The sequence below is a fragment of the Monodelphis domestica genome, chromosome 3 (genome assembly GCF_027887165.1).
Source record: "Monodelphis domestica isolate mMonDom1 chromosome 3, mMonDom1.pri, whole genome shotgun sequence".
NCBI classification, from domain to species: domain Eukaryota; kingdom Metazoa; phylum Chordata; class Mammalia; order Didelphimorphia; family Didelphidae; genus Monodelphis; species Monodelphis domestica.
In genome coordinates this window covers 344,339,893-344,411,981 of record NC_077229.1, presented here as the reverse complement: position 1 = coordinate 344,411,981, position 72,089 = coordinate 344,339,893, and the positions used below count along the sequence as shown (strand labels likewise).

General features: G+C 37.9%; 1 protein-coding gene across 1 annotated transcript; it reads left to right on the top strand.

Moving 5' to 3' along the window:
• Positions 1 to 17,719: 17,719 nt before the first annotated feature.
• Positions 17,720 to 54,936, top strand: SERPINB11 (serpin family B member 11). Its single transcript, XM_001365751.5, has 9 exons — positions 17,720 to 18,152; positions 18,397 to 18,513; positions 35,458 to 35,642; positions 37,102 to 37,161; positions 40,244 to 40,372; positions 42,466 to 42,583; positions 48,035 to 48,177; positions 50,329 to 50,484; positions 53,812 to 54,936. Exons 3-9 carry the CDS (start codon positions 35,475 to 35,477, stop codon positions 54,211 to 54,213), a joined length of 1,176 nt encoding a protein of 391 aa, XP_001365788.2. The 5' UTR covers positions 17,720 to 18,152; positions 18,397 to 18,513; positions 35,458 to 35,474; the 3' UTR covers positions 54,214 to 54,936.
• Positions 54,937 to 72,089: the final 17,153 nt, after the last annotated feature.

Below are 72,089 nucleotides of genomic sequence, written 5' to 3'. Positions count from 1 at the left end.
GAAGGCCTCTGACCCTTGACCCCAGCTTCTCCCAGGTTAGGCGGGAAAACAGGTTTCTTTGTTCTCACCTGGTTAAGAGAAACCACACCTGCGCCTTGTCATTGACCAATGAGGGTCATCCCTATGTACTGTGTATATTTGCATATCAAAAACTATATCTAGCCCAGCAGGCTCCGCCTTCGCTCTCTCTGCCCTCTGCTCTCTGCCCTCTGCTCTCTGCCCTCTGCTCTCTGCTCTCTGCCCTCTGCTCTCTGCTTTCTTCTCTCTGCGCTCTGCGCTCCTTCTCTTTCAGGCTACCTGATGGCTGTCCTTGCAGGAGCTTGGCCTCTGGCCAAGCTCCATCTTTAATCTTTCTCTCTCCCCCTTTCCTTTATATGCCATGCTTTTGCCTCAATAAACGACTTCTCTTTGCATACCATGTGAGAGCTGTCCGTACCTTCTTTCTCGCTTCCCCTTTCCTTCTCTCTCTCCCCCTTTCCCTCTCAGGGGTCGTAAGGGGCTGGTCCCCGGCATCTGGCAGCCCAACGTGGGGCCCGAGCGACCACCGGACGACTGAGGAAAAATTCGGCGCCGAAATCGAGACTACAGTAACGGGTAGGGATCGAATAGACGATCCTGAGGAAATCGAGACTACAGTAACGGGTAGGGATCGAACAGATCCTGAGGAAGGGTAGGTCGTCCCATTCATATCTCCCTCTCAAACCCCATTGTGTGAATGGTCGAATGTATGTGTGTTTTGATGGCAACGGAATAACAGTCCCCTTATATATACGAAGTGCAGTTTCCCTCCCCCACCTGGGTCTGCTAGTACAATACTATGTGGAGGCCTCCTCTCTCGGACCTGGATCTCCGGAGGTTAAGAAACACCTGAGGAGCGGTCTGAGGGGGAGGGGAAGGAGAAAGAAAATTGGACCCAGGGAAACCCTCACTAGGGGCGATTGAGAACTCGAAAAATCTCACTCTGAAACAAACAGTTGCTAGAGCCTAGTGAATTTCAAAAGGAGCAACTGGGAAAAGAAAAAACAGGAGTTAAAATTTCATCAGGAAAGCAAAGTCAAATTTACCGGCTCCTGAGACAAAAGGCTCCAAGAGCCAGGCTGCTATTCATAAACAAAAGCGGGAAAGGCTAGCAGACCAGAAGCAAGGAGCAAGCTAATCTTCACAGGCAAATTCCTGGGATGCTTTTAAAAGGCTTATCAAGAAGTAATTGCTTTGACTCAAGCAGGGCACTTAAAGGGTCAGAATTACTTGGAAAAAGGGATCTAATAAAACCACAGGTCTCAGCAAAATTAATGAATCAAGGTAATAATCCTGAATTAGGTTAAATTTGGAACAGCCTAAGTTGTAAAAAGATATTGCCATTCTGTAACCAAAGGCAGAAGATTTAAAAAAAAAAAGCAAGCCTCCAAACTCATTTAGCATTTGAAAAAGGTCCTAGGAACTCTTTTGTTTGAGGTCCAGCCAGGTAAAGGCAGGCTTTACCTGGGTGCTGGGAATTTGAATTTTAATTTAGTTTTAATTTGGGTGGGATTTAGGCAAAATTATAAAGGAATGTCTGCTTATATTTTTTGATAAAGGAAGTTAAAAAAGGAGAATTAAAAAATCTTTCTCTGACTTTTGTTATATGTCACAGAATATCAGGACTAGAAATGTTTTATCTGTAGAGAAATTTTGGTATATATCTCAAGGTAGTTAAAGTGCACACAGAAAACTTTTAAGGTTTGGGCTTAGATCCGAAGCAGCTTGAGATTTTTTCTCTACCGGCCACGTGGCTTGAGCCACGTGGAAGATAGCATCAGAGCAACTGAGGTTGCAAGTTTTATCACTAAGGCTGTAATTGGCTAGAAGAAAAAATTTAATACTAAGATATAATAAGCATGAATTGGAATATGATTTAAAGGAATTTCTAAAGCTTTCTAATTTTAACTATGGAGGAATTATTAACACTTTTCTAAGCAGGACATAAAGCAACAGGATGAATCTTGAACAGAGCTTATTCAAACAGCCTGTATGCAGTTCAGAAACTTTTTTACTGGGCATATTACTATACCTGTATCCAGAAAGCAAATGATTTATAACTAGAATAGCTTTTACTATGGAAAATTAAGACACATGCTCAGCAGAGTAAAAGCATGGTTAGAAGGATTCAATCTGTTTACCAGTGGTTAATTATTAAAGTTATCAGGAACTCTGTTACTCAGTACAGTAATTTATTAAGGATTTGAAAGAGGCAATACTATCATGTATTGAAATTGCAGATATTGAAGCTGATCATGATATTGAAAAGAGACCTATGATAATAAGGCAAATTCAAAGGTTACTGGCATAATTTGATTTACTTCTGCAGTGAAGATTTGCAGATTTAGCAGATGAAAGTAATGATTTTAGTCACAGTATTAAGATCTTTTCAGTTATGAAGCTAAGGGCAGTAGTTCAGAAATAACAACTTCTGTGCAATTGTTTGATAATTCTGTGCACATTTTTCTAGCATAGGACAATGCTATAATTTTAATAACTGCACAAGGTGGAAATTTTTTCAAAAAGCAAAAATTGTGTGCAGGCAGACAAAGACTTAAGATCCCAGCACACATGGGTCAATTCATAAGTGATTTATAGAATGATATTTTTATGATTATGGATTTGAAAAAGCAAATATTTAAGCATCTATACATGCTGCTTTGCAAAGTCTATGGTACATCTATATCCTGAACAAGCAGGTGATATTGCTTATCAATGCAAACTGCTGTGGATTAATTTCAGCCCTGATAGATATCCACTGTATATTTTGGAGCAAAGGATACATTTCAGTATGCTCCTGGCACAAAGGTTGAACTGTGAAAAGTGATGGGAGATACTTACTCTCCTGGTTTATGGGTTCAAGCTCAAATGAAGAAGTGAGCAAAGTGATTGCAGATTTTATAAATATCTGTGCACAACTGTCTATTCCAAACAGCTTGGAATAGCAGGGCTTTTAACAGCAATGCAAAGGCTAAATTGCATAGCTCATGGCTTACGTGCAAGCTATGGTACAAAGAGCTCAAAGGAATTCATGAGCCCCAAGGTTCAAAAACTGAAGGTATCTATGTTCTGTCACTTTCTAACTTTCTAAGACCCAATGAGGCTTTCATTTGGGGTCGAGGTTTTCTGTCTATTTTCTCAGATACATGGAGTCCATGGAAGATGATCAAGAGCATCTGATGGCAAGAAAATCTGCCCGGAAGAAGGACAGAAGGCAGAGGTGTCTGGCACAGGACACCAGAAAAGCAGCACATGGACTGTAAAGACTGCCCTATAGGCAGGTTTAACACACTATCCACACACACATGCAATTGTATGAGAAACAATGTACATGCAGAAGAGTATCATTAAGTCACTAACAGATATTCTGTTCTAGGAATATATGGGTATTTGGTAAAAGATCTAACTATTACATGCCTGAAAATTTTGAATGGTACTGGTACAATGTGTAACTTGAAATGATATTATTGGAATTGTTCCATGTTAGCCAAATTTGATCAAATATCAAAAGGGTATAATTAGGAATATTATGACAGTATAAGGAATGCTGTCCACTTGCAGCACAAATGGGTATTACTATCCAAAATGTACTGATGATTATTGTCTTAAAGGGTACATTATATTTGCAAACAATATGTTTTTTATCTAGAAGTCAATTTTGTTAAGCTATGACTGTTCCACTTTCATAAGGAAAAGAGGTGGATATGGTATCACTAATCATCTATCTTTTCTACACCCCAGAAAGAATATTAGTTAAAGCTTTGTAACAATCAATATTGAATGTAATGATAGAGATCACATTGTGTGAGATACCTGAAGTGGGTTAAAAATCATCAAGATATTAAGACTGTAAGGGACCCAAGGGGATGATAATGTTGGGTCGAGGTCTTGTTTATATGTTCACAGATAATGAAAACATCTGGTCTCCCACGTCATGCTTCATGCCAGCTGATACAGACCAGGAAGAGAAGCAGACGGAAGGTGATGGCATCAGCTACCTACATGCCAGCCACAATCCAGACTCGCTGGAAGGACACTTCTTTGGCGACTAATATCACTCTAGAACAATGACATTACACTATTAGAGACATTGGCTATTAGGCCACTGATGGACACTTGTCATGCTGACATCCATTGAGATGGGGTACCCAGAGCAACATCAAGTATGCTAATTCAGAAGGACTAAATCACACTTGTGTCTGTACAAGACACCAGATACATCCCACATTCCAAAGACTTTGCTATGGGATTGAGATGAATTACCTACAAATTGTCTAGCTGCTAATGTATACCTTGTATTTTGTATATGATACTGTCAAAGGGAATTTTGTATGCATTATGAATTGTATGCATTGTAAAGCTACCACTTGTATTGTAAGAAATGCTGTTATCAACAAGGGTATAGACCTTGGTAGGACTCTCCAAAGAGTAGGAGATAGAAAACTCTCATCCATAGGATAGATCTGATATTTCTGACATCAAAAATGAGGTGCTACGCAGAAAATGCTGCACAGACAGGTTTAATGGACAGATGACACTGATGTTACTCTCAAGAAAGAATGAGAGATCAGGAAAAAGACACTAGGAAATCTTTAATCAGGAACCTGAGTTATTGTAAGAGATCATTGACATCCAGGCAAAGATTATGTTCCTGACATTACATTAAGGGCTGACTACCATAGCAGTAGTTAAGTGTTAATACCATTGTTAACCATTACTCCTGATACCCTGTTTTTGTGGGTAATATCTTGATAGGAAAAATGTCTTGCTCTCCTCCAACAGTCCCAGAATTCAGACGGCCGCTGGATTCGGGATCTATTGGCTTCCCTTTCATATACTGGAAGACGTTCTGGTATATGGAAGTAAGACCTCATGAAAAACTGAGGGCTCTAGGTTTGACAATTTCTGTGGACGCGCAGTCATTGTCTCTCCTAGGTGGAAAAAATTATTATTGCACAAAAACATGGAGCAAGGGTAAAGTATAATCTAAGTTTTACTGTTTTGGAGTATGGATTGAAAACATGACACAATAGGCACAGATAAGCGTGTAGAAAAAGCACATTGAATATTATACACTGATAACTAGGAATGAAAAAGCTATGTCAAATGCTGTAGGTACAAGAAACTGTAGAAATTGTTTCTACATGGGAAACAACTTAAGCTTCTATTTACCCAAACATTGGTTTGGTGGAATGAATTTTGCAAATATTGGTAATGGTATAGGCTTGGTCATCATATTGATGGGTTTATTTATACAAACAGAGATTTAAAATAAGGAAGACATTAGGAATATGCAGTCAGAACTTGAAATATTACTTCATTATCACCATCATGGTTATTTAAGTTACAATTGAGAATGTAAAATGGATGGGAATATTGGTATTTGTTAAAAATTGCACTGTGATTGATGTATTGATGTTTTTGCACAGCCTGTAATGGTGCAAAATTATGTTCATATACAAGGCGAATTTTGATCTATTTAGATCAGGAATTAGAAATCATTGGGAATGTAAGTTCTGATATTTCACATTGGCTCAGTTTCAAAGATACCACATAGACTGTGAGCCAAGAGCCAAGAGAATCTTGTATTAATTTTGGGATCAGGTTCCCAGGATCAATTTTCTAAGATCATTTGACATGTGATAACACGATCCTCCAGAATTGTTAAGAGAGGATGTTTTTCTTTGAAGGGATCTCTCCCAACACACAAACAAAAAGAAAAGGGAGAGGAATCTTATAGAGATCAGTATTTATATTTTTAGAGGAAACTTTTGAAGTCACTCTTGATTGATCAACCTTGATTTTTTTCTTTTACACTATTAAGACCAGAATTTTTAAGTACAAGGAAAGTACTGTTAATGCTCTGATCCAGAATTATGAAGGTGCAAAGATTTCTAGAATTACAGTCACCTAACAGTCGGTGAACATGAGAACATGACAGCAATTGTTAATTTTCAGATGACCATACTGGAGAGTGATGTCTGATTGCATGTAAGGGGAATCATAATGAATCTTTCATTATGGACCAGACAGCCTCAGCCACGGTTACATTTTCCATGTGAAATGGATGTTTGAGGTTGGGAAATGCAGAGACATGGCGTACTGACACCCTCAGTCGCTGGACGTCCTGGCATCGAGCTACCAACCAGTTTCCTATGTGGCAGGCATCTGGCAGTGAGCACAGAAAGATCCCCAAGATGCAGTATCAGGACGAGAGAAAGGAAGGACTTATCCTTCATCTCCAGGGATAGTATTTTGCTAACTGTTGAAAAGGCTGACAACTTCTGATAGTCCAGACTGTGAATGGTGGCATGTTTGGTTATTGCACCTGTCATGTGAACCATAGAATTCTACCTCATTAGATCAGGATCAGTAGCGTAGAAATTATTTTCTTAACATTTTTATATCTACTAAGACTGTTGCATTGGTCTTGAAATGCAGACAGACAGATAGAAAGATCAGTTTGGGAATTTTTAAGATTGATCACTGAATCAGTTTATGCTGATGTTCATTCTTGATTGGGATATCTAAGTTATACAATCAGGATAGGTTTTTCATCTCTGTATCAGAATATGATTATGCACCAGAGTGTTTGTATTTGTTAATGCTGTAATATTGCTACATTTTGATATTACACTATTCATTTGTGTGTAAAACAAAAAGGGGGAGATGTAGCAGCCCACTCCTAACTAGGGGCAAGGGGAACAGTCAGTCTTGGGCATGCTCAGTAGTGCTCATGGCTGGGAAGGCCTCTGACCCTTGACCCCAGCTTCTCCCAGGTTAGGCGGGAAAACAGGTTTCTTTGTTCTCACCTGGTTAAGAGAAACCACACCTGCGCCTTGTCATTGACCAATGAGGGTCATCCCTATGTACTGTGTATATTTGCATATCAAAAACTATATCTAGCCCAGCAGGCTCCGCCTTCGCTCTCTCTGCCCTCTGCTCTCTGCCCTCTGCTCTCTGCTCTCTGCCCTCTGCTCTCTGCTTTCTTCTCTCTGGGCTCTGCGCTCCTTCTCTTTCAGGCTACCTGATGGCTGTCCTTGCAGGAGCTTGGCCTCTGGCCAAGCTCCATCTTTAATCTTTCTCTCTCCCCCTTTCCTTTATATGCCATGCTTTTGCCTCAATAAATGACTTCTCTTTGCATACCATGTGAGAGCTGTCCGTACCTTCTTTCTCGCTTCCCCTTTCCTTCTCTCTCTCCCCCTTTCCCTCTCAGGGGTCGTAAGGGGCTGGTCCCCGGCACTAGCTCTGTCCCGTAGCGCTCCTGTGCTTTGGTAAGGATACATAACATAATGTCTCTGTTTGTGTTACTACTGCCGCTCTGGTGTACCTTTCCTTGTTAACTATCATGCTCGAACCATCTGTATACATTTCAATGTTGGGTTGTTCCAGGGGAGTGTCTTTTAAATCATTTCTTGGTTTTTCTACTAACGATATTGTTTCCTGGAAATTATGTATGGGTTCCCCTTCAGATGGCAGATCTGGAATCAAAGTTGCCAAATTTAATGGTTGACAACGTTTTAAAGTGATGTTTTCATTGCTTAGTAACACAATTTCATATTGAGAAAGACTTCTGTGTACAAGCTTGTAAAAGACATTTCTTCAATATGGACTGTGTGAAGAGTAGACATTAAGTTTTTATCCTAATACCAAATCACATGACTTGAATCATGGTTGCTGTGGCTGCAATTGCTCTCAAACAGGGAATCATTCCTTTCTCAATTATATCCAGCTGTGTACTATAATATGCCATTGGCCTAAAATTGGTCCTAAAGTTTGGACTAACACTCTAGAACCTACGCCTCTTGCTTCATGTACAAAGAGATGGAATTCTTTGTTCTAGTCTGGAATACATAAGACTGGAGCTGTTATGATTACTTCTTTGAGCTGTGCCAAGGCTTGGAGATGCTCTTTTGTTAGTTTCAAAGGTTCTATGACTGTGTTTTTGGTTAAGTTCATAAGGCATTTCATTATGTGGCTGATGTAGAGTAAGAATCCTTGAGTTCCAATCCTGCCTTAACTCTTTACTATCTATCTGACCTTATGCAAGCTATTTATCATACCTGGGTCTCATCTATAAAAATATGAGGTTAGATGTTATGACCTCTGAGGTTTCTGCCAGTCCTAAATCTATAATCCTTTCTGAACTCTTTAGAATTGACTAAATGCCAAGATCCACCAAACACAGAGAAAGAGACACTTCAAATCAATTTCAGATCTTGTCTTCAGCTTTGGTGCTCAGGGAATTTGATTCTGCTACACCCCAGAGGATAATTCACACTAGGGCAAATACATTGTTATTAGTGTATTCAGGATGGAGCCTTTTTTCTTGTTTTGAATGGATTTGTATCTGTACAACCAGATAATGCCAGATAAATTCATTTGATCTAAAACCTAACAAGAGCACAATGGGGATCTCGTATTTAAATCTGTCTATAACTTCTAATGACAGGAATCTAAAGGGGCACTGAGGCAATCTCTCCTTATTAGAATGTGAACACTGTTTCCTTGCATAATCCTTCCTGATTGACTGATCATATTTATCTTTTTAAGTTTCTCTTTACTCCTGGGTTTGTATTTCAAAGCTATTGTCTAGTTCTGTTCCTTTGATCAGTAATGGTTTCCTAAAGTGGTCTCATAAAGATGGTCTCAAAAATCTTTATGATTACACTCAGTTTTACTCTATAAATTATTCATGGTGTCTGGTCTTTTGGAGGATTGTGTTTCAAACTCTGGTTGATTACATGTTAACTACTAAATCTTGTATGATACTGACTGTGACTCTTCATTATCTGAATTATTTCTTTCTAGTTGCTTATAGTTTGTTTTTCTTTGACTTAGAAGCTCTGGATTTTGTCCATGATGCACCTAGGAGTTTTAATTTGAGGATTTCTTCCAGGAAGTTATTAGTGGATTCTTTCTGTTTTTCATTTTGCCCTCTGGTTCTAATAGATATGAACTGTTTTAATTCATGATTTCTTGAAATACATTTATTAAAACATTTAATGTCTGTTTTATGTGAAAATTAAATGCAAAACTTTTCAAGGTTCTCAGGCATGGTCTAGGCTGGGAACTTGCAATATTTATTATTTTTTTTCTGCAATCCTTCAATGAACCTAAAATGGTCTGATAACAAAACAAAATCTGCTATACTTGTCTAAACTTTGCAAGGACCTGAACTCATTTAAAGTATGGAAATACAATTGTAGGCTTGCTCCTGGAGGTCCAGTAGACTGCAATTTCCTTTTGCCCTATAACACCTAACTGAAAGTCTTCTCAGATTTCATGCACTAAAACTGCAAGCTCTGCCTTGGTTTGTACTCTTTTCTGTGATTACTCAGTTATAGGCCTCCAATCAGGCTGAAAGGTAAATTTGTGGTTCTTCCCTAGAACTGGAGGAAACAGCTATTACTTTCTTCATATTCCTTGCCCATTATATGACATTAGGTCATGATTGCTCCTTTCTCAGTCCACCAAACCTATGTGTAGATCCCCTCCTCAGCCTCCACTGGATTTGCTCTGGGATGTTACTGACAGTTGCCAAATGAATCCTCTTCTCCTTGTCAGACCAGTTCCTACTGGTATTTATGCTTTGATAGGATCTAAGATCACTACCTCTTGCCACAGCCATAGGCTCTTAGTTTAGTCTATGCACTAGAAAGCTCTGTGTGGTACCCTCTTGGCCAGACTAGAATCTATCTCCCTATGCTGACCTAGGCTGGAAAATGACTCACTGTGATTTTTCCTGGGACGTTGCTAGTATGTATCAGAGGCTACATTTGAACCCAAGTCTCTGATTCCATTTCATTATGACTGTATCTCTTCCTTAGTAGGTTAAATAAGAGAAAAGTAAGGAGATAGAAATATAGAGGGGCTGCCCAGGAAATAAAAATATGGAGAAACTGAAGAAACAAAGACTTAGAAATTCAGATGTTCAATATATTAAGGAATCAATTTTAGTTGGAAAACATACCCTGAAATAGTTTTGTATTGTTATGGTCATTTAGTTTAGTTTTATTTTTGTTTCCTGTTCTTAAAAAAAAAGCTAGAGAAATTTTTTATAATTATTTTTCAAAGAAAAATAAACCATTGTCTAAATTAAATTTTATTATAGCCCTCTTGTTTTTTCTTCTGGAATATAAAAAATAAGTAACCCACCTGTGACCCCTTCTACTTGGATTTCAACAGGCTGGATACAGAACATTGTTTCCAAATCAGCAGAGGAAGGAGAGTGGGGAAGTTTTTTCCAAGTTTCCTCATTAGCAAATTGAAGATAATAACATTTTGCACACCTACTCTCCCTGGGATGTTTGGAGAAAACCACTCTGCAAACCACAAGATGCTTTAGAAATGAGAATGGTTTTGCAGGCAGGTTCCTTATTAATTCCATCATTCTGTTGGGGAAACCTCTCAAGGCAAAACTACTGGGTGGCCATTACTTCCTTCTTTCAGCACTACTTAGAAAAAATAGCAGTTTGACAAGTTAAACCAATCAAACTATTTCCCTCCATCCCCTACCAAAACAAACAAATAAACGACAACAACAAAAAAAACAAAACCCACCACCAGGACACACCCACCCAGAGCAATCTTTGGTTACAAGACTGAATATTCAGGCAGGTAAATCCTTTTGAAAAGCTGAAGGTTTTCCACCCCTCCCAATAAAGCAAATACTGAGAAACAGAATAAGTGGTATGATTTCACACAGGTAGGTGTGGGAAGAGTGAAAAGCAGGGTTTCTGATCCTCCTTTGTGGAGGTGAAGATGGGAGTGGGGAATGTGGAGAGCATAAGAAATTCAGGATTCAGAAAGAGCCATACAGGTCAAGGGTCATTCTATGGGGTAGCAGACTGGTAAAAGATGCAGCTTTCTTTGAGAAGCTGATTATTCAGCTGAAAAAGTCTTTTATTTTTGGAATGTCTGAAAACTATAGGAGCCTTCTGCACTCATGTTTTTCTTTAGATAATTAATTTTTAAACATTCTTTTATTTTCAGTTCCAAATTCTTTCCCTCCCTCCAGCCCAATCCCCACCCATTGAGAAAGCAAGCAATATGATACCCATTATGTGTGTGAAGTCATGCCATATAGATTTCCATTTTAACCATGCTGGGGGAAAAAAAAAAAACCTCCACCAACAACAACCAAGAAAAAATAAAGGAAAAAATGTTTTAATCAGCACTGAAGTTGCATTGCATCTGAGTTTATTAGTTCTTCTCTTTGGAGGTAGATAGAATTTTTCATCATGAATTATTTGGAATTGCCATGGATCATTGTGTTGATGAGTATAGCCAAGTCTTTCACAGTTGATCATCATTTCAAAATTGCTATTATTGTGTACATTGTTCTTCTGACTTCATTTTTTATCACATCATAGAAGTTTTCCAAGTTTTCTTAAAACTTCCCCTTTCATTTCTTATAACACAATAGTATTCCATCACACTCATATGCCACGGTTTGTTTAGTCATTCTCCAATTGATGGGTATCCCCTCAATTTCCAATTTTTTGCCACCAAAAACAAGAGGTGCTATAAATATTTTTGTACACATAAGTTCTTTCCCCTTTTCCTTGGGAAATAGATTTAATAGTGGTATGGCTTGCTCAAAAGACTTTATAGAACTTTGGGCATAGTTCTAAATTATACTCCAAAATGGAATACAATTACAAATTACAACTCTACCAATAGCACATTAATATCCCTATTTTTCCATATTTCCTCTAGCATTCGTCACTTCCTTTTATTTCATGTTAGTCAATCTGTTAGGTGTGAGTTGTTACCTGAGTTATTTTAATTTGCATTTCCCTAATTATTAGCTTACATAATTATATAAAGCATTTTACCTGATATTGATAGCTTTGATTTCTTCTAAAATCTGCTTTTTCATATTCTGTGACCATTTATTAATTGGCTACATTTAATCTATGCTAAATTAAACAAGTTGTTCTGGACTTTGCTTCTAGTCTTTTAGCAAATCCTGGCATAGACTCAGCTCCCTAGACTCTCATTCCCTAATCCTTAGACATTCACTCTCATCTTCCAGAGCTACAGAGTTGTAGCCCTCTCTAATACTCATTTATCTAAAGCCATTAAGAATAGAAGCCCATGAGCTACTTGTCAACTCCAGTTGGGGATGGCTTGAGACCCAAGGCCCCTAGAGAGGCTTACAATAAGTTTCTCCCATCCAAACAGACACCAGACAGGAAAGAGGAAGAGTTACTTGTTTTGGCTAGTCAGAAGTTTCTGAATGCACTCCAGTTATGACTCAGAAGCCAATCAATAATCTAGCTCTTTACCGCCTACTTAGAGAACTGGAACCAAGTATAGAATGTCTGTCTATATTCCAAATTTGGGAGCCTGGCCCTTTCATTGCACATTACTAAGCTTTTCTAGAAGGCAGGCTCTCCAGACTCCTTCCATTGCCTGCTCTGCAAATGGAACTCCATGAGCCTGACCCCCATTACATTAACAAAGGACTAGCCTTCCTCTTCTAATGCCCTGCAAATAGTGGATTTTGTTGGGCTCCTGGAGTTAAACATTCAAGTATAGTTCATATTTCCACAGAGGTTTCTTCATAGCCAATTTGTGAAGCAAGGTGTGCCAGGAATATCATTGTAATCTTAAAGTGAGATTAAGGGACTAGTGGTCTTCAAGTATCAGGTCATTTTATAGATGAGGAAGGATGATGATGACTCCTTGTAGCAGAGCAGGTTCTCTTGCCTCCTTGGAGCCCTTTGATGAGCATAATTAAGCTTTCTGCTGATAGATAGTTCCCTAGGCAGCCTGATCTTTATCTCAATCCAACACATTCACAAAGCTTCAAGTTACTTTATCAAAGTCCTAGAACTGGCAAATCTGCTGATGATAACTCATTGTGGGACTAATTGATATCTTTATAGCTTCTTTTGTACACAGGAACTCTAAATGACTATATAAGTTTATAAATGACTTGGCGAATTGGAATGTGTTGAGTTTTCTGAGGTGTTTAAAAACGCCTTGGTGACAGTCAGTGACAAGTGCCTTCTTAATTGCCAGCAATTCATCTCACTGGTAAGACAGGACACTTTAAAAATAAATCCGACTCCATTCAACAAATATTTATTATATAGTTTTGCATTCTTTCTGTAGGATAAAACAAAAACTGTCCTTCATCTGATATACCTTTTTACCATGAGTGCTTGAATGAGAGTTAAGAAACTTTTCCCCCAATCTGTGGAAACTTAGACATGGGCAATAGTATATGCCCATGCTGGAGAACCTATGGCACCCATGCCAGAGGGGACTGCTCCTCTTCCCCTCTCCACCTGCACCTGTGCAAACCTATGAGGATACAAAGACAAAATGAAAACTAGTCATATAATCATTGATTTGGGAATTGTCAGGAATGATGGAGATACAGACTCTTGGGGACCAAGTGTCCCTTCGCCTCCCATATGAGAGATTAGGAAGTGGCTAAACTTCAAAACTTAAGAGATGTCAGGAGCAGAGTTCAGTGGTAGAGTAGGAAGAATTCTAGACCAGACCCCAAGATGGTGAATTTTGTTGTGTAGTGGCAGTGATAAATCACTTAAGTTCAGTAGTAGTAGCTATGGAGAGGGGAGTCAGATAGCTGGGGGTTGGAATTCCTGACTTTTAGCTTCTTGGAGGAGGGTCAAGGGTTCTTGAAATAACCACCCTTCTGGAGGAGTGTTAACAATTAATAGTCAAATGAGTACATGATCCTAGATTTAGAAGAGTAGTAAGCAGCTAAGCAATGAAAGGAAAAATCTCTCCATTGCCTTATATTACTTCTCTGAGTTCTTCAGATGGTACAAGTCTGTTGGGAAAGATGGATTGCTCCTCAAATTTATTTTTCTTCCTTAGGGAGACTAAAATCTTAGGGCAGTGTTATAAGTGTGTTAGCCTATATAGGTTGTTCAAGTAGAAAATGAGAATGTAGAAGTGCCTGGATAACAATTCAAAGTTTTTTACCTTTTTGGGGAAGTCTAAAAACATAGAATGGTACTATAAAGCTTGAATCCTTTATAGATTTCTAAGATAGAAATCAGAGGGAAAGACATTTCTTGATTATTATGTGCTCCCAGGGGTGCTTTATATAGTTTTGCATTCTTTCTGTAGGATAAAATAAAAGCTGTCCTTCATCTGATATACCTTTTTACCATGAGTGCTTGAATGAGAGTTAAGAAACTTTTCCCCCAATCTGTGGAAACTTAAGACATGGGCAATAGTATATGCCCATGTTGGAGAACCTATGGCACCCATGCCAGAGTAGACTGCTCCTCTTCCCCTCTCCACCTGCACCTGAAAAATGAGGACATTTTTCACTTCTCCCATCCCTCTGCCCAGCAGCCTAATGGTGTAGAGCACAGCTCTACAAATTGAAGGTAGTGGGGCTCACATGCAGTGTGAGGGTTGCAGTTTGGGCATTCAGTCTCTAAAAGGTTTGCCATCATTGGTATATGCCACATTGCCCAGTGGAAATTCTGAGTAGGGGTAAAATGAACCAAAGAGATTATAGGTATCTCATCTGAGCCTGAATTTGGACTGTGTAGGTTCAGAGCTTGAGAAACTGGGTCATGGGTTACATATACATATTAAAAAGTGTCCATTTCTAGGAGGTAGGTTATAGTAGATGCCTAATTAGTGATCCTGAACACTAGAGGAATGCAGAAAAGACTAATAGTTATGAATAAGGAGTAGTCGGGAAAGGAAATACAAAGGCACATACTATACTGCCAAGGTTGGGTGATCACTTGTTATATAGAATATCCTTGTGCAGGGACCAATTGACCTGGTGAGGGATGATGGACTCTGAAGTCCCTTCCAATTCTGAGATCCTATGATTAATATATGATGATGATAAGCTGCTTACCAGCTGTACATATTTATTACTGCGATAGGGTTATGTGGAAAGGAGCATAAAAAGATAGACATTAAAAGAAAAGGGGAAGGTTTTCAGATTCAAGAGAAGCATTCTCTATCTTGGGAAGCTTCTGATGCTTGAATAGCTTAATTTTATATGATGAGGCAAAGAAGATGAAGTTGCTTCTAGAACACACGCTGTGTTGACTTTTGATTTTACCCAGTCATCTGCATAAGACTTCAAAAGCACTCTGGGAAGTATAACTGACTGGACTGAAACTAATTACCATAAGCCAAGGTGGAGTGTCTTACTGTGAGAGCTGGCTTTGAACCAGGAAGGGTTATTCAATAGGAGAGACTAGATCTTTTCCATCTCCTGCCTGGAGGTGCCAAATCTCAAAACTGAGGCTTTCAGGGAGTCAAAAAGAAGACAATTCTGCTAATCCTAGGCTAAGGGTCATTAGCTGAAAGAGGGAAGAAACCTCCAACTGAAAATATTGTTAACACTCCAGTTGAGATGAATACACTATCCTATAGCTGAGCCATTGATGGAAGTTAGTTAGGGACTACATTTGTCCATTGAATAATGAGTCCAAAAGAATGTAGCAAATCAATTTGTACAGTAGAGATGCAGTGCCCTGAGAAGAATACAATCTGAAGGTCCTAAATGGCATACATCCAGGGGCAGAATCTTGTCCCACTCAGTCTGGCATCAGTTGCTTCATAATAGAGAGAGCTGCAAAGACTAGGCTTGTCTAGTCATCTAGTGACTGGTCTCATCCATCCCAGCAGTGGATTTATATATCTGGCTAACATACTGCTCCCTATGAGGAGTACCTCATCTGCATTATCCACCCTGTGCAGATTCTGTTATACCTTTGAAGGAGCCAACATCGGTTGGCAGAGTTGTTGTCCTTTGTCCTTTGTTTTCATAGAGGACCAATGACATCACAAGCGTGATATCTTGACTTGCAGATGAGTTGGGTTTAAGTAAGACAGAGTTCTGGGAAGTTGTAGCTTCTCTTTCCCTTCCAGTGTCACTGAAGTCCAGTGGCAAGACAAAAGTCAGGATGATTGCTGATGGTTCAGGTTGCAGTGAATGACTTTGGCATCTTTGATGTCTGACCAAGCTCTAGCCACTCCATGGCTTCCTTCATAGTCTCTGAAACAAATTCTTCTGCTCTTCCTCCCATTCTGCCAGGGAAAGTCTTCACAAGCTTGGGGTAGACATCCCCTTAACTCGTTCCATGGGTTTGAGGCCTGTTGGTTACCCTCAACCTGGTTCATCCTATCTGCTGAGATGGTTTTTACTGAGTGTGACTGCTATCCAGCTTTATAGAGGTGTGACCATTTTACATACTACAGCTTCTTGGAGCCACTGGTAAGTTTGTAGGTAGAGTAGTGATGCATCTGGCACCACACCATATCTCTCAATGAATTTTGAGAAGATCCTCTGAAGAAAGGAAGATCACACAAATCCTGAATTTGGGGTGCTGTGAGTTGCTCTGACCATGAGCATTTGCTACAAGATACTTTAAGTCCATATTTATGCTTTACCCTCTCACTGACTATGCATGTGAAGGAAAGTAACCCTGTTTTTTTGGAGGGGGGATCTGATCCTGGGATGCTGAAGGTTTATTTATTCTCTTCATATTTTAAAAGTTGCAAAGCTAAGAGTCTTCCCCCCCTTACCTAAAATAGAAAAGAATAAACAATGAGACAACATTATGTTTATGTATAGAAGAGGAGATGGCATTTGAGAAGGGGAAACAGTAGTTTTAGTTAGAAAACCAGGAACATTTCTGTTCATTGCTACTTGGATGATCTTTGACAAGTCACTTCTCAGTTTCTTCATCTGTAAAATGAGGGGATTGAACTAGATTACTTGAGAACCCTTCTAGCTCTAAACCTGCATTCTTTTCACCTGGACTGTATTTGGAAAAATAGAAGGGTGGTGCCTCACGTCTATAAAAGTCTTTCTTAAGTCAGCTTTATCCTCAAATCAGACAACTACAGTATTGAACCAGACTGTCTTAAGTCCAGTCCTTTTTTCCTTTGGGCTCATGGGAGATGAAACTAGGAGTCATCAGAGAGGTAGCTTAGCCCTTCTAATGAATGGGTATCAGGTTTCTAAGTGAATGGAGCCTGTAGGTGTGGTTGGCTCAGCATTAGAAAATTCTTCTGGTCTGGTCAGCAAAAGACTTGACAGATACCTGGCTCTTTTTCATTCTGCTGGTGGGTGTGTGGGTCTGTCATCCAGTTTTCAAGAAAACAACTGGATATTGGCAGTTGTAATTTCAAGCTAGTCTTTGCCAGTGCCTGGCTCAGAGGAGTCCTTTCAAATGTTTCTTCCTGATTTTGTAGTCTCCGAGATGGGAAGAGCCTACTTCTTAATGAGATTGTTCAATGGTTTACCAACCCTAAAGACCTTTCTTTGAAGTGTGAGTGTCAGAAATATAATCTCCCAGTTAATTCTCTGATTTCTTTTGAAGACTTGAACTGATGGGCCCCAGTAAGCTGGGTGACCCTCCGTCACTTTGGTGGCTTAGGCTTTTTTCTTGCTTTCCTCTTCATCCTAATGCAGCCACATCCCTCCCTCCACCCACCTGAATCAGCTCTCAGTTCAAGGTTTGCCAGGGGTGAGGCCAGTCTGTAGTTTTTCCCCACCACGCTTTTAAACTGTAACCACAAATTAAGCTCCTTCCTTGAACTCACTCTGCTATTGTTTTAAAGAGACCTACTCAGTGATTACCCAAACACCATATAAAACAGATGGCTCAGCCTGAGGGTGGGATGTGCCCTGCTAAATGCCCTTCTTTCCCCTCTGGGGGTTCAGGAGCCACTTAGAAAACCCCACTCAAATACACTAGCTTCTGGAAGGAGGAACTACTTCCTTCTTTAGTAGAGCTTCTTTTATTTTTTTAAGATCTTTCTTTAAATCTTCAGGGACAGAGTTGAGGCTGAGAAATCTCCCTACATTTGTCACTGAAAAGGGAGATGAGAATTAGGCGCATGTCTGGAAATCAATCTCTGCCCTGCAAGAGTGTTTCCAGGATGGGCAACAACCCAGAGCCAACGACCAAAGGGATTTCCTTATAAGTGTGTTATACCTCCCTCTGCTCCAGGTGACTGAAGAGGCTGAATCACTAGGACACAAACAGAAAGCCTCCAAGGGGGAGGGGCAAAAAGGCAAAGGATTTATATTTCCTCATGATGGATGCAACTCCAGCCTCACTGGTCAAGCTGTAAACTTCACCTGGAAAAAAAGCAAAAAGGTAAAAAAAAAGGGAAAGGAAAAGAAAAAAGATAAGAGAAAAGAAAATCAGAATATTATAACTATGAAGCTAGCAACAGCTGCTGTGAATGGGGAACCAATGAAGGCAGTGGAGGAAAGTCACATTCTTATAGCATAGAACCAGATGCTTTTTAAATGATGGGGGAATTTACTCTTAAGGCAGACTTTGGTGATGACATTTGTAAGTCTGAATGCTGTCAATTTCATGTGATTTTTTTTTAAAGCCCAGTAAAAATGAGCCTCGACTTCTTGAGTAACTAGTGGAAAGGATCCTGGATTTGGAGTCAGAAGGCTGACATTTGAAACCCGGCTCTCTACCTTAACCCTCTGTGCTACTTTGGGTAAGTTACGTGTTCTCTCTTGGCCTCAGTTTCCTCAGCTATAAAATTAGGGGGTTGGACTAGATGGCCTCTGTAGTCCTCTATATTGAAGGAAAGCTTATTTTCAGGGGAAGGATAAATAAATCCAAACATTTGTTGGAGAGGTGAAAACCTTTTGATTTTATTCTGAGGCTCACTCAGGCATAGTTTTCTTCCTCATGAATGTGCTGTCATGAGATTGTAAAGAGATGTAGCATAGCTGATGGAGTGAAAAAATAGAGACATTAGCTCCAACACACTGGTTCTGTGAGTGCCTTGATTTGTGTCTTTGGATAATTCCTTTAATTTCCCTATGTGTCAGCTCCCCACTCTTTTTGAATGGAGTTTCTCTTTCTAATTCCTGCTGCTGAGTTTTGTTGGAAATATATAGAAATGCTGATGATTTATGTGAGTTTATCTTGTACCCTGCAACTTTGCTAAAGTTGTTAATTATAGCTCCCCACTCTTTTGAAACAGGGAGAATTGTATCTGTTAATTCAGGAAGCAATTATGAAGATTTGCCTCTGTGAACAATATATAGTATCAGAATCTGAAGTATCAAGCAGATGCATATTTTTAAAACTCTATTTATTGTAAGGAAATGAATCATTTGCAAAGTTACCAGGTTTTTTTTTTTAAAGGCAGATAAGGTAAGGCTGAGACTGAGATAAGAGCTCTGAATTCACCTTCCATCCCCAAGCTATCCTGCATCTAGAGCAGGCACACACCATCCTCATACAAAAGAAACTTCCTACTTCTTTCTCTTTTAGTTTGAAAAAAGATTTCCCAGGGTGCAGTCTTCTCGGGACCTTTACTGTGACTGCATATCTGTCTGAGATTCTGTCTGTTACAACTGTTCCATGTTTGCATTTTTCCTTTCTTGAATTAACATATAATTCAAAGAAAATAAGAGATTTAGAACTCATCACCAATAATGACTGTAAAAATATGAAGGACAGACTGTTTAGTGAAAGGAAAAGAACGTGGGAAATGGGGAAATAACTGACTGGAGATAAATAACCCATTGTAGGAATGGTCTTAGAGGTATAGGGTCAAAAATATGAGAACCATAAGAGACCTTAGTGATCAACTAGTGAGGCAGCAGAGTTAATAAAGAGTTGAATTTGAAGCCCAAAGAGGCCTGGTTTCAAATCCCACATCAAATGCCTCCTAGCCATGTGACTGGGCAAATCATTCAACCTCTGTGGGTCTTAGCTTCCTCAGCTATAAAATAAGGAAAATAATACCTATGGTACCCATGTTAAAGTGTTGTTGGGAGGATCAAATGAGATAATGCATTTAACACATTGCATAAAATAGTCAGTAACTATTAACTAGTCCCTCATTTTATGGATGAAGAAACCAAGACCCTTCAAGGAAAAGTGACTTGTCAAAGGTTACTTGGCAAATAGCATATTTAATAATAACAATTTAATGTCTATATAGTATTTTAAGGTTTGCAAAACTTTTTACATCTACTATTTGTTTGGATCCTTACAACAAACATGTGATCTAGAGATGATAATTATTCCTATTTTACAGATGAGAAAACTGAGGTTAAGAGAAGTTGCCTAGGGTCATATAGTAAGTGTCTGAGGTAGGAATCTTTTCAAGGACAGGAATGTGGTCTGGTCCTGGGGATTTATTATCCTCTTCAAGACAAACTTTTCTCTATGCATGCCATCTTATCCTTCAAGTCAAATGAAGAACACTTTTCTTACTTGAAAACAACCTCTTTCTTCATTAGTACCCCCGCCTCCCCCACCCCAAATTTCTGAAGTGGACAGTTCTCATTTCTTGAACCAGAACAGCTTACACCTTGATATTTCTTTTTTTACCCACCTCAGTTCCTTCCAGACTCCCCCCTCCCCCTTCCTGTTCATCTCCACATCCCCAAGCTATCTTGCCTCTAGAGAAGATACACACTATCCTCATGCAAAGGAAACTTCCTTAGATTGGTTCTTTCTCTTCTAGTTTGAAAAAGATTTCCCAGGGGGCAGTCTTCTTTCCTGTGACTGCCTATCTGTTTCTGAGTTTTTGTCTGTTGCTCTTGTTTCATGTTTGCTTTTTTTCTTTTCTTGAATTGACATATAATGAAAATAAAATAAAATATTTAGAACTTGTCACAAATAATGATGGTAAAAATATGAAGTCTTTCTATTTTCTGGTAGACAGAGGAAATTTCATTTGACTAAGGATCAACATGATTGCTCAGGGAATTTTGGAAGGAACCATGGTCAGCTGCTAGAAAGACTGACAGAACTCTGGGACAGGAGTGAAGAAACAAAGCTATGGACCCCAGCACTGATACACTAAAGTATAAATTTTAAAAACCATGTAAACAAGCTTGTGGGTATAAATCTTGGTTTTCTCCTACACTTTTGGTGGAGTAGGAAGAGGAATATAAACTGACCATAAACCACATTAGATTAGATCTTCCTAGTCACTGATATTTAAGTGGTTAGAAGTTTATAATTTATTTAATAAATAAATTCAAATAATACAATATTCAGAAATATAAAAAATATTTGAAATTATAAATCCAAGCTTTATGTTTTTTTAAATTACAGAATATTCTCTTCTATCTCTTTTTGCTAGGCACATGACCAAAATGAGTTTTGTAATTCAATGGTTACTTTGTGAATACTAATAAAATATACTCTAGGGAAAAGCAAAATGGGACCTGTCCTTAAAGTTCATGTATTAGAGACTAGAATTCAGTCTGTCATATCCAATTTGGAGTATATTGAAGTGGGTTCAAGTTTATTATGTATCTGAAGGACCTTATAAATTCTCCCCAACAAATGGACCCCAGAATATTAATAGAGAGGCTTATATAGATGAAATTAAACTATAGAGCTCTGTTAACAGCCTTTAAAAATGTTTTAGTGAATCAAATTGAGGTGTAATCTCTCCCCTACACCATCCCCTTTTCATATTCAATAGTCCTTTTAAGAGAAAAAAAAATAACATTGATTCCCTTTGCAATCTGTCTCAGACCTGTGTTAGATCATGTCAATCTTAGGTATCCTCATAGCTGGAATGAATAATTGCTCTGCTTCTTAAATGATTTAGTACAACTAGTTCATGTTAGAAGGAGATTATGGACATCATTTCCTAGATGGATGCCAGGGGTCATTATTTTGATCTCTCTCAACTTATAGATTCTTCATTTAATTTTCACTACTTTTAAGGCTGAGTTCCTGGGATATATGCTTTACTTTGGGCTCCTGCTGAGGCACTGTGCTCCTTAGTCTTTCATATTTGGACATTCAGCTCATTCACTGGAATACCAAGTTTAGTGAGGAATGATGTAAATGCCCAAGTCAGTAAACAAACAGGGTTACACCCCAGAGAACATTGCTCTAGAGAACTGTTTGACTCTGACACTGCAGAAACGATGTTTACAAATTCTCAGGAGGATGGTTTAATGGGAGAATTCAAGCGACAACCTAGGCTGCACACTTAGCAAATATACTGGCAAAAAGACACTGGCAGATACAGAGGGTCCCTGTCCCTCTCTCCATACCATCTTCTCCAGGACATACATATTGATGGTTTGATATATTCTGCTCCTTCTGGACCAAATGGTGATTTGGTATCTATCTACCTTCAACTATCTTGAGATAAGGCAACATGATTAAATAAATTTAAATTATGATGTTTGATTAATCCAAAGTATAAATTTTGCCTTGAACTTACTATATCCCTAAGATATTGTTTAATAGCACATAGGATCATAGGATTTAGAGACAGAGGAGACCTTAGAGATTGCCTGACCCAACCACCTCATTTCAAGCTATGAGATGCTGAGGTCTAGAGACTGACTTGCCCAAGGACACACAAGAAGTAAGTGTCAAAGTCAGGATTTGGATTCTACTGATTTAACACATGAAATTAATTTGCTAGTAATTATACAAGTTTAAATTTAGGGTAGTCAAATGGAATTTTGCAAAATGGCCCCTTCCTCTCCCTAGCCATACATTTCAGAAAAACTATTGCCATCTACCTTATACATCAGGAGATTCCTTTGTGACCCTTCAGGGTTTTTGGCTTTCAACAATTCTTCTTTCTCTGAAAGCCTGCTAATATTCCTTGAATCTCCAAGGAGATCTACTCTGCAGTGGGAGGAGCAAGGTTCTTCTAACTATTAAAAAAATATATTTTATCTCCAAGGCTTACTACTTGTGTGAACTTGGGTAAGACACTAAAATTCCTAGGTCTCAATTTCTGCATCTGTAAGATGAGGGAGTTGGACTAGATGGCCTCCTAGGTGGCTTCTGGCTCTAAATCTACCATCCTGGGCCATATAATAGAAGCATTAAACCATGAATACAGAATATGCTGCACATTTAATGTCTTTTCCAACTTCTATGGCTCTGTGAATGGGCTCTATTTGGTTTCTTGGAGGAGACATTAATTGGTTATTTCCTCTGACTTCTCTCATCCCAAATCCTTAGAGATAACCCCTCAGTCAAGTGGGGCTTCCTCAGTAAAGGATTGATGTCACAGATGTCTTTGCCAAGGTTAGGCCCCAAGGGCTAGTACAGTATGCATCTTTTTGACTTACTAGATATTAATTTTGAGACAACAAAGGGTCCAGTTTTCATGGAACTTCAGAATCTCAGAGTTGTCAAAAATCAAATCAACGTATAGTCATGGATGTCAAAACCAAATGAAACAGAATTCAGTTGCTCTCAGAACTGTTCTAATTCTTTATGGTATAACTTTATATTTTTTTTAGGATTAAATAGTAATGGAAAAATGTCAAGGATATTATAACATTTTGCAGTTTATATATTAACATAGGCTTTGCCTATGCCTTAAATTCTGAGACATTTCTCCTCATAATCATCATAATAATGTGGTTGTCACATTGGATCTAAATGTCAAAATTGCTCCAAAATGATGTTGATCTTGCTTTTCCTCTGCAGAATTTTATAATTCAATACCTATTCGACCAAGCATCATTTCTAACATATCGATCATCCTTGTTCACTCATCCATCAAGTGAGTAGGGAAGTCCCTACCTCTATGTAACCCATTCCATTTTTAGGATAGCTTTAAATTTTTTATTTGGAGCTACAAGCCACCTTCCTGCAAGGGACTGCTCCTAGTTCTACCCTCCTCTGGCCAAACAGTATACAGCAAAATACTTTTTTGCTTGAAGAAAAGAGGACTCCTATCAAGTCACCCCTAAATCTTTTCTGCTTCATTTTTCTTCAAATTAACCCATATAGTATGAACATCCCTTGATATATGATCATTTCCCTTTGAGAATAGTCCAACTTGTCACTATCATTCTTAAAGGAGACAGTGTAAGATTGGAGAAAGAGTGCCGGACTTAGGATCAAGAGAGGCCAGGGATTAGATCTTGCCTTTAACACTTTCTAGCTAAGACTGGGGTTAAGTCATTTTAGATTTCTGTCTCTTGCTCTCTCCTTACCTAATAATACTGGTAATGTCTATATTACAAGGTTGATGTAATATTCAAATAAGATCATGCATGTAAAGTGCTTTGTAAACATTAAAGTGATATATAAATATTGGTTAAAAATGAAATGAAAATAGCAGGATTATCATTGCACTCACTCAGGTTATTATTAGATCTAGCCCAAGACCATATTAATACTGACTGCTTCCAGATTATATTGCTGACTCACAGTAAACTTTCACTCCACTGAAACCTCCAGATATTTTTCATAGAAACTAGTGTCTTGTCATATTTCATTGATTTCATATTTATGAAAAATATTTGAACCCATGTCGACTTTGGAACTAAAACCATTCAGTTTGATCTTATTAGGTTAAGCTCATCATTCTATCTTACCAGTATCTCCTTGAATTTTTATTCTTTTACCAAACATCTTAATTCTTCTTCTCAGCTTTATGTATTTATCACCTTCCTTTATCTAAGCCAGGGGTTCTCAACCTTTCAATTTGTAGCAATGAGCATACATAATGCATATCAGGTATTTACATTCCGAATCATAACTGTAGCAAAATTACAGTTTTGAAGTAGCCACCAAAATAATTTTTTGGTTTGGGGTCACTGCAACATGAGGAACTGTATTGCAGGGTCACTGCATTAGAAAGGTTGAGAACCCCTGATCTAAGCCATTAAGAATAGAGTGAAAGCCTGCTGTCTTAAGTGCTAATACTTTAGAGACCTTGCTGCACCTGTATATATGAAGGCATTAATGGATATACTTTGGAGAAATCCTCCAAAACTTCCTCACCATATTATCATTTAATCCATATCTCTTCAATTAGAGTAGGAGGTCCAAAAATCTAGGGGAGGCAAGCAGGTTAAGCAGCAAGTCAAAAAGCAACTTTGCTAAAAGAACTGAAGTGCATCTATTCTAATTACAAATTGCATTTCTCTTCTGAGGCTTACTATCTGTGTATACTTGGCTTAATCTTGGGCCTCAGTATCTCCATCTGTAAGGTGAAGGAGTTAGACTAGATAGCCTCCTAAGTTCTTTCCATCTCTAAATATATGATGCTAGACCATACAATTAAAGCATAAAGACAGGCCCTACTCTCATGTTTGGGCATGTGAAATAAATAAAGCATATCTCCTTGCAGCTTGTGTTTAATTCAACAACAACAAAACTTTGGCTGTATTGTTATTCTAGTAAAGCCAACTTTCCCAAGAGGCAGTAGGTTTATATTCCAAGAATAGAGAAACCAACTCACAGGGAAGCCTATGCACCTTATCATCCTTCCAGGTTTTCAGTGACAAGAAGATGGGATAAGCAAGCACTATGTTAGGAAACAGAATTGATAAAAAAGGGTTCAATAATATTGTTTATAGCCTACATATACATATGAGGGTATCAAAGAATTGTAAGAGAGACATGTGAGAGAGAATATGATTCTAAAATGCTTATAATAATTACCCATTCCCTTTGGTTTTAGAAGAGAGAAATGAAAGGAGTTTTCTAGACATAAGGGACAAATGATGGCAAAGCAAAGACCTTAAGAGAAAGGCTGGTGTTAAAAACTGTGGAGAGGTTAAAGGGGATGAGGACAGAGAAAAGGCAAGAGTACTGGGCAGGTAAGAGATCATCAATATCATTGAGTAAGGGAGTCAGAAACCAAATTACAAGAAGTTGAGAAGTGTATGGTACGAAAGTGGATATAGGGCAATAGTTTGAGATGATCGCAGGGTAAGGTAAAGGTATTAAAAGAAGCTGAGGCATATTCATAGGCAGCAGGGAAAGAGCCAACAAATAAGGAAATATTTGAAGGAAAGGAGGGGAGAGAGAGAGAGAGAGAGAGAGAGAGAGAGAGAGAGAGAGAGAGAGAGAGAGAGAGAGAGAGAGAGAGAGAGAGAGAGAGAGAGAGAGAGAGAGAGAGGAAACAATGAAGGCAATAAAGATCCCCAAAGGGAGTAGAAGGGGGAGCTCATGGCAGTTGCCTCTGCTGTCTCATTAAAGTTGCTGTGGTTCAGTTGTTTCAGTTGTATCCAACTCTTTATGACCCTATTTGGGGTTTTCTTGGCAAAGATATGGGAATAGTTTGCCATTTCCTTCTCCAGCTCATTTTACAGATGAGGATCTGAGGCAAATAGGATTAAGTGATTTGATCAGGATCACATAGCTAATAAGTGCCAAATGTCAGTGGTCGAGACCTAATATGAACTCAGAAAGATGTCTTCCTGATTTCAGGCTGGCATTCTATCCACTGCACCACCTAGCTGCCCTCCCATTAAAGTAAGAGGAGGCAAAGTTTTCTGCTAAGAGGCAATGTGGAAGGAGTGAAATTGGATTCTTGAACAGACAAGGTAGTTTGCAACAGCCACTGAATGCTCAGTCAGATTTTGTCAATAAGATTGCCATGTTCAATCAGTTGTCTCTACAAATGTCTTTTTTTTTTTTGCATCCATCCCCTCTTTCCTTTCACATGGCTACCACCTTACCTCAGGCTTCTCCTCAAAACTATTCTAAGAGCCTCCTAACTGGTCCTCCTGATTCTAGGCTTCCCACCTCTCCAATCCATTCTTTTTATTGCTACCAAATTAATCGTTTCAAAGAAAGTACAGGTCTGACCATGTTACTATCCTTATATCTGCTAGAATCTTTAATAACTTCCTATTGCCTTGGGTCTAAAATATAAATCCCTTAGTCTGTTGTTTAAGGGCTCCACAATCTGGTTTCGATTTACCTTTTCTGCTTTATGTCATTAATTCCTTTCTTATATTCTAGGCCACTGTCAAGTTGTATTATTTAGTATTCTCCAAACTCAAGTTATAATTTCTCTTTCTATATACCTTGGAGTCTGCTTCCCAACTTCTATTCTGACATACATCAGAGATTTAAAAATAAACACAAATCAACCATGAATAGACATGACTTTCTACTATGACTTGAATTGCATATGTATATGTTTGCATAGATGCATATTTATAATATTATATATATTTGTAAGAGAAAGAAATAGATGGAGGCAAGAGGAGACAGAGGAGAGAAGGACAAAGAAAGGGGTTGAGGGGGAGACGGTGAGACAAAGAGAAGAGAAGGGAGGAAAGAGAAAGACAGAGAGAGACAGAGAAACAGAGAAACCCATGCACATGAACTGGAAAGAACATTTGGTTCAATTTCCTAATTTTTCCCATATGGAAACTGAAGCCCAGAGAGTTTAAGTGATTGTCTAAGGAAGTGTCTCTGGGGGGCAGTGGAGCTGGGTGCAAAAGCAAACTGTGTTACTTGCTACCTTGACGTTGGGTAAGTCACTTCATTTTCCTGGGCTTTAGTTCCCTTCTCTGTAAGTGAGGAGACTGAACCATTAGGTCTCAGAGTTCTCTCCCAGCTCTAAATCTGTGGTTCTAATCTTATTCATAGTGTTACTAGCAGAACTAGAGAAAAGCAATCAAACTTGTCCAGCCAGCTCCCGAGACACACTTTAGGGGAACCAAAAAAGGAAGACAGGAAGGATGATTTGACATACCTTTGAGCCTGAGAAGGAATGCTGATCCCTGCTTAAGATAACAAAGTTTCATCTATGTGCATTACATTAGTTAGTGACAGATTAGTTGACTTCTGCCTTCTGAGGAGATTTGTCTTGCAAAAGTCAGCTGACAGTAAATGTGGCGATGTCATATGTAGAAAGTGAGAGATATTTCTTTCCCAAAAGGGTTTTTAGCAAGAAGGGAGTTTGGTATTCTCTTTGCATTTCTGGACTCTTCTAGATACACAGAGAGGAGATTTTCCCTTCATTCAGAGAAACTTGTATAAAATGTAATAATAATTAACATTTATTTAACATTTTTTGAAATTAAAAAAATTTTCAATTAAGAAAACTTTATTCTCTTTCTCATTTCTCTGATCTTACCTCTTTCTCACCTCCCTCCCATTTCTCTCTCTCCATTCCTCAACTTCTCTTTCTATTTCTCTTCCTCCCCCTTTCTTCTCTCTCTTTCCTATTTCTCCCACAGACACACAAAGAAAAAGAAGATCTTTATAAAAGATCTGCATAATCAAACAGTGTGCAGAAATGCACATCTCCTGCATATTTAATTCATTAACCTACTTTTTGGTAATGGGAGCAGCATTCTTCATTTTTGGTTCTCTGAAATTATAGTTGATCATTGCATTGATCATAGTTCTTAATTAAACCTTTCAAAATTGTTTGCTTTGATAGTGTTGCTATTGTAGAAATTATTCTTTTGCTTCTAGCACTTTGAGATGTGAAAAACATATTGCATACATTATCTCACTTGATTTTTTAATAACATGCCTATAGAGGTAGATATTACTATTATCCTCAATTTGTAGATAAGGAAACTAAATCTAATAGAAGTAAAGTGGTTTGCCCAAAATTCAGTTCTTCTTATTTCCCAACCCATGATTCTCTCTACTATAACATCTAGTTTTCATTAGAATATAATGCTAGGAATGGCACTGCCATCTAGTGAAAAACAACCAAGAGACATGCCGATTGTGAAGTAACTTGGCCAAGGTCACATATCTAACAAGTATCCAAGCCAGGATTCAGTCAGGTGTATTGTCTCTTGGAGTCTAATATTCTTTCCATTATATCACATGGCCAAACAATTGAATTTACCTTACTATCACATGCTTAGGTTAAAAAAAAAAGTCCCAACATTTAATCCATTTTCTATTGTTCCTTTGCCAGTATTTACTCCTCCACTTCCCCATTAAATTTAGTTACATAGGCTTTGATGGTATGAATAATTTGGGCATGATGGGAAAACATTTAAAGATAATTGTTCATATTTACCTAAGATCATCAAGATCATCACTTGGAAAACATTTCTGTCACTGGATATACTGGGCCAAGCCAAAGAATGTTATGGAATAAATGGTACTATTGACCTCAACTTTTTATGCTCCTTTCTCTGTACCTCTGGCATTCTCCTCAAGCAGTAAAGGTATCTCTTCAGTCTCCCACTTCTTTTCCTCGGAAGTTAATTCCCAAGCTAATTTATACCCCTCAGGAGCATCATACTTTAGTAGATAGTCTTTGTAGTAGGAGAGCTTTGAGTTCCAGCTACTTGAATAGACCAGCTGCTTGGCCCTGAATAAGGAACCTGGCCTCTTGACACCCTAAACTACTGTCTAACATTCTAGTGGAGAGCATTTTCACACCAGGAAGTTCCTTACACTGAGAAAATCACATATCTGAGCCAAAAAACCTTCCCAAATGAAAAGAAACACAGCTCTCCAAACCCAAACCTCATTCAAGACCCAAAGGAATTGAATTTCTTCATGATGGAATTTTAAGTACCCTGACACATCATAAGGGAGTATTAGAAGGGAGCCGGCAGTTTCTTGATATTCCTTAATTTATTAAACATCCTCATCCAGAAGAACTTATAAGAAAGGACACTATCCATATCCAGAGAAAGAACTGTGGGAATAGAAATGCAGAAGAAAAACATTATTTACTCTATTTGCTTACTCGACCTATTTTTAAACAACGTTCTTTCTAATCTTATTAAATTCTGAGCAGATATCTGTGTTATATGAACAATGGAAGACTGAGCTTGAAAGAATAATGTAATCAAACTCACTAAAAGTTAAGAGCATCTCCTCTCACCTAGGATAGCAGTCTTGTTATAACCACTTACATGTGATCATCCATCTTCTTTTCCCCCCCAAACCCTCAGAAGTCCTTGCATTCTGTCTTAGTATCAATTCTATGACAGAAAAGGGCAAGAGCTAGGCAGAGTTAAGTGATTTGCCCAGTCACACAGCTAGAAGAAGTGTTTGAGGTCAGATTTGAACCCAGGTCCACCCAATTCCAGGCCTGGTGCTTTATCCACTGAGTACCCAGCTTCCCTAGATCATCCATCTTCTTGATCATTTCCAGTGATAAGAAACCCACAGCTTGAATTGTTAGTAAGATCTTCCTTATATTGAATGAAAAAAGAGTCATTTCATTACCCTTTTTCTCAAATCCTTTAACAACTTTTCCTCTCTACCTCCCAGCTTTCACTTGACCTAACTGGATCCAATACTAACATGTCATTTTCTTATTGGCATATATAGTTCTGCTAAATTTCCCCCATTCATCCTAATTCTCTACAGAAGTTTAATTGCTGTTCCACACGATAGCATATTTGAATACTGAAGCATAGGTTTTCAGGGATCATAGGCTCTGCTATCAAGAGCTGGAAGAGACCTAAGACATGATCTAGGGCAAGAGTTCTCAAACTTTTTGGCCTTAAGACCCCTTGTAAACCCTCAAAAATTACTGGGGATGCACCAAAGATCTTGTATTTATGTGGGTTATGTCTATCAATATTTTTATCACATTAGAAATTAAAACTGGTGAAATGATCAAGTATTTGTTAATTTATTAAAAAATAATAGTGAACCAATTACATATTAAATACCACATTATAATGAAAAATAATCATATTTTCCAGAACAAAAAAAATTAATGATAAGAAAGGAATTATTTTAAATATTTTTCAAATGTAATGTCTGGCTTAATTCTTGACAGGAGTATTCTCATATCTCTCTCTGCATTCAATATGTTGCTATATGACATTTTTGTTGAAAGATCTGAAAAAAAAAACTGGCCTCACAGATATGTATTTGGAAAATGGAGGAGTAATTTAATAGGCAAACAACATAGTAGTATCAATATGGAAATAGTTTTGACCTCTTAGACACCTTGAAATGGTCTCAGAGACCCCATCCCCACTGGTTCTCAGACTACACTTTGAGAACCATAAATCTAGACCAACACTCATTTTACAGATGAGAAAACTGAGGCCCAGGGCAGCAAAGTGACTTGCCCAAAGCCATTCCAGTAATAAGTATTAGAGGAAGGATTTGAACCTGGGTACTTTGACTCTGGAGTTCAGTGTTCATTCTAGAGGTCATCTAGTTTAATTTCAACGAAAATCATGAATCCCATCTAAAACATTCCTTTCAAGTGTTTATCTAGTTTTACTTAAATACTTTCAGTAACAGATGATTCACTAATCCCTGACTTAGTCCATTCCATTTTGAGGCACCCATCGCCAAGTAAAGGATACCTTAATTGTAAGATTTTTTTTCCTTCTCATATTGAGCCTCCTCACCTTGGTATCACCAAATGATGACCTGAGCAACAGGACATCGATTTTGTGACTACTTCACTACTATCCCTTTCTTTAATAATCCCACGTCTCCCTCCTTCCTCCCTTCACTAATTCATTCATTTTCATTATCATCCCATACCTCTCCTACTTTTTATGATTAAACAACTTGAGAAGGCTATTTCCAATAGGTATCTCCACTTCTGACCTTATTATTCAACTGAAACCACTATTTCCAAAATTACCAATGGCCCCTTAATTGACAGATTCAATGATTGTTCCTTATTCTTCATCCTTCTTGAACTCCCTGTTATCTTTGAGACCATTGATCACTCTTCTTGATACTCTTTTCTCTCTAGGTTTTCTGGACACTATTCTCCTGGTTTTCCTCCTAGTTATCTGACTATTCTTCCTCTGTCTCCTTTGCTGGACCCTCAATCAGATCATACTCTCTTACCATAGGTGTCCCACAAGGCTCTTTCATGGGTCCTTTTCTCTATTACAAACTATTTAACTTGACTATTTCACTTGATCATTTTTCATTTGTACTTTTTACTTGGGAATCTCATCAGCAATCTTGGATTTAATTATTATCTTTAGGCTAAAGGTTTTTTGAATCCAGTCTTTTCTCTTGACATTTAGTCTTATGTCTTCGGCTGCCTATTAGACATCCAAAGAAAGTATTATAACTTAAGAGTACTAAACTTGGAAACATGCCTAATCTGTGTGATCACTTTTTCAGACTCAGTTTTCCATCTCTGAAATGGTATTATTTATTGAATTTACCTTACAGGGTTGTGGTAGGTGCTTTGAGTTATAGATGTGAAATTATTGGCAAACCTTAGGGGATATTTACATGATATTTTTATTCTTACTAGTTATAATTGTATACCCCAAAGCCCTTTATAAGATGGGCTGTGATCACTTCCTACTCAGCCTGGTTTATTTCCATCTACAGAAGTAGGGGGGAAAGTAGCTGGAAGCCACAGACATGTTTCATCTATATTATTGTTTTGCTTAGTACTGCTTTATTTGTTTCCAACTATTGGGACAAATATAAACAGAAGCCAGAGGAATATCTCTGGCAGCTTGGTGGTACCATAATAATTCATAGGTAGTTTCCTGGTAGAAAATACCTGTTTATTTACGCAATAAAGCAGAAAGTAACATTTTCCCCTCACTCTGAACTTTTCTTCCAAGATGATCATGTAGGAATTTTAAAAAAGCCTTCCCTAAAGGTTACTCCAGTGGGGTGGAGGTGTCCTAGATTTTTGGTCCTGAAAGGTACGGTAGTAGAATGCATGCACTAACAAATTCTACCAAGGATTTAAGGATTCAAGATGGGCTCTATGGCATATTGTGTGTCTATTGAAAACTAGATTAGGTCATTTCAGATACGCTCATGATCAGAGAAATAGCTAGCATATAATTATTTTTGGCTACATGAACTCATAAAGACTGTATACTAAATAACAACAGGAACTATATTGGGGGAGAGCACTTATTCAGGGTCTTGAAGCTAAAACAGATAAAAAGGAAACAGAGAACAGAATAGCCAGGTGCCTCCAAGAGATTGTCAATGTCCTCATCCTACTGCAGGTCTCTCTTGGCATCTGGTTTCCTTCTAGCTTTAGCTGAAATACTATATCCTCTGGATAAGGTCTCTTGGTTCTTTCAGCTATGGGCACCTTCCTTTAAGTTTAGCTTGTATCTGTTTGTTTTTCCTGTGTATAAACAAACACACAGACACACATCATTTCAGATCAGGCAGTTTTGCTGATTACAAAGACAAGTGTAAGATGTATATGAAAAATACCAAGGAATCAGCCTAAAGAGACAATGCCCTAACCTAGTTGAAAGATTGCCTTTGTGACTTGTTTCTCCATTGCTCATTTGTATAAGAGGAACAGGAGAGTTTTAGAGTTAAAAGCAAGGGAAGAAGGGAACCAGTCAATGGATGTGAACAAGGAATTCTCAAAAGAAAAATTGGAAACTACTAATAAACTGAGGAATGCAAACCAAACAATACAACTTTGAGGCTTTACTTCAGAAGCAGAAAATTGGCAAAGATGACAAAAGATGGTATTGGAGGGATTGTGGAAGAATAGGGACACTAATGCATTGTCTGTAGGGAATTAATGTATCCAATCTGTGAAAGCAATTTGGAATTATGCAAAAAAAAATGGCTACATGCATACTGTTTGACTTAGAGACTCTGCTAGTGGGCACATGCTTTTTAAAAGAAAGTCTCTATATATGTCAAAGTATTTGAAGTGACACTTTTGTGGCAACAAAAAACTGGAGACAAAGTAAATGCTCACTGATTAGGGAATGACCATACAAATTGTATATACGTGAATGTAATGGATATTCTTTGTGCTGTAAGAAATCATCAGTATAATGAATAAAAAGAAGTAAAAACTTACATGAACTAATGCAAAATAAACAAAGCCAATAAAATGGCATATATAATTATCACAATAATGTAAATGAAGAGAACAATAGCCATAAAACAACTGAAATTGAATGCTACAAAACTACCAAAAACAAATATGGCCCCCAAAGAAGAGATATGAGAAAACACTTTCCCTGACTTCTTTGCAGAAGTGGGTGGGGAAAAATTAAAGGATATAAAATATTATTGTATTGCAAGTTTTTTGACATATTTATGGTTTTCCTGATTTTGTCCTTTTTATATTCTTTTTATTTGGTGAAAAATGAATCTTTTTATAAGGATTGAATTTCTGCAAGGAAAAAAGGTGCTAGAAGAATGGAAGTGGGGGAGATTTAAGTGATGTAAAAATGAGATACAATAAAATTTTATTTAAAAACTGGAGAACTTTGAACCTCCAAACTATTTTACTGGGCAAATATTCATTGGCTGGGAATAAATAACCACAATGACAGAAATGGATATCTGATCAATGTACTGGTTGAATTAGAGTGTGATCTCTTACAGAGGGCAGTTTAATTCTCAACTTTGAAGTTTAGTCAAAAGAAAGACCTCAGAACTTGGTGGACAGAGAGAAAAGTTGTTACTTGGGAGGTAAAAAGCCTTTAGAGCCAGGTTAGAGAAGTGGAAATTAGAGGAGCTTCTCCAAGTCCCAAGCTAAGGGTTGCTGCCTCTGTACTATGAAAGAATGCAACTCTACATTGTCAAGGAATAACCTCAGTTTAGGAGAGGAGAGGAGTGATCCAGCCCCAAATTAGAGTGGCATAGCTTTGGAGCAGAGCCATTTGTCCAACAGATTCTATGTCCATCAGTGAATTATCTGCAGATAGGCCCCAATAAAAAGACAGCACAATGAGATGTGTTTCAGAGTTGTGAGTTTTATTGGCCACGTGTATTCCCTAAACACATGCTTCATTACTATGGTATTTTAAATTTATGACCGCTCTTCTTATAGATGTGTATGTTGGACACAGAGTATGCTTCATGTTTATGGTTGGGTGTATTCTAAATATTGTTCTTGTTTGGCCTTTTGAATGTTTTTCTTAGGAGTTAATTGAGTCATCGGACTGATTTGTTAGTGGGAAGCTTATGGGTAGGGTCATAGTAACTAGGATATTGTAGCCACCCATGGTTACTTCTAGAACTCTGAGAATTGTAGATCCAGTGTGCTAGTGTTAGTGAAAATTGAGGGAGTGAGTTGTGAATGTGCTGGTAAATGTTTAACCAGCTTTCTGAGGAAAAATGTGTTCATGGCACACAAGTTTAATGAATATTATTAACATTTTATTAATTTTTTATTAAGTCTAAATAACCCACAAAATAATAAGTGTTTATGTATAGAATTTGCCAATTTTGGAGGTGTAAATGCTTCTGAAAATTTAACAATTCACTCTCATGAGTTGGGTAAAAGTTGGCCCCAGTATACTTCTAGAGTAAGGAGAGAGATCGACAGACAGGTAGATACAGAGAGACCGAGAGAGAGGAGAGGGGAGAAGAGAGTTGGAGAAGGAGATGGGGAAAGAAGGAAGGAGGGAGGTGCCCCATTGCATATGTATATTGTTCTCTCCATTTAGTTATAAACAACATGAGGGTAGGAACTATTTTACTTTTGTCTTAATGTCCCCAGAACCTAGCATTATCCTTACTACAAAGTAGGAGTTTAATAAATCTTTTTCTTTTCTGATTGGATGATTGATCGATACAAGCATATTTGGAATCATCTTGTCTCAGGACCTAAAACTGGTGTGAAATGAACTCATAGCATCATCATGTTCTTTTGTAGCAAAGTCAATGGTGGGCTATTGGCCATGTGTAATGAAATGTTCAACATGGCCCTATTCAATCTGGAGCACTAACCTCCTGATGGATGTCTAGGTTACTAAATGATATCCTGAAGTTATTTTTCTTCTCTTCTTAGACAACTCTGAGTTTACAATGAACTCTCTCAGTACAGCTAATGTTGAATTCTGCTTGGACGTTTTTAAAGAACTGAGTAGCAACCACGTTGGGGAGAATGTCTTCTTTTCCCCTGTGAGTTTGCTCTATGCCCTGAGTATGCTTTTTCTGGGTGCCCGAGGCAACAGTGCAGCACAGATGGGAAAGGTATGTATGGTTTTTGGCAAGTATTTCCCCACGAACCTTCAAGGAATCCCTCTGTGACAACATGTTTCATGGATCGCTATACTGTGATGCACTAAGTACCATAAATTAACTCATGCCTCTTGAATAAGAGGAAGGTTGCTTTCAGGAGAATATAGCTTAATAGAATTGGTCTAAAGGAGGACTTGGGAATATCCCACTCTAGTAGCTACTGTCAAACAGGGCAAGGTTGACTTTTTTTTTTTACCTTCTATCTTGGAGTCAATACTGGGTATTGGCTCCAAGGCAGAAGAGTGGTAAGGGCTAGGCAATGGGGGTCAAGTGACTTGCCCAGGGTCACACAGGTGGGAAGTGTCTGAGGCCAGATTTGAACCTAGGACCTCCCATCTCTAGGCCTGGCTTTCAATCCACTAAGTTATTTAGCTGCCCCTAGGTCGACTTTTGAACTATAGATGTCTGCTTAACTTCAGTATAACTTTATTGCTCTCCCTTGGAACAATATCACATAAGTACAGTGTTCTTAGGATGCTTTGTTGTAATTTTCTGGGTATTTCTCATTACTGAAACTAATTCTTCTTTTATGACATTCAGGGTTGTGTATCTGGGTATGGGGTGGAAATGAGATGGGGTGGGGATATAAGGAATAGTCACCATCAGTAAACAAACTCATCTATTAGTTGATGCATGAATAACTTTGTAGTAAGGGTTGTCAATAAATAAATAAATAAAATAGCCATTATTCCTATCTGGGGCACATGCATTATGATTATCATAATATAATCATAATATGCTACATATGCATATATTTATATGTGGATATATTTTAACAGAAACGTCTCACTTCCTTTACCAAATATTGCATTGATCAGCAGCACCAGTAAAAAGAAAATCTTATCAATAAATCAATTAATCAACGAGGACTGATTTACTAATATTATACGCCAGACTCTGGGCTGGGCTTTGGGAATACAGAGACAAAAATGAAGCAGTCTCTGTGATCAATGAATATAGCTTTCATAAAAATGGTCTCCCATCTACTTCTCAATAATAGATGGGGAGCAGTTGGCTTCAATTTCACTATTACTTGATATTCCCCATTATTACCCTTTTCTGTGACCTTTGCCCAATAAACTAGATGCTGGACAAAGAATGCATCTGATAGGATCCTTGATCTTTAGGGTATTCCAAGGCTCCCATCCACTTTAGGCATGCACATGCTTTTTTTTGTTCTTTTTTCTTCCCCACTCCATGACTCTGCATACGTTTGGATTGTTCCTTGCTTAGAATCAGGGTGTTATGACAAAAGACACCATGTAACACCCATGTAATTGTGGACAGATAACTATGGCCCAATACCTACTGCTGTCTAAAACTTGAGCATATCAAAAACAGTGGCAGAGATGCTTATAATGGATATCCTTTCTTAATTTCCCCTGAAATGGATTTCTTTTTCTCTTCTTAGGTGCTACACTTTAGTTATGTGGAAGGATCATCACATCCAGGACTTGAGAACTCTTCTAAGGTAGGAAAATCACTATCCCAAAAGCAAGTCTGTCCTAATATGCCAGGATGAAGAGATATTAATTACGCAGAATTAGGATTAGCAGCCTTACTCATTCTGCTCACCAATTAGCTTGATGAAGACTATTGCAATAGTCTAGGTAGAAGTGAGGAAGGCCTGAACTAGAGTGGTGGCCTTGTCAAGAGAAAGAAGAGTTCATACATAAAAGACACCGTGGACGTACAGTTAATAGGTCTTGGCAACTTATTACGTATAGAAAGGGATGAGGAGAGAAGAAATCCAAGGTGCCCCTAAGACTACACAGATGGGTGACTAGGAACATGGCAGTGCCCTATTCAATAGAAACGGGGAGATTTGGAGGATAGGCACTAATTAGTTCTGTCTTGAATGTGTTGAGTTTGAAATGTCAGTGGGACATCCAGGTGAAAATGACCACCAACGACTGCTATTCAGTAGTAATTCTGAGTTTGGATATACAGATTTGGGAGTTATGAGTATAGAAGTAACCATCGAACCTCTTGAAGCTGATACAGTAGGTTATTAAGGAAGAGACTTTATATAGAGAGAAGAGAAGTTTCAGGATAGGATGTTCTATAAAACCCATTCAAAGTGAGGAAGATAGATGGTCATCCAGTAAAGGGAGCTGAGGAGCAGAATGGGGAAAAGCAGACTCATGAGGGAGGAGAGAATATCGAGAATAAGGGGTTGATAATGTCAAAAACAATCCAGAGGTTAAAAAAGGATGAAAACAGAAAAAAAGGCAATTGAATTTAGCAGTTAAGAGATGCTAATTTTGAGGCAGATTAGTGGCTCAAGGAATAGAGAGCCAGACCTAGAGATGAGAGGTCCTGGGTTTAAATCTGGCCCCAGACGCTTCCACTCTGTGTGACCCTGGGCAAGTCACTTAACCCCCATTGCCTAGCCTTTGTCACTCTTCTGCCTGGGAACCAATACTTAGTATTGATTACAAGATGGAAGGTAAGAGGTTTTTTGTTTTTTTTTTAAAGAGAGAAACTACTTTTACAGTGTACAAAATGCATATGCATTATCTCATTTGATGCATCAAATAAGCCTTTCAGGGAGGTGCTATAACTTTTTCTATTTTAGGTCTGAAGAACTAAGGATCACAGACTTAGTCATACATTTCTGAGACAGGATTCTAATTGAAGTCTTGAGTCCAAGTCCAGTGCTCTTTGTTTACCTCCTCCCTGCCATCACTAATATCTTTGGGGAGAGAAGTTTTCATGATTGGTCAGGTCAGAAGTCAAATAGCAAAGGACTAAGAAATAAAAGGTCAATGAGGAAGTATTAGCAGCTGTATAAATGCAGTTTATCTGCAAAAGGAAGGCTAGATATAGGAAAATAATTTAAGATGATTATGAGTTTGACTGGAAGACTTTTAAGGATGGGGAAAATGAATGAATGAAAAAGAACTTATTAAGAAGTTACTATGCTAAGTGTGGGTGAAACAAATGCAAGATTAAAAAAAAAGATCTTTGCTATCCTCAAGAAATTTATACTTTTAAGTTGGGAAGACAACACAGATAGAAGAGACCAGTTGCAGGAAGCAACTAGGTCGCACAGTGGTTAGAGCACTGGGCCTGGAGTCAAGAAAAACCCAAGTTTTAATATGGCCTCAGACATTAGCTATTTGACCCTACGTAAGGCATTTAGCTTCTGCTTGCCTTAGTCCATTGGAGAAGGAAATGTCAAACCACTCCAGGAACTTAAGGGCGACTAGGTGACACATTGGATAGAGCACTGGGCTTAGAATAAGGAAGGTTCATCTTCCTGAGTCCAAATCTAGCTTCAGACAATTACTAGCTATGTTACCCTAGGCAAGTCACTTAACCCTGTTTGCCTCAGTTTCCTCATCCATAAAATTATCTGGAGAAGGGAAATGATAAGCCACTCCAGTGTCTCTGCTAAGAAAACCCTAAATGGTATCAGGAAGAGTTGAAAAAAACCTGAAACAAATGAAACAGCCTTGAGGTAGATGGCAAGGACCAGGAGTTCTTAGGATTCTTGTGTGTGAGTGTGTGTGTGTGTGTGTGTGTGTGTGTGTGTGTGTGTGTGTGTATGTATTTGTCTGGAACTTTCCATGACAGGGAAAGAAGGAGTGAGCATGAAGGTGTTCATCCAGGAGAAGAAAAAGAGAAGAAAGAATTTGCAGGACAATATGATGTTGTCTGCAGCAAGAAAGGCAATCCTGTATGGTACTAGCTCTGACTAGAGGTCTCCACCAATGGTGTCTGGGGCAAACTTCAGGAGGGGAGGAATCTAGACATGTTGGTAAGCAATGAAGAGAGTGTCAGATTAGAAGACACTGAAGAGGAAAGAAAGTAAATGTGAATGATCATAAAGGTAACTTGTGGAGGCGGTGAAAGAGGATGGGATCAAGGGTATATAAAGGCTATACAAGGAGTGGCAGCTAAATGAATCAGTAGATAGAGAGCCAGTCTTGGAGACTGGAGGTCCTGGTTTTATATCTGACCTCAGATACTTCCTGGCTGCATGACCCTAGGCAAGTCACTTACCTTCCATTGCCCTTGCCACTTTTCTACCTGAGAACCAATACACAGTATTGATTCTAAGAAGGAAGGAAAGGGGTTAAAAAGACAAAGAAGGGTATATGTACTGTGGTTAACCTTGACAGCTTCACAAAGACATGAATACAGGCTTATCTAGAGTGTCATGGAAGGAAGACAAGATCTATCCTTTTTTTTTTAAAGTTCGGTTCACTTGAAATTTATAATGTTTAATTAAATGAATACAAACCTAGTATTGGTTTTCAAGGATGTGGAGAAAAATGAGGGAATTATAGCAGGTAAGTGAAATGTGAAATGATTTGCCAGGAACAAAATTAGAAAAAAGCTGAATTGTAATTCTGAGTTGTCTGAGTGCCTCAGTTTTGGAAAATCATATTTTTTGTTTTTAAATGTACTCTCTTTTTCTCAATCCTTCAATATCCTGAGTGTTTGAAATAAACCAACACGGCTTTGTTTCTGTCTTGCTAAGCACTCTCCAGTGGCTAAGGATCAAACAACTTAACCACACCATTCTTTGTTTAATGTCGCTTCAGTGTGGTCTAACTGGAGGGATACATTTAGAGCTGCCAGCACTATTCTCTCAGATCAGCCGGTCGGACAGTAATTCCACACTTGGCATCGCCAACAAGCTCTATGGAACCAGGAATATCAAATTCCACCCAGTAAGTACATCAAGAATGGCTGTATTCAAGTCAGACAGTATTCTTGGAATCCTCTATCAGAACCACTGGGCATTTTTATCATCATTGATTTCTGTTGACTAAATTATGGAACGGTATTTAATATTTTCTTCAGATTAAAGCAAATTCTGTATTAAAAATCACCTAACAATTCAGTTCTGGACAAACCACATAATGTTGTTCCTGTTAGGTCCACCAGTTGAAAATTAGATTTGCACTGACTGTAGACAGGTGATTGTGGAGTCTGAAAGACCTGGGTTTAGCTCCTGCCTGTTACATATTCTGATTGTGTAACTCTGAGAAAGTCACTTTGCTCTCAGTGCCACTGGCAACTGTCTAAGATATAAATTGCAGAATAGTTTCCAATCTGTAGAGGGGATTTCATCACTGAGAGTTCTCTATGCTGATGAAATCCTCTCCAAAAAGATAAACATAATGATGACTAATAAGTGAAATTAGAAAAAGAAAGTATGAAATGTCTAACTCCCCCAAAGTAGAGACAGAACACCGCATCTGTTTCCCCCCTTTAAAAGTCATTTCTTTTGGAATAGAGAATATTATTGTCTTGAGTAACAGTGAAAAGAGCACTGCACCAGGGGCCAGTAAGATCTTAGTCCTGGAAGATTGGCTATGCATGATCTTGGCCATGTTTCTCCTCTGGCTTGCAGCAAATGCTTTGTAGGAAGCTAGCAAGAGTCAAGCATATAACATTTATTATTTTTTCCCCAAGTTTTGGAAAACTTTAATTAATTAATTTAGAATATTTTCCCATGGTTACAAGATTTATGTTCTTTCCCACCCCTTCCCCAAACCTCCTCCCATAGCGTTTTACATGTCATTGATCAAGACCTATTTCCATATTATTGATATTTGTAATAAAATGATTGTTTAGAGTCTACATCCCAAATCATATCCCCATCAACCCACAAACATATAACATTTGGAATTGGAAGGGAGCTCGTTTAGATAAGTCTTCTTGTAAGGAAAATAACAATAGTAGCTAACATTGATGTAGCACTTCAAAGCTTGCAAAGAGCTTTTCATATATGTATTTCCTTTGATCCTCATAACTATGTGAAGTAGGTGCCATTTTCCCCATTTTACAGAGGAGTAAACTGAGATTGAGAGGGCTTTAGTGAATGCTATATTTTAAAATGGGCTTTCCCAATAATATTATATTTTTTCCCTGTTACATATAAAAACAAATTCTGATATTTGTTTTCTAAAATTTTGAGTTCTAAATCCTCTCCCCCACTTTCCCCTTGTCCTCCCTGAGATAGTAAACAATGTGATATAGGTTATACTTGTGTGATCATAAAATGGGTTTTTACTGTGTGTTGGCTATGTAACTTGGCTCTTGCCACCCTGATTTTTAGCCCAGAACAATCTGAATGGACATAAGACAGACCCTAGAGGCAAGTTGCTATTTCCACAAACCCTGTTTTCCCATCTGGGAAAATCCATTGGTGTGTATTTGGGAATGCACTGTAAGAGACAAGGGGCTGCGAATCTTTGCCTCCCTTTAATCTGTCCCCAAAGCTTGCCTACCCAGTGGATTCTGCTCAGTAGTTTAGAAATCAGTGGCTTTAACCCACTGAAAATTGCAACTGTTTTGAGTAATAGGGAGGCAGCATAGTTTTGTGGAAAGTTCACTGACCCAGGACTTGGGGATACTGGGTGCCAGGGCCACCAGCTCCAATCAAAGAAATCTCTCAGCCTCCCTGGGCCAGAGTCTCCCATCTGCAAAATGGGATTAATTATACTTATGATACCTAGCCCACAAGAGTAAGAAAGCATTTTATGACCCTCATGTAGGGGAATATGTGGGTGTATGTGCTGTTTTGCCCATGTAGATGAAGTGTGTCCACGTGGGTTGGTCTAGATGTTATTCCCAAGGAGGTAACAAAAGATATCTCTAGAGTCTCTTGCCTGCCCCCCCCCCCCTTTCTCCAAGGAAGACTCACACTTAAAATACTGGTTCTGTATGAGCTGTGGCAGTTTTTTTTTTAAGGGGCTTACTGTGCTGTGCCAGTGGCTGTCTTATGATTTTTGTCAATTTGTTCTTTAAATTACAGCAATATTTAACTTGTTCTGAAGAGCTCTACCAATCTAAGCTGCAGACTGTAGATTTTGAGCATGCTCCAGAAGAAACCAGAAAAACGATTAATGCTTGGGTTGAAAGTAAAACAAATGGTAAGGTCAAATCATGTTCCAACTATAGTGCCTGCCAAGTTTCTGTCTACATTGTCAGGAATGTGGGGAAGTTTCCTTCCCGAAAGAGGTACTGAAGAGGAGAGAGGTCAGCACCCTGGTAACTCCCGACAAGGAGAATGCAGGACAAACAGAACTGTGTTAGATACTGAAAGGGTATTTCCCAATGGCCATCACCAAGGACTGCTTTATAGCACTAAGAGTTGTAGGATGCAGACCTCTCTGCTTATAACTTTTGAAATTTATCTGAAATACCTGCTTTCCTGATGTTTCTAGAAAAATATAGTAGAAAGACCACTGGAGTAATAGTCAAGGGATAGAATTCCCCCACTTCAGATTTGGAAGGGACCTCATAGACCATCTAGTCCAATTCACAACCAGACAAGAATTCATTTCATAAAATCCTGGAGTGTTGGTCATGCAGCTTAGAATTTGACAAGACTTCTAATCCTAACTATGTTAACTGTGATCTTGAATAAGTAAGTTACTTAATCTACATGGCCTCAATTTCCCCTCCTGTAAAATGAAGGAATTAGATGACATCATCTCTTAGACTTCATCCAGTTATGCTTTCTGTTCACATTTTCTTTTAAACTGAGCACAGGAAGTTCTAGGATCCAGTGATCTAAAGAGAAAATAATTAACTCATTCTAGGGATAGATGTATGCTACTTGTGTAGTTAAGTCATTTCAGTCATGTTCGCCTCTTTGTGACCCCACTTGGAATTTACTTGGCAAATATACTGGATGGATTTGCCAATTCTAGAGATAGATGTATGCTACTTGTGTGGTTAAGTCATTTCAGTCATGTTCGCCCCTTTGTGACCCCACTTGGAATTTACTTGGCAAAGATACTGGAAGGATTTGCCATTCTCTAATTCATTTTGCAAATGAGAAAACTAAGACAGACAGTGTTCAGTGACTTGCCCAGGGTCACACAGTGTCTGAAGCTAGATTTGAAGTGTGGGGCTCCCCAAATGAATTATGTGGAATCTAGAAGACCACATAGTCTAAAAAACCTTACTTAGTCTCTTCATCTATAAACTGAGAGGGCTGTTTTAGATGTTAGATGTCCCTGAAGTTCCTTTCTAACTTTAAACCTACAAGTCAATAATTTCATGAACCATCATCGTTCCAGAGCTACATATAAAATTGCATAACATCTAAGTCATGATGAGTTCGGTTATAATATTTAACTATGAGTATGGCATTTGCTACTATTTACACAAATTACTACAAGCGTCTGTTGCAGCAGATGGAAGCAGGTCTTAAATGAAAATGGGGTCTGCTCCCAAAGACCTTGGGAATGGGAATAATACCATTCCCATTACCAAGACACAGGTCAGGATCTTGCAATATTATTGTATCTCTCTAGTCATATTACTCTATTTAAACTCATGCAGGGTCAGTGATTTTTCAAGTTTGGGAACTCTAGGTATGGGGACTCCTCTTTCACTAATATAGAGTGGAATATCTTTATGAATTAAGAGATAAACCCTAGGAAGTAGTTTGAAGGACATAGATGTTAAATGACTTGTTTAAGGATAAAATTAGTAATGTGTCAGAGGAAGAATTTGAATCTAGATCTTCCTCATTCCAAGTCCAGTACTTTGACTGCTATGCCATACTATTTCTTCACATTATTTCTATGAGATTTATGTATATATATGTATAATATATATCCTCCAAATATGTATTTAAAACATCCCTACTTCTAAATAACTCCTGCTTAGCATATGTATGTCTCTTGCAGGTCTCAAGTTTTATAATTTTTTGTTAAGTTACAAATGTCCAAAATCTTGACACAAGTTTGCCATCAACAATATGTTTGGAAATGAACCAAAGAATAATATGATTAAGAAGCTTGGCTATACTTCAACCCACCCTCCCTAATCTCAAGAAGGCACTAGCTATAAATCTTTACTAGATGAAGGAAGGTCATCTTTTTACATTTGCCTCCTATTATTGTTCTCCTTCTATTCAATACTGTATTATCTTTTCCTTTCCTTTTCCTTTATACTTTCTCTCCCACTGCTCCTTCTTTTGGAGAATTGGACTGAATATTTGTTTAGAATTAAGTTAGAGCATGGAATTTTACAAAATTTAAAGATAAACGATTAATATGTATTCTTCTCTAAACCCTAAAAGAAAAAATACTATGTTTTTTTTTTTTAAACCTTATAGGGGTCTAGGTGGGAGATCATGACCTCTCATTAGACTCATTCTCTGAAAGGTGAGGTAATATGGTGGAATGATGAGGTGACTAGATTCAAAGTCAGAGGTTCTGGGATTGAGTTCAGTCTCTGCAAATTTCTATCTGATATTTCCCTTCTCTAGGCCTCAGTTTCCTCATTTCTAGAGTGAATCGGTTATATTAAATCCTTAAAGTCCCTTCTAACTCTAAATGTATGAGCCTAGGAGCTTGTACCTGGGTGTTCTGGGGTTGTTCTTATATCTTAAACTATTATACCAAATGACTCATGGATTTTAGGGACTTAACTGCTATTCCCTTCTTTTTCTTCTTTTACCTTTCTTAGGAATTCATGCCCTAGGATTGCTCTTATGGCTTAGACTATACTTTCTGTACCTAAGAACACATCTGTCTATTGTTTTCTTTTCTTTTTGCCCAAAGGTCACATAGCTAGGAAGTATCTGAGACCAGATTTGAAGCCTGGTCCTCCCAACTCCCAGCCTGGCACTCTGACCACTGAACCACCTAGTTGCCCTTTGTGCCTTGTTTTCTAAAGCAAACTCTTTGTAGGTCTTTATGAATTCTCTTTCTGCCCACATTGAGGTCTCTTCTCCTGATTATTTAATCAGCATGTGACTCTTAATAACAGAGTTAAATTTCCCTTTCCTTTGTTTGGAGTTCTAGGTAATAAGAATGAAAGATTCTGGGGGTGGGGGATATAATAGATGGCTTTATAATTCAAGGGAGGGAGAATAGGTACATGGAATAGTAGATGGAGTGCTAGACTTGGAGTAAGAAAGACCTGAGTTTAAATTTAGCAACACTGGACAAAACACTTAGCCTCTACCTCATTTTCCTTAATTGCAAATGAGTATCATAATATACCTACATCTCACAGTTATTTTGAGGATCAAATATTTGTTAAATGTTTGGCACAGTCTCTGGCCCACAGTAGATAATTAAATGCTTGTCCTTCCCCAATAAGTAAGGAGAATTAAGTTCATTAAATATAAAAGTTTCAATCAGTATGGATGAATATCAAACTGTAAAATGAATGAATGAAGAAATTAAAAAGTATTATCAAGTGTTTACTATATGCCCAACACTATGCTAAGGGCTAGGGATACATATTGGAAAGCAAAACAGTGCCTGTTCCCTGAAGTTCACATTCCAATACAAGAGAACACATATGGGATGTTGCAGGGTAGACTGCAAGGTCTCATAATCCTTAGAGTAGAATGGTAAATCGAAGGATAATGCATCTTCATTCATGTCATTTTTATCCATAAGAGAAATCTTCATTTCTGAGATGGAACCATTTTTATAGTGCCAAGGTTTTTGGCGATGAGAACTTTTTCCTTTTGGATCTTCAGGAACTGGGGCTTCCCTGGAGGCAGGAGCAGTAGTAACTATAGAGGAAAGTTGCCAGGTCACATCTCTGCAAAGCTGGTGTTGCTGGATGATTTCTGCAGGAGCTGGGCTGGGAGTCTTGAGAGCATCGCTATACCTGGGGCTTTTAGGATTACTGGCCAATTGGTGGCAGCAAGTGATTAGTGTTGGTGGTGGGATGCCAGGCACCTCTTCCTTAGAAGTTGCTCCCCCCACATAAAGGATTTGGGGACCAAGTTGAAAACAAGGCAGCTGGTATAGAAGTAGGTGTTGCTATTCCTGGGGCTCTTCAACTTGGGTCCATTGATGGCAGTTGATCAATGGTGGATGTTGTTTAAGGTAAAGATGTCAGGATCTTTTCCATAAAGCTTTGACCCTACATAAATAAAATCAAATGGACATTGAGATATCTTTAGCATCAACTAATTTTTATGGAAGCAGGTACTATGTCTTCCTCTTTGTGTCTCTGAACAATACCTAGCACTCTACTGGATATGAATAGGAAGCATAATACATTTTTATTGATTTTTGGATGGATTTAAGAATATTCACCTAGAAATGATGAATATTATTATTATTATTAAACAGCTAGTATATATAACTGAGGATTTCAAAGCACTTTATATATCTCATTTGATTTTCACAAGAACCATGTGATACTTATGCTTTTAGTACTCTCATTTTATAGATGAAGAAAATGAATCTGACAGGTAAGACAACTTGCCTATCAGCACAAAATTATTCAGTCTCTGGGGCAGAATTTGAACTCAGGTCTTCTAGACTCTAGATCCAGTGCTTTCTGCACCATACCACTTAATTATGGGATCACTTGGCTTTACTAATAAAATTCTTCCTGTTTGGCCTTTGTTACAACTTTAGGTGCTTAGTAAGATGTTTCTCACTGGGACTTTGGTTACTATTTAGTAAAAAATTGCTATAAATACCTTATATATACATATTACACACATATATATATATATACATATATTTTATATACCAAATATGGCTGTGCCTTACTTTATGTAATACCTGTTTGCAGAATTGTGCAGAAATTGAATTTTTGTAAATTGACCCATTTTAAATCCATTAAAACCCTTGTTATTCTAATGAATCTTCTTGCAAATTTCATTTGCAATGTGGATAGCTACTTTCTAGTTCATCTTTTTTCTTTTCTTTTTTTCTCTAGAAGTTTTATTTAAATCTTTACCTTCTGTCTTTGAATCAATACTAAGTACTGGTTCGAAGGCAGAAGAACACTTAGGGTTAGGCAATGGGGGTCAAGTGACTTGCTATGAAGTGTCTGAGGCTAAAAATGAACCCAGGACTTCCCATCTCTGGGCCTTGCTCTTAATCCACTGAGCCACCTAGCTGCCCCCTTCTCTAACAAGTTTGCTTAAAATGTGGGCACATTTTATATCAGTCATGCTAGTATTAGACAATGTGAAAATTAGAACTTCAAACTAATAAACATGAAAAGAATGTCAGAGAGAGTTATTGGAAACATTTCCAAACAAGTGGTATTATTGTATGAGAAGTCATTGCCCATAAATAACCATAGCAATTATTTCATCGAAGCAGAAAGATACCAGCTCCTCCCAGAAGCTCTTCTGTTCTGACTAGGAACAATGAGGCTCTTTTAATTTTTGGAATGGATTCTAATTTGATGGGAAAAACCAAGGTGAAGTGATAGATGAATGTACAAGGAAAAAAAAACTTTGGCACTTCAGTCTGATTATCAATGTGAAAAGTAAGATATAATTCTCTTGTATAAGATCCACTCTCCCAAACCTCATTGTGCAATCAGCAAAAGCAAACAGTGCCATTTTCTTGTTTTGCTTTCCTCTATTTTACAAGGAAAAGTCAAGAACCTGTTTAGTAAAGGAACAATTGACACTTCTTCCATCATGGTCCTGGTGAATGCTATCTACTTTAAAGGACAGTGGCAGAGTAAATTTCAGGAAGAGCAGACGATTCAAATGCCCTTTAAGCTAAGAGAGGTAGGTACCTCCTTTTTATGTTCTTTAGTATTTATTTGGAGAATACAGCTATCCTATGTGTACAATCTAGAAAGGGTTCAAGCAAAACTTGGTCTGTGTTCAGATAGGCTCATTTATGTGACAAATTATTTCTGATATCCTTGAAATTTTCATTATTTTCCCTAAAAGTTGCTCATTGTTGAGAGTTTCTCCTTCTCTTCTCTTCCTTTTCTCACACCACCCAGATGCTTTTGACATCTTTCATCCTAAATATTTATCTTATATGAATAAGTGGTCTTCCTCCTTGCCAATGTAAACCCTTTTTTTGTGAACAAATGATTCCATTCTGTTCTATCTTCTCAAGAAAATTGCTCCCTCTATTATCCCCAATTTGTCACTTATCTTCAATCTTTCCCTATTTACTGGTTGCTTCCCTACTGCCTATAAATGCGCTCACATCTCCCCCATAAAATGCTCATTTTGGTCCATCCATCCCTACTAGGTATCATACCACATCTCTTTTTTGTTTTGAAGCTAAATTCCTTGAGAAAGCCACTTATGACAGGTACCTCTATTTCCTTTCTTCTCTTTCTTCATAAACTTATAGTCACTTTTCCAAACTCATTCATTCAATGTAAACTACTTTCTCCAAAGTTACTAATAATCTTTTTCAGTCTTCATCCTTCTTGAATTCTCTGTAACCTTTGACATAACTGATCTCCCTTTTCTCCTTCTCTCTAAATTTTTGCTATTTTCAATTAGTTGATACTATTCTTTCCTAGTTCTCCTACCTATCTGACTGCTACTTTTCAGCCACGGAAACTTTTTTTTATCCAAGTCATGACCACTAATCATAAGTATTTTCTAGGGCTCTCTCATGAGGCCTCCTCTCTTTCCCTCTATAGTCTTTCAGTTGGTGATCTCATCAGCTCACATAGATTCAATTATCAACTCCTCTGGTGATTCTTAAATCTAATGATATAACCCTACCTTCTCTGCATCAGTTTTGCATCTCCAAAAATCTATTGGATGTATTGAGCTGGATGGCCCATAGACATTTTAAACTCAATATGTCCCAAGCTGAATCCATCATTATCTTTTCTCCTAAACCCTCACCCTTTCCAAATTTCCTTGGGTGACCTAGGTGTCACCATCAGCTCCTCACTCTTTCTCACTCCCCTATCCTATTGATTACAAAGACCTATTGATTTTACCTTTGTAGATTTCTCACAGGCACTTTATCTTCTCTTCTGACACTACCACAACTGTGGGAAGTCCTGTATCACCTCATAAGTGGACAGTTGACATTGCCAGCTGCTTGGTCTCTCCAACACAAGATTCTTCTCACTCCTGTTCAACCTCCACAGAGGAGTTAAAATGACTTTTCTAGAGAATGGCTATGGCCATATCTTTCTCCTCCTCCAAAAACTCTAGTGCTTCCTTATCACTCACAGGATCAAATATAGAATCTTCTGCTTATTGCTTAAGGTCCTTTATAATCTGGCTCTTCCTTACTTTTCTAGTCCATTTATACTATATATTCCCCCATGTACTCTGGAGAGGATTTGGCCAAGAAACTCAATACTTTCCAGTACATCACTTGTGTCACCTATGTTATCACTTATTTTTGCTAGGTGACCAGCCTACCTCTTTTATGATCAAACATTTTCTGGATTATGTGTTTTAGAGTATATAATTTCTTCTGTACAAGTCTTCACTAAGAATACACTGCCAGATAAGTGGAGTCAGGAAGCATTTATTAAGCAGCTACTATGTGCCAGGTACTGTGCTAAGTACTGGATTATAAACTCTTTATGTTCACTATGCAATCTTTCCACTTTTCCTTAGATTACCTACAGTTTTGATTTATAGTGCTGTAGCATCATTGGAAGAATGTAAATAGTTTTGCATCACAGAGCAGCTTGGAATTGTTAAAAGCACTGGATAATTTCTAAGTGCACTTTGATCTGTTTTATACCACATATTTAATCTCTGTCCATCTGCAGTATTGTCCATCTAAGATGTTGGGTATAGACTATTTCAATGTCTAGAAAGTATATATGGCGGCCATAGACTGCACCAACATGAAGATATGTGGGCTTTTTCCTATGCATGTTTATGTTTCATATGCCACAGAATATTTTATGCTCTTCTTTTTCCTACCTCCAATAGGGTCGGAGTGTACCTGTGCAGATGATGCATCAGATAGGAACATTTAAAGTGGCTCTCATAAAGGAACCTCAGATGCAAGTCCTTGAACTCCCATATGCTAGTGGAAACCTAAGCATGATTGTACTTCTTCCAAAAGACACAGATCAAATAGAACAGGTAAAGCTATTGCAATCTATTCATAAGCATGTGTACTACATGTGATTCATTCACACCACATATATGTATATATACATAGACAAATATTCATACTATATACTGATCATTGATATATTATTCATTCAGGAAGAATTTGCTGGGAACTTTTTCATGCATAGCCATGGATTCTATGGAGAGTCCAGGAGCATCTACTTAGGGAAAGTAAAGTACATTTAAATGAAACACCTGAAGAACAATAAAAAAGTGTTTCATACACCACAGAATATATATGCCATGTAGGCAAGTAAAGTTGTACGGTGCAGTGTAAAGCATACTGGATTAAAAAACTGGGATTCTATGTTCAAGTTCTGCTACTAAATAGTTATGTGATATTTGACAAGTTATGGATCCTCTCTGGGCCTTGCTTTTTTTTTTTTAAATTCGTGACTTGAATAAACTGAATGTAACAAGCATTTCCATTACTAATATTTAATAAGGAACTCTATTAGTTATAGAGGATACATAACTAGAGCAAACATAGATTCTAAAAAAAAAGTTTACAGTTAATGGAGGTGGGAAGACAAATGACATATATACATAAAAAACCATGACACAAAGACCTAAGTAACATGGAGAGGTCTGAGGAAAATGTTATGAGAAATCCCTGTCCTCTCTGGCCAAGGGTGGATTGTGTCAGGGGAACCTTTGAGAAGAAGGTTAAAACTGATTGGCCCCAGAAGAAACTGAGAAATACAACTGAGGGGGGTGAGGAGGAATGGAAGGGAAAGTGGAATAAAATAGTGTTACTCTAAATGATCTGTAGGGTGTCATTGCAGTAACCATTTATGGGCTTGATCCTACCATTCGGCAGCACAGAAGCTGATCTGCTTTGTTTTCTTGATTTCTGCAAGATTGTTGTTCCTCCTTTGTCAGACTGATGGCCCCTTGCAAATAGATGTTCATTTATTGGCACCAGACTTATAGGGAGACTGTAACAAATAAAAGATGATCTAGAGGCTCAGCACCAGATTTATAAGCATTTATTAATAAAAAGAGAGAGTAGATGATAGAGAAGAGCTATTTTAGCCTAACTAGAACTGTTACTCCATTTTGATGGCTGGCTTCAATGGCTGCTTGTCAAAGATCCCGAGATCAAAGAACCAGAGAAGAAACAGCACAGAGAGGAAACCCCCTCCAGTCCTGTGTTAGGGACAGGCATGGCAGCTCAGAGAGATAAGAGAGCATTTGACACATTACTCTGTGATACCTATGCCTCATTGTTGGGATTTTACTTCATTCAATACCCCTCTCTGGTTCTTTGGGAGACCAGAATGTTAAGTCTCCTCACTCTTGGTTCTCTAGGAGATTAACATGTCAGGTTTCCCCAGTGAATCATTCCATATGTGGAGTTTATACATTTAGAATTTTCACACTAGGGGTAAAAAAAACAGAAAAGATATTGTACATTTCATAGAGGGGAGTTATAAAAATTTTGGGAATAAAAGAGAAAGAGAAATGACTGCTAGGTGTATTGACAAAAAAGTGGATTAGGTGTACTCTATTTGGCATAAGAATTTACAATCAGGATTAATGGTGGGCTCAACCCCACCTCAGTTCAATTCATTATATCCAAAAATTCACTCCAAATCTCTTGGTCTGATATTTGATTCATGCGAGCATTCTTATAGCATCTTCTCCAGAAGATCTGCTTTCCTGGTCCAGGATGTTGATGATTTTCTTTTTCCCTAAAATTATGTTAAAAAATCTTAAACTTTGGACTTTTAGGATAACTGTACAGCACTTACTTGGCTTTAATCCATTTGCAGCTCAGAACTTTTGACCTTAAAATATACCAGTCACAACCTACCCAGTAGTAAGGACTATTGACATATGCCCCGATCCCTGGCATGTGCCTATGTTGAAGGAACATAAAGTTATAGTCTAAGCACTATAATGTAGAATTAATCTGAGAAAGATTTTTGCTAGAGGAAATTTGTCCTTTGTAAGGAAATATGAACTTTATTTTTAAAATAAAAAATCATTACTGAGTATTAGTTCTAAGATGGAAGAGTGGTAAGGGTAAGGCAGTTGGATTTAAGTGATTTGTCCATGGTCACACAGCTAGGAATTTCCTGAGGCCAGGTTTGAACTCAGGTCCTCCAAATGCCAGGCCTGTTTCTCTGTTCACTGAGCCATGTAGTTGCCCCAGAAATATGAATTTTAACAGAATGTAGGTTAGAATCACCATAGGAAGCTGTTATAGCTATAGCCAATAGCTAAAATGTTTTCACTGTTATGTGGGAGTTAGGTAATGCTGTTTTAGGGCAGTGCTGGTGCACATTTTCAAGATTACATGCCCAAACTGTACTTTCAAGCTCCCTGTGAGCCCCCATTTACTCCATTACTCCAGACAGCGGAGGGAGGAAGTGCTTGCATTTGGCTCCTGGATGGAGGGATGGGGAATGTGAAAAATGTCCTCAGGTGCTGTGGAGAGAGGGAATGGAGCAGTCCCCTCCAGCAAGACTGGGTACCCATGCCTCATGTTTGCCAACAAAGTTTTAGGGTCATCACTGCAGAAAGCAAAAAGAAAGGACAGTTCCATGAGACACTAATTGGATGTAATTTTATATATTATATGCTTAAATAATGCCCTAAGGTAACTTTCATGAAACTGGACAGAGAAGAATATTAATTAGGAGTATAGAACAGAAGAAGTGAAGTGGTAGATAAAATCATGGGACTGAATGAAATCTCTTAGTTAATGCATAAAAAGGTAAAATAGTAGAAAGTCTAGAAAATCAGTAATAAATTGTTATTGTTTGTCCTTCATTTCAAGGAGGAAGAAGGCAGGAAAAAGAAGAGTCAGAGAAGAAGATAGAATAAGAGATAAGAAAAATAGTATATAATATTCAGGAGAGTACAGAAACCAAGGGAGAAGAGAATTTCAAGGGAGAAAAGGGTGATCAGCTATTTTAAATAGGGGAGAGATTAGTAGGATCTGAACTTTGATGAGATCAGGAAAGTAGTCATTAGCATTCTTAGGGGAAACAATTTTCATATATTGGGTCATTATATTAATCAAAGTGCAAGGAGGTAAGGAACTGGAAGTGACAAGTATGGAATACACAGTTGAGAAGTTGATCTATAAAATGCAAAGAATAATTATGATCTTAATAGCAATGCAAGGGGCATGTTCAAGTGAAAACTTTTTTAAAAATTCGGTAAACTTGAACACATTCTGAAGCCAAATGAAAAGGGACCAGACTCATACAGAGCACCATAAAAATCTTATTTTTTTGCAAAATCCCATGCCAGTTTTAAATCTGTGGTTGTTTGTTTGTTTTTTAGATTGAGAAACAGCTGAACTTGAAGACATTCAAACAGTGGACCAATTCTTTGATGACAGAGAGGGAAGTTGATGTTCACTTTCCTCGATTCAAACTTGGAATGAAATATGAGTTAAATTCTCTGTTAAAAGCCCTAGGGATAACAGATATTTTTGATCATTTAAAAGCTGATCTTTCTGGACTCTCTCCAAGTAGAGAGTTATATTTATCAAAAGTCATCCATGAATCCTTTGTAGATGTTAATGAAGAGGGCACAGAGGCATCTGCTGCAACTGGTGATATTGTTGTGGTAAAGAGGCTTCCTATTCGGGACCGGTTCATAGCTGATCACCCGTTCCTTTTCTTCATAAAGCACATTAATACCAACACAATTCTTTTCTGTGGCAGGTTCTCCTCTCCATAAACAAGGGGGTAGTGGTGGTGTCAGGGTTAGATGCATCTGAAAAGGCACAAGAGTAATTAATATGCTTCTACCACATTGGGAGAGTATCACAAGATTACAAAGGAACATTGGTGTATAAATTTTTTCATTCTTCCTTTATCTCATTCCTTCCTTGACAAGCTCCAATGATGACATGTCAAAGTGATAAAGACAATTAAAGAATTAGTTTTTCCCAGCTGGACTTCTTCATGATCTGGAGAACAAATCAAAATAAGCATAAACCACATTTCCCACAGAGAACCATGAAAACTCAACTCTGCTCCAGACAAAAAAATTCATTAAGTACCTACAATATTCCAGATATTGTGCTTGGTGCTGGGGCTAGAATGGTGGAATAGCTTACAACAATGCAAGCCAACAGGGAGTTTGAATTTTAGAAGTCTCCTTTTGAACTTAACATTCATGTATAAAGAATTATTGTTATTTTGTTGAAAAACATCATGCTGGTTATTAATCAACAAAAAAGAATTATTTCAACTCCTTTGATAATTTTTTAGATCCTGGATGAATTAAATATAAAAGGCAACTTTGAAAACTTTAATTTGTATGTTTTCTTGTGATAATTGAAAACATAGCATTGGTTGAAGGAAACTCATTGCTTAGGAGAGAAGTTGAGTGGTTTGTTTATTTGTATTTCTCCTACCTGGAAAGAGTAAATAAAGAGCAAGTTATGTATTCTCAGTACCTGGAGGAAGAATGGCTCTTGCTTTGATGATAGTAGAACTGAAATATTCAATTTCCAGAAGCCTCTAAAAGACACCAGAGCTGGTTTGTTTTTCTTTTTTCTTTGCTTTGGTCAAGTTGGAGCCATGTGAAAGAGAAAAAGGCATAGGGATAGGACTACTAAAAAGAGAGCCTAATTAAATTAGGCATATACATACATACATACATACATATATACATACACAGACTAAAAAAAAAACCAGAAAGAATCACAGACAAGACGAATTTGAAAGTTATGTGTTGAATTTATGATGCATTTAAAAATAAAAGCAAGGATTTACATAATAGACATCCATAGTTTCATATACAATCCTGTTTTTCTATTTTACTGCATTCATAGAAATGCCCATTCTCTTTGCTTTTGATTTATTTAGAATTAAGAAGAAAAGAGGGTAAAAAGAAAAAAGATTCCCGAACTCAGCCAGATTAAGAGATGTCTCCTTCTCTTCATCTTAGCTTAACCAGAGAGAATAGAGAGACAATCCACTTTCTTCTTTCACCTCAACCCTTGGATGTTGCCAGGTAGAAAGTATTATAATTGCTACTGGTTTAAGGTTATCTCAAAATATACTAGAGAACTGAGATAGTTCAAATCAGTATATTCTTATTTCTAATAATTAGATGTATCCCTCTGGGCTTACTTACTAAACCTTTAATCACTGGCAGAATGAATCTGTAGAGGGTGGCTGCTACTATTTACAGGGATCCAAAGGCAACTCTGTGAGGGGCCAGTCTCCTATTCTCCTAGTACTAGATCACAAGCCCCCACTAGTGCATTACTCCTTGAAAATCAACCAGCACTAAGTTCTTTAGTAAAGGCATTTATTGTAAGGGCACAGTAAGAAGAGCAGTTATGTAAAATTTTAAAATCAACTAGTAAATTTCTAGCTTCCCTTATAGAAATCAGTTATTCTTGCAAACTAATCAGAAGATGATATATTTTAATATTTTTAGCAAATATGTTCAAAAGCCCTTCTAACTATTCATTTGAAAGACTTTTAAGTAGATTAGAAAATTCTGTATTGTAGTTTTTTAAGTGTACAGAAATGACAGTTTTTACACACATTCTTTACACTGTAAACTTTATAGCAACCCAAAGAGGAAAAAGTCAAAATGCAAGGAAGAGAGTGATCAACAGTACTAAATGATGCGGAGAAGTCAAGAAGGATTAGGATGGAGAAAAGACCAGCAGATTTGTCAAGTAGGAGAATACCAAGAGCTTCTGAGAGGAGAGAGTGGTTTCATATGAGTGAAGAATCAAGGATAACTATGAATCTGAGAACATGGGACACTAGAATGTTTTTGGTGCTTGGGTGAGGTTATATAATTATCAACTTTAGAGGCTGTTTCCTCTCTGCCATGGAAGCCAGAAGAAGTGGGAGGGAGTAGAGAGGGGTTTGATGAGCTTTAATGGATGAAGAGGGTAGTAGAGTAGAGCTGGAAATAAGCCCATGATGTTGTATCCTATTATGTAAATGGAGGAATGTGACCCCTTTTTTAAACTTCGTTGAAAAGTCATATACCACTTGGGGTTAGACCTCAGGTCCCCAGGTGATTGTGGCCACAACTTTGGAAACCACTGATACAGAATAGTATCTGGATTCATTATTTTATGAGTCCAGATTTGTCCCAAAAATTTTAGGTTAAATTAGCTGATAATAAAGGAGGAAAAATTATAGCCTATAAAATTCAACTTTTCCAAATGGCCTCAGGAACCTAAAAGTCTTACATCATGCTTTTTCCCTAATAGTTCTAATATTGAGCTCTTGTACAATCTTCAGCATTTCCGGAGAGATACTATCATATTCCCCTGTGACTCATATGCAATCATAATTTTCCTGACAGCATCCACACCAAAACTTTTCATGGACAGGGAGGCTTGGAATTCCATGAGTCAACAATGAGTGATAGCATCACTGGGAATCATGATTCCCAGAGGCAATGGCAAATATCCAATGAAACTTTATTGCTCTTCAGGGAGGAGGTTTCACATGAGAGATGACTGTTTAAGGTGAGACTACAGATGAAATATGCTGGAAATTTTAATGACACTTTATACCTGATAGTAAGATAAACTCATCTTTTGGGTAGTTGTCTAGTAAGGAATCTAAGTCCCAAGGACTGAGGTTTTGCTCATCCCTTTATGCCCCCAAAGAAATTCTCTCTGTAGTTGGGCTCTTTTTTCACTTATTTTCTTTTGGGGGGCATTTTTAGACCCATATCCTTTATCAAAGAAAGAATAGGATGACAGAGTTTATTTAAGGGGTTTCATGGAAACCAAGTGACAGGAGCATTAAAGCTCAGAATAGCCGAGTTTGGTGAAAAATCCTAAGCACCATGAAATGGTGGCTAAGAAAATTATATTAGGGGGAATAAAAAGATCAAATAATGGATCACACCACTGTTTAGAGAAGATAGAATGAAATGATTATAACAGACCACTGAGATAAAGCTAAAATATTCGACTTTTAGTTTGCTTTCTGTTTTTTCTGCCAGGGATAATATAATCTTACAAAATAATCTATAAAGGGCACAACAAAATTAGCAAATAGTTAATTTAAACTCAAGATAAGTAAGGCATTAGTAAAAGAGCCCTTAGTTGTGCTTGCTGAGTTCAAAGTAGCAGGCCCAGGAGAGTTATATCCTCAACTCGAGCCATCAATGTCAATGTATGAATGGGTACCTAGGGTACCAAAATGAGGGGGGAGGTACTTCTTCCCTTGGGTTTTTCTCCTTCTCTTGGTTATAATATTTATCCTCCATGGTGAATATGACTTCTCATTAGCCCTACTTTCTATGTAGTACAACTATACCTGACAAGGGCCATTTCCCACCTTAAGATCTATCTCTGTGACAGTCCTATGAGGGAGAGCTTCTTCCTTAATCTCTGAAGGTATGGGAGATAGACTTCCCCCTGGCCCCCTTTACTGTTCCTGAGGCTGGACTGTCCTTTATATAACCCATACCTTCTAAAAATGTTTTTGTCCCAAGTGAAAATATTCCTGGTTAATACCATTGGGACCTGGAAGAACTGGAAGTCATGATTATGGAGTCACTGATTCTGGGAAATATGAAATGCACATCAAGACTAGAGAAGGAAAAATGCCATTCCTATCTTTTTAAATGGAAAGAAATAGGTTGTACAGACTATAAATAAGTGAGCTTGGTTTCATTTCCTGGCAAAATTCTAAAATATATTGATAAATGTATAATTAAGGAACATATAGAAAGGGAGTAGTGATCACCAAGAGCCATGTAGTGTTGAAAGGAAACAAGACTGACAGTTTGTGGGGGAAGGAGCCAACTGGGAGTGGCAGTTGGGTCTTGTGACTAGCACTTCCTTCCATCCGGGAGAGGTCTTGCGTCCTGGGGTTGGAGGAGAGTGGAGCTTGTTCAGCCCAGTCTGGAGTGGCATGCTCTTCTTGGTTTAGCCCAAAGACACAGGCTTCTAAAGGTTAGAATTGTTCTTGTTTGCCTTCTGTGTACTGCTAAAATTCTGAATTAGAACAGCGAGAGTAGATGGGAGTGGGACAAACCCTCCGCCAGCCTCTGGGGCCTGGCCTCAGGTCTGAAGCTAAGAAAAAACTCCAATCCCAACTAGTTATTAAATGTTATGTTATTTGAATTCGCAGTCAGATAAGTGGACTATCTTTTCTGGTCATAGAGGGAGCTGAACTTCAGTTTCAGTCATTCAAAGACAAACCGTCCTTATTGGACCCCTGCTGTTTCCTCTCAGCAGGGGGCATCTCCCTCCCTTGCCTCACCAAGCAATATTCCCTCTCTCCCTTTAACTCCTCCTTACCCCATAGAAACCTCCCATTTATCCCCATTTTTCCCAATCCTATTTCCTTTCCCAATAAATATTACAGTTTTTGGTGAGCCAGCTAGGATCTGTGTAGTGCTTATTTTATCATTCCAATTGCAAAGGAAAGCCAAAAAAATCTTTGCTTTCACTTGGAATGGGACTCAGTTGACATGGGGAAGATTACCAATGGGATTCTGTGATAGCCCAACCGTATTTTGCCAAATCTTGCAACAAGATTTACAGAACATCCAATTCAAGGAAAGCAAAATTGTGCACTATGTGGATGACATTCTTCTTGCATCCCCATCTGCTAAAGTTTGTTATCAGGACAGTAAAAAACTCCTCCTAGAGCTATATAAGAAAGGTCACAAAGTTTCCAAGTCAAAACTATAATGGGTCATGCCTAAAGTGGAATACCTAGGATTTATCTTGGAAAAGGGGAAGAGAAAAATTTCCAAGGAAAGAGTAGAAGACATACTGAAGCTCAGTGTATCAAAGACTAAGAAACAACTGAGAGCCTTTTTAGGAGTGATAGGTTTCTGTAGACAATGGATCCAAGGCTATAGCCAAATAACAAAATGCCTTACGGACTTAACCAAAAACACAGTCACAGAACCTTTGAAACTAATGAAAGAGCATCTCCAAGCCTTGGCACAGCTCAAAGAAGCAATCATAACAGCTCCAGCCTTAGGTATTCCAGACTAGAACAAAGAATTCCATCTCTTTGAACATGAAGCAAGAGGCATAGCTTCTGGAGTGTTAGTCCAAACATTAGGACCCAATATTAGGCCAATGGCACAGCTAGATATAATTGAGAAAGGAATAATTCCCTGTTTGAGAGCAATCGCAGTCACAGCAACCAGGAGCCAAAAGTCATCTGATTTTGTATTAGAATCAAAACTTAATGTATACTCTGCACACCAACTAGAATCCATATTGAAGAAATGTCATTTACAAGCTTTCACACAGCAAAGACTTTCTCAATATGAAATTGTGTTACTAAGCAACGAAAACATCACTTTAAAACGTTGCCAACCATTGAATCCAGCATCCTTGATTTCAGATCTGCCTTTAGAAGGGGAACCCATACATAATTGCTAAGAAACAATATCAGTAGTAGAAAAGCCAAGAAATGATTTAAAAGACACTCCCCTGGAACAACCCGACATTGAAATGTATACCGATGGTTTGAGCAGGATAGTTAACGGAGAAAGATATACTGGAGCAGCAGTAGTAACACTAACAGAGACATTATGGTATGTGTCCTTACCAAAGCATGTGAGCGCTCAAGGGGCAGAGTTAGTTGCTTTATTAAATGCTTTGCAAATCAGTAAAGATAAACGGGTCAATATTTACACCAATTACCAGTATGCATTTTCAGTAATTCATGCCACTGCAGAAATTTGGAAACATAGAGGATTTTTGACAAGTGCAGGTAAAGAGATCGCATATGCCAAACTAATAATGCAACTTCTTGAGGCTGTACAACTTCCCAAAGAAGTGGCAATAATCCACTGTAGATCACACACAGGGGCTAATAATCGTGTGTCTTTAGGAGACCATAGAGCTGACATTACAGCAAAATTTGGAGCTAGAGAAGGACCTTTTCATGTATTGAATTTCTCGATAGTTGAGCAGGACAATTTAACTGATGCCTATAATGAGCAGGAAATTCAATCGTGGATAAAGAACTTAGGAGCAAAACAAATAAGAGGAATATGGTTTTCACAACTAGGCAAACCCATCCTGCCTAAAAATTTATTTTATCACGTGTGCAATGCAATACATGCACAAGGACACTGTGGAACCCAAGCTGTGATTGATTCAGTGAGACGATTTTGGACTGCACCAGGAATATCCTCATATGCCATAAGAATATGTCAAAAATGTAAAATTTGTATGCAATTCAATCAGGGAGTTTATAAGTCCAAAGGCTTAGGAGGTCGTCCCTTAGCATATACTCCATTTGAATGCATACAGATAGATTTTATCAATATGCCAAAAGACAAAGCGTTTAAGTATTGCCTTGTCATCATAGACAGACTGACTAGATGGCCAGAAGTTTTTCCTTCCAAAAAGAACAACGCAGCATTTGTGGTCAAAATCCTATTAAAAGAAATCATACCTAGATTTGGGATTCCCTGAAAATTGGACTCAGACCGTGGAAGTCACTTTACTCAGTCAATATTAAATGAAATTTATAAAAATCTAGGAATACAAGCAACATACCACATACCATATCATCCCCAAAGTTCAGGGCAAGTGGAAAGATTAAATAAAGACATTAAAACATTGATAGGAAAATTTTGTGCAGAAACATACCAAAAATGGACAAACATTCTGCCATTAGTTCTGTTCCATCTTAGAACACGACCCAGCGGAGATTTGCACATCTCTTCATTTGAGATGCTATATGGACACGCAATTTGGCAAGGAAGGACTTGTAAACCAGCTTACATTGCCATGATAGGTGGAGATCGTCAATTAACAAAATATATACAAGCTTTACAGACAAGAATAGCAGAATTGCATGAAATGGGCTTGATACACAAACAGTACCCCTGGATTACAATTTGCACAACATCAAACCAGGAGACATAGTATACTTAAAAAATGTCAATAGAAAATTGGCTACAGACATAAAATGGAGTGGACCACATGAAGTATTGCTTACTACCCCAACAGCTATAAAAGTTGCAGGGAAAGACTCATGGTTTCACTGTTCCCACGGGAAACCAGAAAAAGTTCAACACCACTGTAACAGACATCGAAGATAATTAGACAACAGATAGGGCTGAGAAATGAAAACAAAAACTGATTAACATAAAAAGTACAACACAAAGAAATAATAGTGACACATAATGTTCGAGACAACTTCCCAGCCCAGAGGAAAAGCAACCCAGAGGAAAAGCAACTCAGAAGAAAAGCATCCCAGAGGAAAAGATTTTAAACCAGCCCAGAGGAAAAGCATCAAGAAAAGATGCTAGAGACAAGAAACAAAGAGGAAAAGCTGAAATGGACAGCTAAGACTTTGAACTTGTAAATTTGTTTATATTAGAGGACAGATGGAAAACGAGACTTATATGTAAGATTGAGTGTGTTGAAATAAAACAAAAGTAATTTCACATATTAGGGAAATAGCATGCATCACTACATAACATGGAAGAAAGAAGAGATCCATCAGTCAACATGAGAAGTGGAAATCTGAAGAAACTTGATAAGTATTAATTCAACACAACACTATTAGACACAAAACACAAAATCACTAACATATTGAGAGACCTTGTTTATATAAACAAGTATCTGAAATTGTATTTATGCAAAATGTAAATATGTATATAGTTAGTTCCATAAGGTCTTAGGCAAATAGAAAGATCAATAGATATTTCTATTTGACTGACATCATGATGTGGAACAAAGTGTATTGTTGTATTATATGTAAATAATTTCTATAAATAATGTATTAGTTTTAGTTAACGTAGAGTAAGTAGTATTAGCACTAAGATTCAAATTTTTTTGTAATAGTTTTGTTCAACATTTATTGTACAGAATTTAATGTAAAACCCCAAAATTACCCTTACCCTTACTTTCCTGCAAAGAATCCTTAGAGTAGATTTAGTAAATTGGTAACTATAATATAAATATGTGACCTTGGGAAGTTCACAACAAAAAAAGGAGACTATTGTGGAAAGGAAACAAGACTGACAGTTTGTGGGGGAAGGGGCCAACTGGGAGTGGCAGTTGGGTCTTGTGACTAGCACTTCCCTTGCATCCTGGGGTTGGAGGAGAGTAGAGCTTGTTTAGCCCAGTCGGGAGTGGCATGCTCTTCTTGGTTCAGCCCAAAGACACAGGCTTCTGAAGGTCAGATTTGTTCTTGTTTGCTTTCTGTGTACTGATAAGATTCTGAATTAGAACAGCGAGAGTAGATGGGAATGGGACAAACCCTCTGCCAGTCTCTGGGGTCTGGCCTCAGGTCTGAAGTTAAGAAAAAACTCCAATCCCAACTGGTTATTAAATGTTATGTTATTTGAATTCACAGTCAGATAAGTGGACTATCTTTTCTGGTCATAGAGGGAGCTGAACTTCAGTTTCAGTCATTCAAAGACAAACCGTCCTTATTGGACCCCTGCTGTTTCCTCTCAGCAGGGGGAATCTCCCTCCCTTGCCTCGCCAAGCAATATTCCCTTTCTCCCTTTAACTCCTCCACACCCCATAGAAACCTCCCATTTATCCCCATTTTTCCCAATCCTATTTCCTTTCCCAATAAATATTACAGTAGTGACTTTATGAAGAACAGGTCATACTAGACAAAACTCATTTCTTCTTTAGAGAATATTCCTATGCTATTAGACTGGGGAATTCTGTGCATATAGTCTATTTAGATTTCTAGAAAGCATTTATCAAAGTTTTTCATGCTATTCTTACAGACAAAATGGAGAAAATAGATTGGTCAATAAATGGATTCAGGATGGGTTCTGTGGCTGAATACAAAAAGTAGCCATTTAAAAAAAATTTTAAAAACCCTTACCTTCTGTCTTGGAGTCAATACTGTGTATTGGCTCCAACGCAGAAGAGTGGTAAGGGCTAGGCAATGGGGGTCAAGTGACTTGCCCAGGGTCACACAGCTCAGAAGTGTCTGAGGTCAGATTTGAACCTAGGACCTCCAGTCTCTAGAGCTAGCTCTCAATCCACAGAGCTACCCAGCTAACTTAGAAGGAGATTTCTCCTCAGTACTGAGCTACTTAACATTTTAACTAATGACTTGGGTAAAGGCACAGATGTCATGCTTATCAACTTTTTAAGTGACATGGGAGGAATATTTAATATATAAGATGACAGAATTGAGATCTCAAAACACCATGGCAGGAAAAAAACATTGAGTAAGCCATAAAATATAATAAAAATCTCTTAATTTAGGTTAAAAAAATCAACTTAAGAAGTATTAATTGGAATGGAATAGTTCATTTATATGAAAAATGTGAGGGCTTTGTGAACTGTAGGTCAGATATATAATCTTATGCTATATTGAAAGAGGTATAGGTGATTTGTACTGATTAGACCACATCTGAAAGAATGAATTCGGTTCTAGGTTTTACTTTTTTGGGAAAGCCAAACCAAACCAAACATTGATGAGATGGACATTGTCCAGGAGAGGATGAACAGAAAGATTAAGGCTATTGATATTAATCAAGACAAGAGAGCAAGTATTTATTACTTACTGTGCTAAGCATTGGTACTACCAAAACAAAACAAAAAGGAAAAGTCTCTTATCTCAAAGAGGTTACATTCTGCTGTAGACAACATACAAAGGGAACTAAAAAAAAAGAACTAGGGGAAGGTTCCAGTGATGGGGTATGGTGACAAAATCCTGAGTCAGAAGCAGAGCCAGGAAAGGAATCAAGCCTGATTTGCCTGAACCTGTCCCCATTGTGGAGGTATTATAATAAAAGGACAATTGTATACTCTGCCTCAAAATTTTTTGGTTTGGTGTACTTTTCCCATTATCACTTTATTCCAAATCTTCTTGACTTAAGAAAATATGGGACCACTAATTCAGAAGTTCAAATGTAATATGCCTTAGTGGTGGTAGAATTGCAAACTGATCCAAACATTCTGGAGAGCAATTTGGAACTATGCCCAAAGGGCTTTAAAACTATGTAGACCCTTTGGTCCAGCAATACCATTACCAGGTTTGCATCCCAAAGAGATTTTAAAAAATGAAAAAGGATATGTTTGTTCAAAAATATTTATAGCAGTTCTTTTTGGGGTGACAAAGAATTGGAAACTGAGAGGAAACAATTGGAGTATAGTTGAACAAGTTGTGGTATATGATTGTAATGGAGTACAATGGAGTGCTATAAGAAATGATGAGAAGGATGATTTAAGAAAACTTGGAAAGATTTACATGAACTGATGCAACGTGAAGTAAGCAGAACCAGAACCAATGACAGCAGAAATGTACAGTGATCAACTGAGAATGACTTATCTATTATTGGCAATACTATGACCCAAGGTAATTCTGAAGGACTTATGATGAAAAATACTATTCACTGTCAGAAAAACTGGAATCTGAATGTACATCAAAGTACATTTCCTAAAAAAACTTTATTTTTCATGGGTCTTTTGGTCTGTTTTCTTTCACAACATGGCTAAAATAGAAACATGTTTTGTATGACTGCACATGTGTAATCTATATAAAACTGTTTGCCTTCTCAAGGAGGGTAGGGTAGGAGTAAGAAAATTTGGAACTAAAATTTTAAGAGTGCTATTTGGGGCAGCTAGGTGGCTCAGTGGAAAAGAACCAGGCCTGGTGATGGAATGTCCTGGGTTCAAATATGGCCTCAGATACTACCTAGCTGTGTGACTATAGACAAGTCATTTAACTGCAATTGCCTAACTCATTACTTTTCTACCTTAATTACTTAGTATTGATTCTAAGATGGAAGGCTAGTGTTTAAGAAATGTGAAAAATAGTTTTATGTGTAATTGGGGAAAAATATAAAAATGTTTGCTTGAAAAAAAAAGGAAATTGCATATAGACACAGATTATCAAGTATCAGAACTGGGACAAGAATACAAGTCACTATTCTCTTTTCAGTATACTACCTAGTCTCTTCAGGGAAATTGCTTAGATCAATCCTATAAACACACGAGTCAAAAGTTATAAAAAGAGTAAAAACTATGAGTTATCTAAAGTCTTTGTGGGCAAGCTTCATCCAAATAGTTTACTAGGAGCTAACCTTTAAGAATAATTATCTTATTTTATAACATTCTAAAAGACTATTTGGCCCAATAGATTCACCAGGCGAGTAAAGACATGGAATTTTGAAGACCAGGAATCCTCAAGTTTTTAAAGGTAGCTCCTGCCAAAGGAAAAAAAATAACTTCCAAGTTAGCCTGAAGTAACCTAAACAAAAATTTTCCATGTTAGCAAGTGAACCAATGGGGCTCCAACACTTTAGAGGTAGTAAAAGAGTTTTTGTCTCCTTTATTTTGACCATATATGCGTTTTTATCTCCACCTGAAAGACAACTTGGGCACCAACACTTCCAAGGCATTTAAATTGATGACAGAGTTGACTAGTGATGTAGTTATGAGTCACTGACATATACTTGTCAACTCATTATGTGACTGCTGAGATAATTTATTTGATTTGTCTTATTGGTTCAGACATTTATGTTGGAAACTCCCTTTGCCAACCAGACAGCAGATCTATAGGATTAGCCAAAATGGCATCTGCTCAGTTTGTTATTACTGAGGTACAGAAAGATCCCTTCAAGTTCTAAGAAATAGTTATTATAAGGAACTTACAGTCTTGTCGGAGAGATGTCCTACCCCTCCATCTTCCTGGCATAACCTTCCTTTTGCCAGGTAAAATTTTCTCCTTTAAATATCAGTTCTTCCATAAAGCCTCTCTAACCTCCCCCAAATAATTTTATTTCCTAACTCCAGGCATTTTAACTCTGTCCCTTATACCCAGAATACTATTCCTTCCTCATCTCCACTTCCTGCTTTTTCGTTTTCCATCAAGACCCAGTTAACATCTGAAATTTTACGGGAATCTTTCCTGATCTTATTATTTCCAATTTGTCCTATATGTAGCTTATTTGTATCTAGTTGTTTGCATGTTGTTTCCATCATCAGACCATGAATTCCTTGAAATCAGTGGCTCTCTTTTGGATTTCTTTGAGGCTTTAGTGCTCAGCACAGTGCCTGGTACCTAATTAGGTACCTAATTAATATCTATTGACTGACTGCTAGATGAAAATGATATTTTAAAAAATTCTCTTAACACCTTTATCTAGACCTTTCCTTTATATTTATTACTGTCAGTCTTGTTTCATTAGGTCTCCCTTTCCCCTGTTCTCCTCATCCTACTTTCATATTGGACTATACATACCAGAGCAGGGACCGAATTCATTTCAGCTTTGTATCCCTAGCTCCTGATATTGTGTCTTGCTGACAGTGGATATTTAATAAATATTTGTGGAATTGATTTAGAGATAGCAATAAGTGGTGGACAGTGTTAGGATTAAATTCTTATTCAACCATACAAAATCATAGGGCCATTGTATGATAGAGGTAGAGCTGGAAGGAAGTTTAGAGGACATTTAGTTCAATCTCTTCATTTAGAGATGAGAACAATAATGCTCATAAAAGTTTAGTGATTTGCTCAGAGTGAGAGGTAGTTTGGATTCTTCCATGAATGGAAACAAACTTGGAAATACTAGAAGGGTAACTTTTCAACCCCCTATTGCCAGGACAAGGTCAAATTTCCCCCTACATCATGGCACAGTCCATGGTGGATGCCCCGTCTTGGGATATTATGCTTGGTTATTAGTGCAGAAACTTTTGATAGTTCTTTAAAAAGCTGGAGTTTGAGAGTACCTACTACTCTTCCAGAAGTCTGATTCAACACACGATTCCCAAATCTATGGTGGTTATCTTTGGATAATTCTATTGTCCCTCCACAGATGGGACCAATTATTTAAAGTCCAGGAACATCTGAAATTCTAACTCCGTCCTCTGCTACTGCTATCTCTTAGACTAAGAAGCTCTGTTGTTGCCTCTATGACAGAGGCTGGCACAGAAGAAAATTGCCAAGCTGAAGAGTGTGTGGATCTGATCACCTCAATGGTGGAGGGGCCCAAGGAGGATGGAATTCTGAGGAGAAACCGAAGAGAGAAGGTGGAATAAGATTTTCTCTTGAGGGTTACCCATTTTTCCTGGTTCTAACTAGAAATCCTTCCCGCCAACATTTCCTAATTGAGGAGATTCACCAAAGAGAAAACCTGAGAAAAGGCATTTTGAATCTGTCATACTTTACCTCCATTCCTGGTGCCCTTGGGTCTGAATTATGGCCAAGGGGCCAAACACAGGGTCAGCCAACCTGACTATCTTTCAGGGGCCTTAGGCTGCTAAAGCCTGAGTTCCTCCTCAAATTTGAGGAGGGAGGAAAAAGGGTTTTATATAAAGACAGGGACCTCCCTTTCCCACTTTCCTTTCCCATTCTTTCCTTGCCAGTTATTTCTTTGTATTCTCCTGATTGAGTTGACATTAAAGTGATTATCTTTTCCCCAAGCTATGAATCAAGTGTGAGTGAACAGATCAAGGGGAGAGAGACATCTTCCTAAGAAGAAACCCTTTGGTCTCTAGTAGTGGAGGGGGGACAAGAGGGACAAGAGCAAATCTGGGAGAGCAGTCATAGTAAAGGAGGGAAGTCAGAAGGAGGAAAATCTTCAAAACCCCCTCTCCTCTCTCTGAGCCAACCCTAAACATGAGCTGTCCTCTCCTAGATCCTGTTCCCTTTACCATCTTCAAACCTTTTCTCAATTATATCTACTGTCTCCCCTGAACCCCATTTTGAGAAGAGATGTCTCCACTCTTTCTCTCTCTCTGTACTGAAAGACTTAACCTTCCCTCATTTACACCTCTCCATAGCCATCTTCATCTCTGTGCTAAGGGAAGAAGCAGGTGGTCTTTGGGAACTGGAATGATTCATGAGCTTCATGTTGCTAAGTCCATTCTCAACTTCATGGTCTATCTCAGCTCACTTTGTGAATTTTCTACTCATGACAAAGGAGGCAGTGGAAAGAATGCTAAATTGTGAGTCAGAGGACCTGAGTTAGAATCCTGATTTTATATGTGATCTAAGGAGAGCCACTCAACTCTGACTGATTGTTAGTTTCTTTAATCTGTGAAATAAAGTGATTGGACTAAATGATGTCTTAGGTCCTTTTCTATGATCCTTCCTAGAAAGTGGTTCTCCTTCTTCTACTAGTTGGCAGACCTATTCACAAGGAGAAAAAATGTTAGAGGCTCAGGCATTTTGTTTTTAAAAGTCTAATGGATTACAGTGAAATATTTTCATAGAGATCGTGTCAATATACTAATTGTACACTAAGAGAATTGTGGGGACTTGAAGAATCATTCAGTCAATCTCTTTTTACAAATAAATAAACTAAGGGTAAATGAGTAGTTAGGTAGGTGCCCATGGAACATGAATGATGCAAGTTCTGGGCTCTTCTTTTTCAGAGAAGAAAAGAGAATAAACTTTTATTAAGTACTTACTATTTGTCAAACATTGTGCTAAGCTCTTTGTAAATGCTATCTCATTTGATCCTCAAAACAATCCTGGTAAGTGGTTGCTATTATGATCTCTAAGGATCCCTATATTTACCATTGAGGAAACTGAGGCAGATAGAGATTTGTCCAGGATCACACAGCTAGTAAATGTATGAGGGTCACTCCAGCCCCAGTATTCTATTTAATATGCTACCAGTTTCAAGAAACCCTTATTTAACCTCTACTCTGTGTTACATACTGTGCTGTGAACCCAAAGGCAAAAATACATTTTTTTCCCTTCAAGAAGATTATTTTCTATTGGAGAAGGATAGGGAAAAATGTCTAAATAGATAAGAAAATGTGCAAAATAAATCTAGAGTATATTAAGGGCATTCAGAATTAGGGAATCTAGGGTGGCCAATTAGGAAACTATTGCAATAATCTAGGCAAGAGGTGGAATGAGCCTAAGGTAAAAAAAAAAACTATGTATACACTACCCATTGACCATTGACATAGCGATGTCATCTTGTCCACTTTGTGTGGACAACAGGACAAAGGACAACAACCAATTACAGCAATAGTGCAGGGAAGAAGTGATGTAGCTCTAAAGTAAACAAAGGGATGGCTTAAAATGCTATCATGATAATTGGTTAGGTAGAAGAGCTAAGGGAAAAGGATGATGGAAGGATAACTGAAATTGTGAACTTGAGTTGTGGAGCCTTTAACAGAAACAACAATTTTGGAAAGAGTGAACCTGCCCTGGTGAGGCTACGATTGAATTACTCTGGTTCTTGGTACCATATTTTAGGAAGGATATAGGCAAGCTGCTGAGTTTTCAGAGAGCAGAAATCAGGATGGCTGGAGGTCTCAAAACCATAGCAGATGAAGATTGAGGATACTTAACCTAGAGAAGGAGAGATTTCGGAGTTAGGAGAAAGCATAATTATTATCTTCCAGTTATTGAAAAACTGTATGACAATCATGTGGAGAACCTTCAACCAATTCTTACATTGAATCTTTTTTTAACCCTTACCTTCTATCTTAGAATCAATACTGCATATTGTTTCTAAGATAGACAAATGATATAGGCAGGGCAATAACAGTGGTTTAGTGACTTCACAAGATCACACTGCTAGGAAGTGTCTGAAACCATATTTTAACACAGAACCTCCCATCTCTAATCCTGGCTCTCTTTCACTGAGTCACCTAGCTGTACCTCTGCTATTCTGGTAGCCTTTCTCTAGATATTTTTCAGGATGATTGAATGAATGAATCTTGGAAGAGGAAGAAACATTTCTGTTTTTCTGTCATGTCCAATTCTTCATGATCCTATTTGAGGTCAAAGATACTGGAGTAATTTGCCATATTTTCCCAGTTCATTTTACAACTGAGGAAACAGAAGCAATAGGTTTAAGTGATTTGTCCAGGGTCACATTACCAGTAAATGTCCGAGGCCAGATTTGAATTCAGGAAGATGAGTGTTCCTGATTCCAGGTCTAGCCTTACTGGCTAATTTCTGTCTTTAAATATTTGAAGTCACCTACACTCATGCCTGGAATATTGTGGACTTGCTGGGTAGTCTCTCACCATTCCAGTCTATCCTTTACTATGTTGTCAAACTGATATTTTAAAAAAAATATTTTATTCAAGTATTTTCCATGATTACATGATTCCTGTAATTTCCCTCCCTATTCTCCCTCCCTACTTCTAGAGCTGCCAAGCAATTCCACTGGGTTATCCATGTATTATCACTCAATAACTATTTCCATATTAATCATTTTTGTAATAATCTTTTAAAAACCAAAACCCTACATCCAATATCCATATAAAAAAGTGAAATATCAAAGGTTTTCCTTCTGCTTTTCTACTCCCACAGTTCTTCCTCTTGATGTAGATAGCATCCCTTCCCATAAGTCCCTTGGGATTGTCCTGGATCACTACAATGCTATTAGTAGCAAAGTCGATTACATATGATTGTCCCACATTTCAGTCTCTGTGTACAACTTTCTCCTGGTTCTGCTCATTTCACTCCATATCATCAAACTGATCTTCTAGCAATTTCAGTCAAACTATGTCAGTTCCCTATTTAAGAAATCCCAATGGCTCCCTATCATTTTCAGAATAAAATACAAAATCTGTTGGCATTCAAAATCCTTTATAACACAGTCCCTTCTTTCTACCTTTCCAGTCTTCTTATATCTTGCTCCTCATAACACACTTTGTAATTCAGTAACCCTGGCTTCCTTGGCATTCTTTACACATGACACTATCTCTCAACTCTGGGCATTTTCATTGGCTTTCCCCAGTGTTTAGAATTTTCTCCTCATTTCAATGTCTTTGCTTCCTTGGCATCCTTCAAGTACAAGTTTAAACACTCCCTTTAAGAAGAAGCCTTTCCTCATCCTGATTAATATGAATGTCATCTCTCTTTTAATCCCATTTATCCTGTATACAAATTATTTCTACATGGCCTCTTCCATATTGTCTCCCCCATTAGACTATGATCTCCTTGGCAACAGACAATTTTCAAAATTTTCATTGTACCCCTGGCACTTAGCTTCTATAGTACCTGTCATATAGGAGGCTGTGAGGGGGTACAGAATAGAGAGGTGGGCCTGGAGTCAGGAAGACGTGATTTCAAATCTAGCCTTAGACTCTTACTTGCTGTGTGACCCTAAGCAAAATCACTTAACCTCTGTCTGTCTCAGTTTCCTTATCTATAAAATGGGAATAATAGTGGCACCTATGTCTTAGGGTTGTTGTGAGGATAAAATGAGATAATATTTGTAACATACTTTGTTAACCTTAAAGCACTGTAAATATACTAGTTACTACTGTGATGATGACAACTATTATTGTTACCATTATATTAGTTATTTAATAAATATTTGTTGATTAAGCCAAAGATACCTTTTAAGGAAACACTAAAGAAACAACATTTTTGGAGGGGTTAGGACATTTGCTTTTTACCTCATCTCAGCTCTTGTCCTTAAGGTTTTCTATAGATCTTTCAACCACTTAAATTACTTTAAAGTTGTTACTGGTCAACCCTGACCTCTGTTATTCAAAAAGCCTCATATAGGGAATATAAAAGAAGGAAGAGAAAAAGTAGGATAGAAACAAGCCAAAATAAAAGAAATTGTGTGGCAAATTTCTTGAAAGACCTATAAGAGCACTGAATCTAAATGAACAAGTCTGTCCGGTAAATGATGCCAAATTGGTGCAGTCCATTATTGCTGAGGTC

Bases quoted from the DNA above. Each gene is read 5' to 3' on its own strand.
- SERPINB11 (XM_001365751.5), top strand. From the start codon at position 35,475: ATGAACTCTCTCAGTACAGCTAATGTTGAATTCTGCTTGGACGTTTTT. The intron at 35,643-37,101 runs GTATGTATGGTT...TTCTCTTCTTAG, and splicing joins GTGCAGCACAGATGGGAAAG to GTGCTACACTTTAGTTATGT. The intron at 40,373-42,465 runs GTAAGTACATCA...TTTAAATTACAG, and splicing joins GGAATATCAAATTCCACCCA to CAATATTTAACTTGTTCTGA.